This window comes from Lactuca serriola, chromosome 1 (assembly GCF_051521515.1).
Source record: "Lactuca serriola cultivar US96UC23 chromosome 1, Lser_US96UC23_V15, whole genome shotgun sequence".
NCBI classification, from domain to species: Eukaryota; Viridiplantae; Streptophyta; class Magnoliopsida; order Asterales; family Asteraceae; genus Lactuca; species Lactuca serriola.
This window is the reverse complement of record NC_136408.1, coordinates 72,701,649-72,773,737: the sequence shown is the minus strand read 5'-3', so window position 1 is coordinate 72,773,737 and position 72,089 is coordinate 72,701,649. Positions and strand designations below refer to the sequence as shown.

Here is a 72,089-nt window from a genome sequence, read left to right as displayed (position 1 = left end):
GAAATAGTAAGTAGTAATCCTCTAAACTATACCTATTATAGTTTACTAGTATTGTTGTTTGAATGAATGATCATGTTTGTACACCTTTGCTACCCAAAGGTAATGAACTGATTGGAAGAACTTTTATATCTACATACATATACATAATATATAACTAAGATTTAAACGACACTCAGACAAACAACCAATACCCTAAGTCCACAACCAAACAAGGAACACGAAATAAAGCGAGTTATCAGTCCTAAGCCCTTTCAACCTTATTTATATAACTATATCTATATAGACATGATTTTGACAATATATAAGTTTAAAATAGTTTTGTAAAACGATAAAGAGTTTATCATATAAAAAGAGTTTTAACCAATTGAATGGTTATTGATGACTTGATATCAGTTTATAAAATGATTTGAAACAGTTTGTTTGATAACACAGTTTTGAAGTCTAAGAATTCCTTTTGTTTGATAGTTATAAATCACATGTGATTGATACTATAACTATAATGTTTTCTACTTGTATTCTCCTCCCCCCCCCCCCTCCCCCCATAAAAGCATTTAAAATCATTAAAAGATAAGTTTAGGGGTATGAACTCACCTATAGTGAGTGATTCGAATGTAAGATTTTTTAGCATGCTAAGTATGCCAAGTGAAGTCTTGAGCACAAACATATCCTATTAAGCATATATTGACACATATATGTATATAATTAGTGTATATAACAACTAATAATGTAAGGGAACAACCTTAAGTGCTAGGAAACACTTAGAATGAAGTGTTATAATCACATATGATTGAGTGAAAGGGTGTTCACGGCCACACTATAAGTGTTTACGGCCATAGAAGAGTTTACAGCCACACATGAAGTTTTATGGCCCTAGGCTTGATCCTATGAAGGGTTTACGGCCATGGGTTGAAGGGTTCACGGCCACCATATGATCTATGAAGGGTTTACGGCCCAATGAAGGGTTTACGACTTAATGGTTTTATAGGTTTGTTCCTAAACAGAAAAAACGTGTTCATTTTCATCAGCTGATTTCTAGGGTTTGTTCATCAAGAGAACAAAGATGATAAACGATTTTCGAGTTCTCGGCAAATCATTTTCATTTTGAACGATTTTATGAGTTTCTAGGTAAATCATGTTTGTAAGGTCAAACCTTAGAAGTTGATGATGAAAACCATTGTAACGCTGACTCCTATCAATGTTAGTGTCTCACCAAGGCGCAACGCCAACGTAAAGATCTATCTACAAAGTCGCGTCATCGTGATATCTATATTAGTGTAAACTCTTGAAGATCATGCATAAAGTGGTTGTTTCTTAGTTGGAAATCAAGAGCTTCTAATAGATAACAAGTGTATGGAAAGGATACTTACTTAATGGTAGTCTTGAAGGTGTTCACGACCCTATGAACAAGTGTGTGTTCTTGGTGAAAAGATGATGATTTGAAGATCTAAACCCAAAAGAGTTGAATTCATGGATGAAATCAAAGGGTTTCACTTGAATAAGAATGATATCAAGTAAGAAAGAAATAATCACTTACACTTTTAAAGATCAAGGACGATATCCTTGATGATACTTGAGAGAGAAATGAGAGTTCTTGACTTAAAATATGTGAGAAATGTAGAATAATGAAGGATCTTCATACAAATGAAGAGGGGTTCACGGCCAACATGGGTTCACGGTCGTGAGCCTTAGTTTGCGGCCGTGATCTCCTTGTGAAGGTGGTTCCGGCTCAATTGCAACTCAATGAACTCAAGTAAATACTTCCTAACACCCGATCGTTGAGTGTAATAGGCTTAGAACTCTCAAACAGACTCTTAACAAAGCTAAAAGTTAACAGAAACTAGTCTGACTTTTGCTTGATCTGAATGACTTTACAAGATAGAAATTTCAGGTTGTCACACTATTCTATGTTGAGCATTATCAATGATAGTCATCACGTTCCTATGTATCAACCCATGAAGGAAAATGTTAAAAAAGGTGACGAGGTCAAAAAACCTGTTCATAAATTCAATGATGAAGATAAGTGTGTTATTGTTCTTGATGTGAGGGCTCGTACTGCTATAGGGAACTCTCTTCCCCATGATATCTTTTACTTTTCCAAAAATTTCGATCAACCAAGGAGATGATAGATACTTTGATCATTGACTATGAGGGTACTGATGAAGTAAAGTTTGTTAACAAGAACAATCTAAATTGATGATATGAGCATTTTTTTCAGCAAAAAAATGAGACTCTTACTCAGGTCGTCAATCGTTTTGATTGCTTAGTGAATGATATGCGTCGTCTTATATGAACAAGAATAGAACCTCCTTGGTTCTCAAGTTTTTTGATTCACTAGACGATAATTGGGAGCATCATGTAGATGTTTTGAAGAACAGTGAAAAAATTGCAACCATGGATTTGGCTTCTTTATTTGGTAATAATATTCATAATCATGAAGAGACAAAGATTTTGAAAAAAGGAAATCATTCAAGACACTCACAAGGACAGATATGTGGTACATTATTCCAAAACGTTTACTCAAAATAGCGATAGAGACTTATCTGATGAATCTGAGGGTGAAGCCCTGATAGTTAAGTGCTATATTGGCCGAAGTGATGATAAACCTTCTGGACCCAGAAGGTTCCAATCAAAGTTGGACTTATCGGTGTTGAAGGGCTATAGCACTGGAAGAAAATCTGTTGGTGAAAAGGTAAAGGATTCCAAGTGTTTAAAATGTGGAGGAGCTGATCATTTTGCTATGGAGTGTAAATCTAAAAGAGTAGACACTAACAAAGATTATGAGGTAAAGTACAAAGAGTTGTTGGCCTCTCTAAAGTGAAAGAATATCGATTTTAAGATCTTGGTAGTTGAAGTTGAGAATTGGGTTGATGATGAAGAATCATCTATTGATGATGGAGGAAAGGACATGTTTTTTATGGTACACATTGATACAATTGTTATTGGTGAAGGAAGGAGTGGCTCGAGCACTTTTAAAGCTGAACTAGCTAAAGCTGCCAAGGATTCAAAATTACATAACTGGGACTCTTCATCCTTGTATCAGGTATACAAATTTGTTAGATATTCTGATAACAAAAAGCATATGATGTTTGATTACTTATTTCTTCATCGCTCAAAAGTTAACCAATAAAAGCACTCATTAGGGATAGAAATTGAGACACTGATGAATAATGTCACTAAAATTGAGAACTCTTATTTTAACAAATATAAAGGTTACTAATCTATCTCTCACGAGTGTTGATCTTCACACCAAAAAAGATAAGTCTGAGTTGCATGCAAGTTACAAGGTATTGTAAATAATTGGGCTCATTCTCATCATAAGCTAAATAAAATAATAAATGCCCAGATTGTTGGTGGAAATATTGATAAGGCAGTGAATAATTATAAACAAATTGAAACTGAACCTAATTTTCTTTCTCTTAGTGATCTCAGGGAAGATTTTAAATCCAAGTTCGCTAGCAATTCTTTTATAAATCAATATCTCATTGATAAAAACTACACTACTAAGGGACTGTTTGGCTGTTTGGCAGTTTGGCAGGATCTGAATTTTTAAGATCTGAACTTTTAAGAGATCTGAATTTCTAAGAGGGTCTGAAATTTTAAGATCTGAATTTTTAACATGCTGTTTGGTTGAAACCTCTGAATTGTTGTGTTGAATTATAAAATGATCATTTTACCCTTATGCATTATTTTTTTGTTGAATTTAATGTTTTTGTTTATAAATTAACCGAACCAATTTCTTAAATAGCTATAAAATAAATATAAACACCATACAAAAGAATATAAACAATGTACTCTTAAGATTATAATTGTAAAACTAGGAAAGATCTTTATCAATACAAAAATAATAAAATAATGTATACAAATACAATCATATATGTTCTTGAACATGGGAATGGAAAAATGTAGTTATTCTAAAGACCATAACAACCGAAAGTTGATCAATTAAATAAATTCAAGAATAATCATCTAATGACCATAATCTATTACTTGCAAATCCACTGCTACATTCTTTTTGTGCTTCAAACTCTACATTTTTTGTACTTCAGAGTCTTCACAGATTCCTGATCTCATGCTCCCTCAGCCTCATGTATGCAAAAAAAAAACCATAATGAAACTGCATATAATAACATAAAAGATCACCAATTTCATTTTCATCCCTGATCACCAATTTCATTTTCATCTCTGATCTCAATTTCAAAACCAACACTTATCACAAAGACACAAACACAAGAAAACAAACCAGTTACACAAATGATAAGCAAAGTCTCTTCGCTTCCTCTTCCTAAAATGCATCATCAATCATATTGCTTTTTACATTACATTACAGTGAGCCTAAAATAGTAATTATTCCAAGATATTAGGGAGAAACAAATCAAGTAGTATGAATACATTGTTCTTTGTTCATGGCCATAAGGGTAGCTGTTTTATAAGCCAAATGATTTCCAAAACTCCAATTTTCACATATAATAATTAATACAAATTAAAATGATTTCTAATTTTTAACTTTAATCAGCAACATAAAATACCGGATCTATTTGAACATTATCACAAATTCAGCCCAATACATCTCTCCTAGGCATTTCATCGAACAGGTAGTAGACAACGCTGAACGGACACACATTAGGTAGAAAAAGGGAAAACAACATTGACTCCAGCAAATTCAGAGAACAAAAAAATCGATTCTACTAACATAAGAAAACCATTTTAGCGAAAAGGGGCAAATTTTAGGGTAACAACAGAAAACCTTACCTTGATGGCTGCTGAAGACGAATTTGACAGAGTTGGATGGAAGCATTGGCGATGCTGGCGGAGACGGTGACCGATTGGTGGCGGAGTGTTGGCGGAGGGAAGATTTAAGGTTGCAGAACACTTCTGACGTTCTAAATTTTGAATTACCAGGGACGATGATTATTGAGGAACACGAAAGCACATAAAGGAGTGGGCGGTGGTATCGGCGTCGTTACCGGAGTCGGCATCGCTGGCGGAGAGAGGCAGGCGATGGTTGCAGATCGGAGAAGGAATATCGTCGATGGAGTAGAAAGAAGTGAAGAGGGAAGGTTGTTGAAATGCTATTAGGGGCAAAAGGGAATACGCGTCTCTTTTTTTAATTCAGACCTCGTTCTACATCTGAAAAAATAAGAGGCTTTTGTTAATTTAAGTGGCTATTATTAAGATGCTATCAACCACAGTTAATTTGAAAAAATAAGAAGTGGCTTCTTAATTTTCCAATTAAGAGGCTACCAAACAGCCCTAACATTGATGGTGTCACTGTTTATGCTACTTGTTTAACCGCATTGGATCCCACTATTTGAAATCTTGCCTTAGACATTCCTACTCCAACCACTAAAATGTATCTTAAATTTCCCATCTCAAATGGTGAGCTCCACTCCACTCATGAGATTCTTAGTGACTCCCTTACTTGTACTGTTAGTCGTCATGATACTAAAGATTATAATATTTCTGACATTGTTAGCAGTCATGACACTGATGATTTTAATTTTTTGACACTGATAAATTCTTGTGTCTAGCAGCTTGTCAGCCCTGTACCTCCACATCTTGTCACACTGATAAATGTTTTGTTTCCAGAGCTTGTTCAAAATTTCATAAGATTCAAGAAAAAGTCTCAACACAGTGGAAACCCAAATGTTGGAAAAGTGTCAATAAAAACAAAAAATATGGTATAAGGATCTATTATAGATGTGGAGATATTTCTCATAAGATAAGTAACTGCACCTTTGATGAAAATAGTAAGAGAATTGATAATTTTCACTTAAGAAATGAAAAATGGATTCAAAATAACACATCTTTAAATTGTCTTCTTGCTGTTTGCTATAATATTTTTAGCGTTAAGTCCTTAGTGAAAATACCTATTGAAAAATGGGTTAGTGTGTCCTAATTTATTTTTCTTAGCACTACATTGTCAAGAGCATGTGTGGTATCTTGATAGTGGATGCTCCAAGCATATAACAAGATTCAAGTCTCTCCTGGATGATTTTATTAGAAAAGATGGCCCTATAGTAACTTATGGAGACGATAGCAAGGGAAAAACAAAGGGTTTTGGAATGATGAAGTGTAATTATGTTGAATTAAAAAAATGTTTCATATGTCACATGTCTAAAAGATAACCCCATTTTAATTGGTTAGCTTTGTGATACTGACAATGAAGTTCATTTAAATAAGAAGGAAGGAAACATCATTGACTCGAAGAAACCAGTTGTTCTCGCTGTCAACATAAAAGATGATATCTATGATGGGTTTTAGCCATATGAACATCCCTATGTGCACATACAACCCTAATGCTTGGATCTAGGTATCTCTAATTGAACATACATTGAATCCAAGACTTCTAATGGCTAATATACAATAACAACAATATGAAATCAGAGATTAGAAGTTTACCTTGAATCACTTGCTTGATCTTCTTGTCCTTGAGGATTTAGAGTCACAATTGTCATTCCTCTAATGGCTTACAAACACCAACTAGCAAGAAGATGATTTAGGAGAGAGGAGAGGGAATCAAATCGGCCAGGGTTTCTACTCAAAGCATATGTCACGAATTCCCTTAGCCCTAGGGGTCTATTTATACTTGTAAGGCTCCTAGGGTTTCACCCTTAAACCCTTAATTGGATAACTTAGGCCCTAAGCAATCCAATACCCTAATAGATAAGCCCTTTGAACGATTTCTATGGCTATCCTAAGCCCCAAAATCGTCCCCCTTATCCATAAGGGATTTATAGCCTAAAGTGCAACTATCAAACAATTGACAGTTTATACCCCTTTATTTAATTAATCTCTTTAAGTCACCAAATTAATTCCTAATTAATTTATGACTTATATTAATCAAATAACAATATTATTATTCCTTATATTATTTATATAATATATTAATAATATCCCTTCTCTCATTATAAATCATCCTTGTCAAGTTGCTATGGTGAAGGCAACCCAAAAGGACCATGCTCAACCGGGTCAAATACTTGCCTAATATAGTTATAGCCTTAGATACTATTCCAACAATCTATGTGTTGGATATGTTCTCTAATGATTCAACACTCATACACTCCTTTATCTCCTGATCCCAAGATCACTTAAACTAGTTGTGGCACAAGAAGCTGTCTCATCAAAATTTCAAAATTGTTTCAAAGATTTCAAGTGATGAACTTGTCAGAGGGATGCCCAAGATTAAGTTTTACAAAGACAAGCTTCGCTCAGCATGTGTCAAAGGCAAAGAAACCAAGTCTTCGTTTAAGCCTATATCATGTTTCTCTATCACTAATACTTTCAATCTTCTTCACATGGATTTGTTTGGTCCTGTTACAATCAAGTAAACATATGGAAAAAGATTCACTCTGGTAATTCATTGTTGATGAATTTTTAAGATTTACCCGGGTGTTTTCTTCGAAAAAAAAGTCATGCAGCTGAGGAAATCATCTCTTTTGTTAAAAGAATGAAGTATTGTATGATCGAAAGATCAGGCAACTTAGAAGTGATCATGGTACATAACTTTAAAACTCCTTACTTGAGGAATTCTGTAATAATAATGGAATTACTCATAACTTCTCATCTATTCGAATTCCTCAACAATATGGAGTCACTGAAAGACATAGCCAGGCGTTGATAGAAGCTGGACATGCTATAGTGTTTGAAGCTGGTTTACCACTCTCATTTTGGGCAAAAGCTGTCAACACAACATTCTATACACAAAATGGATTGATAATCGTTAAGCATCATGGAAAAATATCGTATGAAATGCTTAAAGGGAGAAAGCCAGGTATCACTTATTTAGTTATTTTCATTCTTTTAAGTGTGTATGTTATATCTTAAATCAAAATGATTAGCGTTCGAAGTTTGAAGCAAAAGACAATAAATGTTTCTTCTTGGGATACTTAAACGAGTCAAACGCCTATAGGGTGTCCAACACAAACTCCTAGATCATTGAAGAATCATTTGATGTGATATTTGATGTTGACTACTATACAAATGATCTGGTTGATTATTCTACATCCATTCTTGATGAGCTCACTTATCATACATACGAGGATTATGAGCTCATTAAACTTGCTATCTCATTTGAAGTTGATTTCCCTCCATCTCCATCCTCCTCTCTCAAATACGTTTAAATAAAAGAACTATTGAAGAAATAAGTGAAAATGATTCTCCTGTTTAAGTCATTGAATTTCTTCATACAAACTTTGATAATCTTCCTAAGGACTCAAGTGGATATGGCACATCTGTAATCAATTTACGTTTTGTTCCTAGTCACCCTGCTGACCAAATCATTGGAAACGTCTTAGATGGCGTTCATACTCGGCGACAAGCAACAAACAACTTTTGCTTATATGTAAACTTTGTCTCGCTGGTTGAGCCTAAGAAGATTAATGATGTACTCAAAGATGTTGAATGGATTAAAGCAATGCAAGATGAATTAAATGAGTTTAAAGGTCACAATTTATGGACTCTTGTTCCTCGTCCTCAGAAAAAAACTATTATCGACACTCGATAGGTATTTCGCAATAAGATGGATGAAGACAAAATTCTTATAAGAAATAAGGCACGATTGGTAGCTTAATGGTTTACTCAACTGGAAGGTATAAACTACGATGAAACATTTACTCATTTTGCAAGACTCGAAGCAATTAGGATCTCTCTTGCCTATACATCATATATAAACTCCAAGGTATATTAAATGGACGTCAAAAATGTATGTTTAAATATAGAGCTTCAAGAAGAAGTGTTTCTCAAACAACCTCCAAGATTTGAAGATGATAAGTTTCCTAACCATGTTTATATACTGGATAAGGCAGTGTATGGATTGAAGTAAGCTCCCAGACCGTGGGATGATACACTGGCAAATTATCTCATTTAGAACGGATATCGACATGGTGACATTGATAATACTTTCTCCATCAAACTGTTAGGATCTCATATTATTCTTACACAAGTATATGTTGATGACATCATCTTTGGATCCATTGATGAAGCCTTGAGCAAAGAATTCGCAGAAGTCATGGATCAAAAGTTTCAAATGAGCATGATGAGAGAATTAACCTTCTTATTGGGTCTGTAAGTTAAACAACTTCTAAATGGTATATTCATTTGTCAAAGCAAATATGTGCAAGACATGTTAAAAGAGATTCTCTTTTTCTGACTGTAAGCCAACCAAAACTCCTATGTCTGCTCCTGTAAAGATTCACACTGACACTGATGGCATTGATGCCAATGCAACGTTGTATCGAGGAATGATCTGATCTCTGCTCTATCTTACAATGAGTCCTCCTAACATAATGTTTGCCACCAGCATGTGTTCTCACTATCAAGCCAATCTAAAATAGTCACATCTTAAAGCTGTCAAGCGCATATTTAGATCATAGTCACATAAATCGCTAATAGGGACACAATTTTCGTACTGAGTTGCCTATACCGAATCGTGGGACACTAACGTTCCCGGTACGCCTTGGTATGCGATTTCATCCCTCTAATTGACATTTCCCCTTTCATGTGTACGTTGTACCAGTGGCGATTTGGATAACGATTTTGTTTAATTGGACCCACGTTCCAGTAGTAAAACGGTACACGATCGGTATTTCAAAAGTCACAATTGAAGTCTGAAGGTCTTTCGATTGGAGGGAAATCACTAATAAATTGAGATGCTCGATCATGCCTCAAGCACAGTCGAGCGTTGTTCCTATTCCACAACATAGAAACGAGTTTACAGAAACAAAATTTTGCATTCAATTTTTTAAATCCAAACATGGTTTTCGGAAAGAAGCACAGAGCATGTACCAGTGAGGAAGATGGAGATGATTTTGTTGATATTGCAGACGAATATGACCAGAATGTTGAAGAGGCTGAAGTTTCAGTTGGGAGTCAGAATTCTAAGCAATCAGGGGGTTCATCACAACAATCGGTACATGATTCTTCAATTCTAAGCCTTTGATGGATGAAGTTAGGTTTTTAAAGCCTGGAAACAATAAAAACGCAGGGGACTCCAAACAATGGGTGTGTAATCATTGTAATGGAAAGTTTACAAGCTCATATACTCGAATACATACTCATTTTTTTGGAGCTGAACTAGGAAAAAAGGCAGAAATTAAAAGGTATACAACTGTTTTGAATGATCGAGAACTTTATCAGCCGTTGTCAAAGAAGGTGAATGATGCAGAAAAATTTGGATTCTCTAAATCCTTAAAATGTTCTGTAGTCACTAAAAAACAGAATTTATACTCTAAGAAACCGCTAGAGCAATCATTTTCCATAATGGAGAGAAGCATGGTTGATGTATAAATTGTGAAGGCTTTATGTGCAAATGGGATTCCGTTTAACGTCTTGCGTAATCCACAATTTCGTGACATGATAAATGCTATAAGAAAAGCACATGAAGGCTACAGAACACCATCTAGTGAGAAAGCAAGGATCTTTCTACTAGATTAATGTGTTAGAGATGTTGACAAGAGCCTAACACCATTTAAGGATACGTGGTATTCACAAGGTCTTTCTATAGTATCCGATGGCTGGTCAAACATCAAACACAACCTGTTGATCAATGTTCTTGCTGTAAATAGCCTTGGTGCTATGTTTATGCACACCGGCGACTTTTCTGGGGTGGAGAAAACATGGGCAAGGATTGCAGAATTTTTGAGGCAAGCAATTGAATTTGTTGGGCCGAGTAATGTTCTCCAAGTCGTGAAAGACAACGCAACCAACTGTAAAGCAGCGGGAAAGGAACTCGAAATGGTATACAAGCATATATTTTGGTCACCATGTTGTGTTCACACGTTAAACTTGATTTTTAAAGACTTTGCATGTGCGTTTATTTGGTTAGAGGACACTTATACAAAGGGGAAAAGGATTGTCAAATATTTTTTAAACCATGGACAAGCTTTAGCTATTTTTAGGGACAATTCTAAGTTGGCACTTTTAAAAGTCGCAAAAACTCGATTTGCCTCTCACTATGTTTTGTTGAAGAGGTTATTCCTTTGTAGGGAGGCCCTATCTACAACTATTTCTCTTAATTCATGGAGAGATTGGGTGAAACAAAGTGATGAACACACTAGACAAGTTGGACAGCTTGTTGTTGACAATATTATGGATGATGACTTTTGGATTAAAGTTGAAAATATTCTACGCATCACAAAGCCTATTTTTTTGACGGTCAAATTTTGTGATGGTGAAGGCCCAAAAATGGGTGAAATATATGAAAAGATGGACAACATGTTGGGAGAAATCAAAAAAGTGACGATGGAAAGTATGTATGCGTCGTATTTCCCTCAAGTGGATGAAATTGTATTGAAAAGGTGGGAGAAAATGAACATCCCATTGCATTATTTGGGATTTGCTTTAAGTCCCCGATTTTACGATACACATTATCTTGATAAGCTAGCACCGGGTGGAATACAAAGAAAAGAACCAAACCTTGATAAAGAAGTTATACAAGGTGTAATGTAAGCTTTTAATCGCATTGCAGAAAATAGAGATGTAGAACGATTATTACGAGAACAATATGCTACTTTTCACATGAAGAGGGGTCTTTATGCATTACCTTCAGCGCAAATAGATGCGGTTACAATGGAAGCAATTGATTGGTGGTCAACTTATGGTGCAGATACACCGGATTTAGTTGTACTAGCAAAAAAAATATTGTCACAACCCATAAGTAGTTCTTCAGCCGAAAGAAATTGGAGCACGTATTCCTATATTCATAGTGTGAAGAGAAATCAGCTTAACTATGCAAGGGCTGACAAACTTGTTTTTGTTCATTCAAATATCCGTTTGACTTCAAGATTATCTGAAGCTTATAAAGAGGGACCACACAAGAAATGCGATATGAATCCCGAATCAACATACTTGGAAGGCTCAACTTCATTGCTAGAAGATATGGATTGGGAAGAACAGGAGGAGGATGAAGACAAAGATGGTGGAAAAGGAGAAAAAACAAAGGGTGAACTAAGTTTTGAACTTTTGATGTTTGCTAATATTTTTTGAAGTAATATGTTTTCGATTTTTAATGTTTGTTTGATTCCATGTTTTGGACTTTTAATGTTTGTTTGATTCCATATTTTGGACTTTTAATGTAATCTGTACTCTAAAATTGAAGTAATATTCTACAATTTTTAAACTTTTAATTTTATTACTAATATGCTTCGTTGTTAACCGATACATCGTATTACAATATATGGTACATCGTACTGGAGCGTTCCCGAGCGTACCGAAATGAGCCTACCCCCCTTCATACCGCATTTCAAGAACCTAGCGAATTGCGTACCCTGTACCTGTACCCGTACCCGTACCCGTACACATACTGGAGCGTACCGCGAACTATGTGACTATGCTTTAGATACCTAAAGCATTCTCCAAATCTTGAATTGGTTGGTTTCATTGAATCTGATTATGTAGGTTGTTCCTTAGATCAAAATAGTGCTTCTGGTGGATGTCAAGTTTTGGGAAACAGGTTGATAAGATGATCTAGCAAGAAAGAATCTTCTATTGGTTGTTCAATTGCTAAAGTTGAATATGTTGTCGTCGGAAGATGTTGTGTTCAAATTCTTTGGATTCAGAATTAGCTTTTTGATTATGGATTTAAGTTTCTCAAGACTCCTATTTGCTTTGACAACACTAGTGTCATTCTCATCACTCGAAATTCAGTCCAACACTCCAAAACAAAGCATATAAAGATTTGACATCATTTCATCAGTGATAATGCTCAAAAAGGGACGATTGTGTTGATGTATATACCTATTGATGATCAACTCGCTGAAATTTTTGCCTAGCCATTGGACGAAAAAAGATTACTTTTCTCATTGGTGAACTGGGCATGCTTTCCATGTCCTGATGTTTTTGAACTTATTAAAATAATGTCATGAACATTAACTTTAATATTTCTTTTGCTTTATTGTATTTCTAGTACTCATCTCTTTGCTTTTAGAAAATTACAAAAACTACAAAAATAAGTCTTTTATTTTCATTTATTTATTTATTTTTTGCTTTTAGAAAATTACAAAACTACAAAAATAAGTCTTTTATTATACCTAGATATGAAATAATACATGTTCTTTACCAAAGGAGTTTACATATATGTTTATCCTAATCTCTCATGTCTCTTAAGCACAAGTCTCAGGATGAATCGTCTACTCAATTCAAAGTTGCTTATCTAACATTTTCATCAGCAGATCTAATCATTTGGCCTGGTTGTATGACCAACCTCAATGACTCTGCATTCTTTCCTCAGTGGTTACATCTTTCAATTTGAAGGTGATCCTCACCACATCTAGCACAGTGTATATCACTATATACACAACATGAGGAATTTATGTGTCTAGAAAAATGATATCTTTTGCTCTTGGTGCCATAACAAGACCCTTCATCTAATGCAACAGAGGGATGTAAAGGCAAAGAGTTTAGCATGTCTTATTCTTTTGTACGATTCTCTCCTCTCCATCATCATCCATCATGGATGCAAGCATTCATTATTAATAAAATGATTCTTGTCTATCATCTCTTGGCTTCAAATCTTTTAACACTTCGAGTCTTTTCCCGTTGACTTTTATAACTCAAAGGTTACAAATATTAGAACCTTATAACTCGTTGGTTATAAAGACTGTGTTTCATCAAATCTTTTCTCATGGTGGTGACTATGAAGCTTGGAATCCATTAGAATAATCTCATCTTCAAAGGATAAGAACATCCATTTCTCTATGTCTTGCTGCTGAAACCTCTATATTTTGATGTGTTTAGAAGTGTAAAATATGTGCAATTTCATCTCTCTTTTATAGACCGAAGTTTGTGTTGCAAAAATCTTGAAGAGAGGAAATACTTTATGAGCATTCAATTCAAAAGATACACCATATCGGGTCTTTATGTTTCTTCCTGACAAAGTTGCGTGTTTCTCTTTTTTTCCATTTCATTTGAATGTTTCTTTTAGTCCTTATTTATTTTGTTTCCAATTTTGTCTTGTACCGTATCAAAGGAATTGATGGTGCATCAATGTTTCTAGACTAAAGTTGTAAAAATAACTCTATGATGGTAGGAGTTAAACCTGATGGGTTTTACCTATAAGAACATCCTATTTGCTCATACAAACCCTAATGCTTGGATCTAGGTTTCTCTATTGTACATGCAATTTATCCAAGACTATAAACCCTAGATCTAGCATATGATAATCAATATAACATATAATTAGGGTTTAGATCATACCTTGATTGTTATATAGCAATAATAATCCCAAATCCTTCTTGTATTGACTTTAGAAAGCCTAGAGTCACAAATGTCACTCCTCTAATGATTCACAAACACCAAGAGCAAGAGGATGAAGAGGAGAAAAGAAGGAGGCTCTCAAAAACATGTGGAAACCCTAGAAGGAAGTTTGTCCACGTTTTTGGGGCATAAGGGCTCTATATATAGTGAGGCTATTAGGGTTATCTAACAAGGAAACCCTAATTTGGATGCTTAAGCCCTAAGCAACCCATGGACTCCTTCCTTAGCAAGCCTTGGACGATTTCCAATGGGTTTCCCCATAGAATTCGTCCAACCTTATAATATAAGGCAATCCATAGCCCAATTGCAATTATCTTATAATTACAATTTCAGTCCCTTAAGTTTAATTAATCTCTTTTAGTCACAACCTTAATTCTTATTAATTCTTGACTAATATTAATTAAACAACATGATTTATCCTTTAATATATTATTCTCATAATATATTAATAAATCATATTTAATCCTTTCTCTCCATAATTCATCCTATCAAGTTGCTTTGGTGAAGGCAACCCAAAAGGTCCATGCACCATTGGGTCAAGTACATACCAAAATAGTTATGGACTTAGACACTAATCCAACAGTCTCCCACTTGGATAAGTCTAATAACTATTATGTGTATGACTTCAGATCCTGATCTGCAATCGTAGCTTTCCAAAGCCGTTGTCAACTCTGATCCTATCAGATACGCGTGTCCTTTAGATAAGGGATCATATATTCCTTTATTCTATATATCGTGTGACATGATTTCTAATCATTCTCTCTGTACTATTTCTCGACTTCCGATTTATGACGACTGACTAATTGAACAAATCAAATTAGCCCTAGCCCGGCCGAGCATTTACGTTTGTCATCACTAAATCATCGAGGGGCCCAAAGATATCGCTTTTATCCTACTTTGGATAAAAGGAATGGATAAACTTTGACTCAATGCTTGCTTGCACTCACTCACCGAATCACACACAACAATATGTTTTATAACACCAAGTTACTGGTGCGTTTACATATTATCAATATGCAACCGATTTGCAAGATACAACTCACACATCTTGGTTTCAAGAATATAAGATGTTATCGTCTCACCAATCACTCGTGATAACAATCCATGAAGTGATCCAAGTGAGCGTGGGTTTAATCCAATGCTCAAATAATATTCATAAGCACTCATGAACGTTGCAGCAAACATTTGCTTATGTCTAATGCTCTTTAGACAATCCACACACCAATTCACGACAGTCTTCATTCATACCTACTTCCAACATATGAACGACTATGGCCCGTTTGAATAATTTGACTGTTCTCAACCAATTAAATTATTCAGAAATTCAAAACATGCAAAGTGAAACACAAGGATAATACTAATCCCATATGGCCTCAAACCATTGAGTATAAATAAAACACCGTTTATTTATCACCATATCGATTACTCATTATTTGTTGTTTCGTGTAATCAACTTCTTACTTGAATTACTATTACACTTGTCCCATGCTCCTAGCATGCACACAATGTTTACCTATGGTTCTTACTTTGTGAAATAGATCAAATGAACACATTTTCAATCATACTCATTTCACAACTCCCAATCCTTTTCACAAGTGAAAGAATATCAAATTCTTGCCACTTATGGAATATGCTAGATTCTAACATTTTATGCAATGATCCTTTCGTAATAGCACAAAGTTACAATAACTATTGCTAGTGATATTACAAAGTCCTTTATCGGAGATTGTTACAAGACAATTCCTTAGATGTGATGTCTCTCTCTCAAAGTACATTCCTTTGAACATCCTTTTGCATAAAAGTTTCTAATCTAGACATTGATTCTCAATATCCAATTCCCAATATGGAAACCTTTCCATATTTACCATATGACAACTCATTCTCAATAGAATCTTATCTATTCATAATAATGTCGATATGGTCCATCCAATATCATGCTTCCAACTACTCACAAGCGACCAATCCTCAGCGAACTTTGGATTGTCCTTTGACAGTTGTTTAATTTATCTTAGTCAAAATCGATTCTTGTCCTTTTTCCCTCTAAATGCGCTAGACATTTAAAAAATTTTAGAATGGTCAAATATTATAGCATTTGCAATCAATCCTATACCCGAAGCGTATGGGACACGATGCATAATATCTTACATAAAGATTTGATACTTTATCAATCTTTTGCCATAATATTTTATGTGCTACGTTCTCAAAATTCGAACTATGAAGAGGAATGCTGTAATCATAATCGAAATTTGAGAACACACTATGTATCCTTGACTAAATTTATTAACATTCCACAACCTAAGCCTTTAGATTTGAAATGAAGCATAATATCCTCTCCCTTAATTATACCAAAACAACTTTTCAACTCTTGCAACTTTGCAAAGTATAACTATTGTTTTCTATAATTAATATTGCTAACTTGCAATACTTTCCATAATAATCATATAATCATAACATTTGTGCTCCCACTATCATGATTATTATTATAAAACGTAACACTTGTGCTCCCACTAGCTTTGACATGTATTCAGAAACAGCTTAACTTTCAGAAAAACAATGCATATTGAATTTCTTTAAGTTCATATTTCTAATACCCAATGCTTTGATAATCTTTTATCAAGGCTTCTTGAACTTATACACATTTGCCTTAGATAGCTCATATGTATGTCTAAACAATTCAGACTAATTGAAAAACCTCACAATTCGAATCATGGAAAGGGATACCCTAACCATAATCGAATTCGAGAATACAATTTTCACAATCACTACCTTTTTAAAATATTTCTTAATGAAAGCATTTCCTCACAGTCATTTTCATGAAGGAGGGAATCTTATAACACTTAGATTTTAATGGTGTATGTGTTCCTATCCATGTGAATTTGTGAAAACCAAGGTTTACGACAAATTCAAACTCATATGAACCGAACTTTCTTAATCTTGATTTCTTGCCTTATGGTAACACAGCTGCCCACCATGTCTTCCAAGTAGTTAAGCAACTCACCCTTTCCTATCAATGTACTTTCCATTGATCAAGGTGCCTGCCTTTTATGCGTTCAAATGAGAACTCATTAACTCAATTGGAATGGCACAAAAACAAAATAGTGTCAACACGATAGGTTGTAAACCTTAGCTTGTGTGCTAGTGATGATCGATAAGGTTTATTTTGATTTGTTCTTGAAACCTTTCAAGACCGTTAAGACTCCCACTGACTCCTTGACATATAAGATTCTTTTGCCAATAAACATTTCTTGATAAACAAATATTCAAGAGTTAGTGTAGTTTTTATCAAAACACTTCATAAATTGGTCCTAGTTGGTCTTTGTCTTATCCAAGACATCACAACTTTCTACATTTGATGAATGCTATAAACCTTCTTAATACTTTTCACTCAATGTCACAATCTTAACTCTAAGACTTGTTTTGGAACGAAGTATGATTGACTTCTCGATTTAACCATTTCTTCAATTCTTGATTCCTCTTCTTAGACATACAATTGTACTAAGACTCAGTTAGAGGATCAATTGAGATATGGTTCTTAATCATTAAGACCTATCATAAAGCATAAAAGGTACTCTCCCTTCTTAGAATTGAGAACCTTTTATCTTTCTGCCTACTTGATTCTTCTTATTCGTTCTGCTATTGATTTAAACTTTTTCAATCAATTTAGAATTACACTTAATCTTGTAAGTATAATCATATTTACTAAACCTTTAGCAAATCATGACAAATATCTTTGTTACTCTTATGGTGGACTTGATCAACACGCAACTTTGTGTACTCAATCTCCTAGTCCTTCACTTGACACTTTGCCAATGAATTAGTCTAATTTCCAATTATGAAATTTCTCATTCATCATGCAACCAAGTTGCATGATTCCAAGTTTCTGTCTAATTGAAACTTGGGCGATGAGAAACTTTCCCTATTTGGTAAATTCTCGACATTTCCACAAACAACATAATTAATAATCAAATCCATTATTGCTCATATTAGAAACATTCAAACATCAATTTTTCATACACGCCATTGCAAGGATAAATAAATAAAATCAAAATTTATTTTATTACGGAAAAATTTGTCCTTACAATGCAATTCATTGAAAAACTATGCTAATACATATTTCTTAGCAATCTTATTCTAACTCTAAGTAGTAGCTCAAGAATCTAATCTTCAAGTAATGCGATCGAAATCCATTTCTTCACGGTTAGATTCTGCTCACTTCTTCCCTTAAGCTTCCTCTCTTTTCTTCGATCCTACAAAACATCAATTGTAATCTTATCACATTATGTATTAAGAATCTAGAATAGGAGCTTAAAAGAGTTAGTTAATGGATTTTACCTAAAGCAAATCCATACGTTTTGACTCTCCCATCTCTTAAATCTCTTAGGTAAATAGGGCAGTTTCGTCTCTAATGCCCCTTCTCTTGGAAATAAAAGCAAATTGACTCTTTTGGAACGGAACATGGAACTACTTCAAACATTGCCTTTCTCTTATGATCAAACTTTTCGATCATAGCATGTCTTTCGTTGCCATTGTCTATATCCACAGAGGTCTTGAAGGCAAATTCACCAATCAACTTTGCTTTTCTATTGCGCCAAACCATTGCTGATTCAGCAGCAATAAACATATAGGTGAGATCTATAAGGGTCACGTCGTAGTTCATCATATAGCACTCTCTTACGAACTCACTATATGAGTTAGGAAGTGGCTAAAGAACCCAGTGAACAACCATCTCCTCACAGACAACGGATCCCAACATTCTTAACCTATCAATGTGTGACTTCATCCCTAGGATGTGTGCACACACTGACTTTCCTTCTTTATGTTTACTTGCCAAAAGGGCTTGAGTGAGTTTGAACTTTTCAAGCCTTCGAACTTATGGGTTAGGGAGAATAATTGGAGGAGGTGGAGGAAGTGAAGCATGATCTCTTGTTCCTCGATCGAATCGTGGAATATCATCTTCATGCGGAAAGCTTGTTCCACGGGATTTAGGAAGACCATAGTTGTCGAACTTTGACATCTACAAAACGGGAGAAAACGAATTCAAGTTAATTGATTGATTGAGTCCTTAGTAAATCACCCAAATGAGATACTAAGTCTAGGACCCAACACAGTATGCTACAACCTAGAAAAGGGATGCCGTAATCTAGTTGCAGAATATTTGAAGGTAAGTGAATGACGATTCACTAATTTCCACCACGAAAAACGAAAAAGAAATTTAAGTTTTAAATCTATGAAAACTCCTAGATCCTTTGAGATTCATTGAACATTTCAATGGCATGTTTAAATCTCAATATGCCCCTCTAGTTTGTGACTGGGATGCCGAGGATCACAAAGCGGGTGTGAATAACCATGCAAACTTACATGGTGCCCTCACATGTTACATTCATCTATTCGATGTGCCGGTAAACCACACACACTCCATCGAACTATGACAAACATTGAGTCATCCTTTGCTACCTTTGCTTAGAACCATTTAGTGTACCGGTTAACCACACACGCTCCACTAACATCTTCGCAAGGGCACAAAGTGTAATTTCATGGAATTGAATCAATTCAATTTTACCTAAGTAACTAAGATTGGGAATTTGTAAAACTTTTAGTTACTTTTGTACTTCATTATACTTATAATGGAAGGTTTTTGTCCTATCCTACCTGTTCGGCTAACGACCCTCCACTAGTCAAGAGTGCGGTGGGTAAGAGTGGATACCCATTCAATCGTCATTTTATAGGCAATTTCCTTAAACACCCCTTATAGACCAGCTTCGTGAATGAGGTCTACTAATGGTAAGACTGACTTTTACTCATATATATATATATATATATATAATGTTAGACTTTTAATGTTATATATAGTATAGGGTGTATTTTAAACTTTTAAAATACTAGGAGGTCAAATTTAACAATTATACTTTTAATTCAATTAAATTGTAAACCTAAACTTTTATGGATTTATTAAACCTCTTTTAATTATACACCTTAATTAATTAATAAAACCATAAGGGTGTGATTTGAACTTTTCAAAACAATACTAGGGTTTTAGAATTTAACATTCCTAAATTAAACCTTTTAATCAACTTTTAAATTCCAAAACTTGAGGGCAAGTTTTGAAACATTTCAAAACATTAGGTTTAGAATTTAAATATACATCAAAATTAAACTTTTAATCAAAATTTAAATTCCAAAACTTGAGGGCAAGTTTTGAAACCTTTTCAAAACATTGGGGATCAAATAACAAATAATCTAAATTAACATTTAATCACATAATTATCCATATTTGATTTATTTAATAATTTCTTGCAAAACAATTTGCCAATTTAATCAAAATAATTAATCAATTATCACATAAGGAAATAAATATTTTATTAATTGATAAATATCTTCAATTAGATCAAGAATATACTCATATATATCATAAAATCAGATTTATATTGATCTAATATGATAAAGGCAAGTATCTCAAAGATAAACAGCAAGAAATCCCGATATTTGCTCTTTCTGACGCTTGGACTCGCCGAGTACCCCAATGGACTCGCCGAGTCGAGCCTACTCGCCGAGTCCACTATGGGACTCGCCGAGTCCATCAGACAGATTCACAAAAATCAAAATTTTCAACTTGAACAAACACACAAGGCATCAATACAATAGAAACCACTCAAGGATTTGATACCACTGATGGGTTTTACCTATAAGAACATCATATGTGCTTATACAAACCCTAATGCTTGGATCTAGGTTTCACTATTGTACATGAAATTTATCCAAGACTATAAACCCTAGATCTAGCATATGATAATCAATATAACATATAATTAGGCTTTAGATCATACCTTGATTGTTATATAGCAATAACAATCCCAAATCCTTCTTGTATTGACTTTAGAAAGCTTAGAGTCACAAATGTCACTCCTCTAATGGTTCACAAACACCAAGAGCAAGAGGATGAAGAGGAGAAAAGAAGGACTCTCTCAAAAACGTGTGGAAACCCTAGAAGGAAGCTTGTCCACGTTTTGGGGGCATAAGGGCTCTATATATAGTGAGGCTATTAGGGTTATCTAACAAGGAAACCCTAATTTGGATGCTTAAGCCCTAAGCAACCCATGGACTCCTTCCTTAGCAAGCCTTGGATGATTTCCAATGGGTTTCCCCATAGAATTCGTCTAACCTTATAATATAAGGCAATCCATAGCCCAATTGCAATTATCTTATAATTACAATTTCAGTCTCTTAAGTTTAATTAATCTCTTTTAGTCACAACCTTAATTCTTATTAATTCTTGACTAATATTAATTAAACAATATGATTTCTACTTTAATATATTATTCTCATAATATATTAATAAATCATATTTAATCTTTTCTCTCCATAATTCATCCTAGCAAGTTGCTTTGGTGAAGGCAACCCAAAAGGACCATACACCATCTGGTCAAGTACATACCAAAATAGTTATGGACTTAGATACTAATCCAACAAAACCACTCCATGTTGATGAATTAGAAACTGTCTGTGATTCACACTGATTGAACCTCAGTGTGACTGAGTCATTCTTTTCTCTTAGTGACAAGTCTTCTATCATAAAAAATTAATGAGTCAATGTACAATATCATACTGATAAAAGTTTGAATTTTTTCGATGATGGTTAAGCTATGTACCATAGTTTATCACACATACCAACCCTTTCTTGCCCGATTTGCTTCTTAAATGTTTTATGATTTAGCGTAAAATACTAGATGATGATGAGAACTTGAAAAATCTATGTCGATGGTTATATCACGTACCGTGGTATATTACACGCACCTACCTACTATTGCCCTACAAAGCTTTTAACAAAGAATTTTATCATTCATTGTATAAGCGATACACTGATAAAAATATGAAACTCTATGCCGATGGGTACATTCTGTAGCATAATGTATTACACACATCATACCATTGTCGCCCAAGTTTTTCTTCAAATAAAAGTGGTTAATGATTCAACGTATAAAACTATACGTTGATGAGACTTCGCAACACTGTGTAAGTGATCTACTATTACAACATAATAGTGTGATACACCAAACCTCTTCCCACCATTCAGTTGTACTTATGATTGACTATACTCATTCATCTCATCTAACTCAGTACATATAGAGTTCTCAAACTGACAAGATAAATCCGCAAGCTCTATTATATTCGACTACTGCTAAGGGGGAGATTTTTGCAGTAAAATGATGATGATGTCAAAAAGGGGGAGAAAAGAAAGAAAAACATAGATTTTTGTTTCTCTCTAATTGATCTCTGTGTCTACAAAGACTGAAGTAAATATTGATTGATGAACGCACGTCTAAAGGGGGAGAATAGAATGAATAACCAAAAGTTGAAGAAGATGTTGATGATTTCTATCATCCTTTAGAGATTTCAGGTTTTGACATCATCAGATTTAGGGAGATTGTAAGGTCAACCATAGAATTTGACGATGTAAAACATTGTCACGCTAAATCGTATCAGTGTCAGTGTCTCACCGAGACAAAGTGCCAGTGTAAAGATTTATCTACAAAGCCGTGTCAGCATGATATCTATACTAGTATAGTGTGTGTGTGTGTGTGTGTGTGTGTGTGTATATATATATATATATATCAAGGTTGTAAAAACCGCCCGGTGGTCGACTGAGGTCAAGCGATTAGTCGGTTTGGCGGGGATTAATTGGAGGATTAATCAGGGACCATAAATTACTAATAAAACTATTTTAAAACTTAATATATCCTAAGAAAAAATAGTATTTGAAAATTTTAAATTTTTAAATTTTGAAATATTTGGTATAATATTTGAAAATTTGAATATTTAAAAGTTTAAAATTTTGAAGTTTTGAAAAATTTGGTGTAATATTTGAAATTTTGAAATTTTGAATTTTTTAAAATCTTCCCGCCAAGGACCGTCGAGGGCCGCCAAGGACCGCTGAGGACCGCCTAGCCTGAGTTTGACCAATATTGACCAATTTCCGCCAAGCACCCCTAATCGTAATCAGTTGTAGACCGCCAAGCGCCTAGGAGGCCGCTTAGGCCGATATTTACAACACTAATATATATATATATATATATATATATATATATATATATATATATATATATATATATATATAACTAGCCGTAGACCCGCGCAAAGCGGCGGCGAAAAATAGTTTTCATTCGGCAATAAGTTCTATACGGAAACATGTTAGATTTCAAGTAACACAAAACATATGCATATTGTTATCGATCGGTTTTACGACAACAAATAAATGTAACCCTTGCAATACAAAAGAAACTAAATATTTTGGTGTGTAGTGTACGTTTATAGTCCTTCATTTTAGAAATCATGACACATCCATACGAAGTGACTTGCTTATACCTTTATTAGTATTGATAAAGTTAATAAATGGAGAATCAAAGTTAATCTTAACAACCCGGTTTGCTTGATACAGATAAGTCTAAACGGATATATCCTATTATCCACTTTAATATCTAAAGTTTTAAACCGAAAAATAATAAAATTAATACAACCATATTTCATGGAACATGAATAACAAATGGAATACTAATTTTCTATTAGTCATAAATTATACATAGATATTTTTTCTTAATATTAAACAAAGTATTTGATTTTACAACTGATTGCTCAATTTCGATTAGAGGGCATAAACAATAAATAAAGCTTAAAAAAATTACAAATAAAATGGCCTATATAATTGATTATTTGTTTTATTTTAATTGGATCAAAGATCGGGTCAAATTTTTGGAAGAGATAAGATTTCAAAGGTAATCAGATTAAAATTTAATATTATTTTATTCATGATTAGTTGTACTTTACGCTTAGAGAGTTGAACGTCTTAAAAAAATAATATTATTTTATTGGATCTATTTATAGAAATAGTAGGATTTATTTTATAAGTTAGTATATATATATATATATATATATATATATATATATATATATATATATATATATATATATATATATATATATATATATGAGATAGTTCAAATAAAAACTGTAAATAGTGTGAGAAACGTAAAAACACTATTTTTATATTATTATTCTGCAATGAATTTTGTATCAACAACTTTATGTCATTATTCAACAATGAATAAATGAATAGTCACAAGTTAAAACTAAAATTAGAATTTACTATAAAAATACACATACATAAATTTATAATAAAATAATAACATTGTAATGAATATATGAATAATCAAACGTTAATATTCATATTAGAATAATTTCAACGATTCATATATACAACATTTATTACAGAATAATAACATAATGTTTTTACGTTCTGACACTATTTACTGTTTTTATTTGAAATTACTTAATATATATATATATATATATATATATATATATATATATATATATATATAGGGTCAGGATCAAATGTGAATCATAAGTATTGTGTGAACGTATGACCAAATTCTAGCCATTAGATTTGAGAAAAATGAAAGAATATGATCGTAAGTTACATGTTATAACATGGACTTGCATTTACTGTATAACTGCACTTTATTAATTATAATGGTAAATATATCATATTATTAAGAGAGGGAAATTAAATTAACTAAATTTTACGTAAATAAGTCAAATCATTTAATAAAAAATCAAACATTTAAATACCCAAAAAACATTTCTGAAAATTAAACGATTTCAGTTCCTAATAAGTTGAAATTCACCGGTTATTAGAAATATTCTGAAAGAATATTAGATATCGGTTTTGAAAATGATTAAGAATTGACTTTCTAGTTAATAAGCATTTGTAATTTTGAGAATGGTTAAGAATCGACTTTTTTAGTTAAAGCTTCATGCCTGTTGACGAGAATGTTAAGAATGACATTATCGTAAACCATTCTTGAAGAATTACAATTCATTCTTAAAGAATCAAGGTCAATTCTTTAAAAATGCATTGATTAATAAATGTTTCTGAACTACTATTTTTATGAGAAAAACAATACATAGTTAGTCCTAGACATGCATGTTTTTATTTTGAAAGTCTAACACATTCTATGCATTCTAGAAGAATAATGCATTGATTGGTAAAAACAACAAATTTAAACTAAGAAATCAATACATTATGATCCATGCTAAAAGAATAATATTATAGATATTCTTGAGGAATACTTTAACTTCTTTTACAGCAAAAAACATTCTTAAAGATTTTGGAAAATATAAAATGTGTCTTTTCTTCCCCAATTGATTACAGTTATGTTCTCCTCTCTGAATAGTCTTTTCCTTCTTTATGGTAAAAGCCTTTTTTGAATAACAAGAAATTAAAAATTAAATAAATCCCAAATACAATGTGCACAACAAAGGAAAGAAATTTATGATAACTAGGTTTGATTTCTAAACAAAACAATACCAAAATGACAGGGACAAAAAGAATAACAACAACACCACCTATAAACACAGTTGATCAACAACAAGACTTTAGGCGAAAATTAGGTTTGATTATTCTTCCAAGCAGCAACATCACAACTTGAACTGGAACTAAACATGTGATATACTTATAGAGCATTGTGGCAGCCAAAATCTTGGCAGCAAAGACTATATCATGAACCTTAACTTTTAGTACTTGCTTATATCATGGTCTTCAAAATTCGAATGCATTAAGAGAGAGTTCAGTAGCAACTGAATAGATTAAGTTAGATGCTCGAACTTCAATTGGACTTTGTGACAACATTATATGCTAGATCTTCCATTGGAGTCGGGAAATAATACTTAGGTCCACCGAAACCTTAGATTATACCAAAACAAACCAAAATATTCTAAATTGAACCTACAAAGGGATGATCCCACTCCTGTTTACCCTAAGCACACTTCTTTATAACTAAGAATAACTACTTGTAGATGAATTGAAAGCAAATATATCTCAAAGAATCTGGTTACAATAAAGATACACACCAAAGAAAACCCACCTGTTAAGACCACACAAGAAAGAATACACCCAAACTGAAAAGTATGAAATTGCATCCTATGTAACCAAGCCAATGACTACCCTTTATGAGAACAATAAACACACCCCGACACTTACAGTCATCCTGATCTGAATCGACCACCAAAAATCATAATTCCGAGAAGCGACCTGTAATTTCAATTCAATAGAGAGAATGAGTTATCATTGATTTTAAGAGAAGGGTGGTTGTGATTTAGACATAAGAGGATGAGTGGTTATCGTTAATTTTTTCTTGATTTCAAACCTGCGTAGAGAAAAAGAAGAAGAAAGAGTTGAACCTGTGCTTGCATCTGTTACCAACCATCGTGACAGAGAAGAATGAAGCGGCAAAGGGTTTCTTAGCTACGATTATCAAGTGCCCGATTCACAAAGGGATGTGAGGAAAAACCCTTGATCAACGATTTAATAAAAGGAAAAATGGAGCTTTAATTTCATACATAAGGTTATGTTTCGATTATTTTGAAATTTAGATTAATCGAATAAAAAACAGGAAAAGAAAGGACGCTAATAAGGATATAGCATAAGCACGTAGGAAATACACACCTGGTGTGATTTGGTCGAATTCTAGGGTTCTTAGTGTAGTTACCAGGACTCTATAATTATAGTCTTCAAATTGTAACTAGTTACCAAAATTATAGGGATTTAATATTATAGAATAATTAATTTAATTAGCCAAATTCCAAAATTATCTATATCAAATGATTGGTCCAGAATTAGTCATGCATTCATACAATAATTAAGGTTTATATATGAACCTAACTCTCTCTCTTTCTCTCTCTCTCTCTCTCTATATATATATATATATATATATATATATATATATATATATATATATATATATATATATATATATATAGGTAGAGGTTCATTTGAGACCAATAGTTTTTTGTGAGACATGGGGACAACATCTTAGCCTTTGATCAAAATTGATCCTATGGCTCATCAAAAAACGTGATTAAGACTTATTAATGTACCTGATTTGTTGATTAAGGGCAGATTAGTCTATGTTAGGTTAAACAGATCATTAACATACATGTTACAAAAATTAGCTTCATATTCACGTAATCAGGATCTTTATCTCCTTCGATCTTCAAGTCTCATGCCATATCATCATTTCTATAGGATAGATATTCATTGATCAATCAATTATCCTTGATATCAAAATCATCATATTCAGGAAATCAAGATCTTCATCACCTTGAATAAGTATGTATTTCTACCAGATCAACGTGATTTTGAGATTAACATTCATTGATTTACCAATTATCCTCTCTTATCAAAATCTCAACTATTACATTCACGATTTTAGTGATTTGCTAGTTCATCTTTTTTCTTCTTCATCTGATGATTGTTTGAGTTGGATTCGTTCAATTATAATTGCAAAAATGGGTCAATATCTTCATGATTTTCTTAATCAATTTTGTTCAATCGCAAATTGCAAAGCATAGAAGGATAAGTAAGGATCGATTTTCTTTAATTCATCATCAAGAAGAAACAATTTATCCATTATAGAACAATTTCAACAATTCATCATTAGTAGCAATTGATGTACCATCTATTTGAGGACAGAAGAATTGGACTAATTATTTGATACGCCAACTGTTTGATGAAATTCCTAAGAGAATAATCATAACTTAAGTTCTAATGCATTTAAACTCTAGACATGCTCCTAATTAACTGCTATCTAATAGCAATATTATGGCACTGAAGTGTGAACTTTACATATATAGTTTGAAGATAAGCACAATAGAACAACATCGTTACATCAATTTAAGTGATAATGCACCTTCACTAACCTTGAAATGGAAATGGATACTTATCAAAAGTTTTTTTTCCTTTAGTTTTCCTCTAAATGATTAAATCATATTCTTGTTGATATAAATGTTATTCTTTTTCCATCATATTTAGACACATACACTAAATGGTGCATATATGAAAGATTGGTGTAATAATTGTAGGAAAATCTCATACCATGTTGATGCTTGAAGCTTGAAACATGTTTCCTCATTGTTGTTATTATTTTGATTATTTGAGTGAATGGTTTAGATTATTTACTATCCTCCTTTTCAGTAGCATGTGAAGTAAATGATGAATTCGGACCAGTTTAGCATGAAGCAGAAGTGGTACTTGGTCCCATTTCGTCATAATTTTTTTATTACATTACATAGTACATAGTATATTATTCTGATTAGAATAATTGAAAAACATTACTCATACGTCCTTACTTATTTAGAAAATTATGTTTAGAATACAATTTTGTAAATATTTATACAATAACAAATATTAATGGAATACTTTTTTGTAGGTCAAATTAATGATGGTGCTGAAGAATCACACTCAAGCAATAAACTCATTTCAACTAGTGATTATTTAGTTTGGATTATGGATATTCTACATGTACAAATATATAATGTAATAGTCTACTTTGATTTTTGTTTGTTGAACTACTTAATTAGTTCCATATTTCGTTTCGAATATGATACATGATATAGTGCACATATTTAATGATATAGTCTATTATTATATGTTCTATATTGATAGTACTCTTACCTTATTGAAGTGTATAATTCTTTTTTTAATAATTTATAAGTGTAATATTCTAATATACATTTATAAATGATAATGTAATTGAATGTGTTTTCTTACTATGACTAATATTCTAGATTTGATTATTGTTATGTGTTATATTCTACATTGATATTTGTTGTTGATATAATCAAGTAGTGTTATATTTTAAAAAGCTCATTACGTATAAACTTCTGAAAACTAACAACATATAACATTATTCTAATAGAATGTTCTAAATATACTACATATTATTTTCATGTAATAAATTAACTTGTTTAATTAAAAACCTATAGCATAATTCTATTAGAATACAGAAAACATATAACATTATTCTATTTGAATATTTTACATATACATATTATTTTTATTTAATAAATGAAATTATTTAACAAGAAACCTATAAAACTATTCAATTAGATTATCAACATGATACATCATGCGTTAGATTCAAATAAGATGACCCTAATATTCTATGTATAACTTAAAATATCAGAGAACAGTATTCTATCGTAATATTCTACATATAACTTTTGAAAAGAGGTCATATATAATATTATTATATTAGAATATTTTATATAAACACATTATTTACATGTAGTAAATAAACTTATTCAATTGAAAACTTAAAACATTATTCTATTAGAACTTTCTACATATAACTTGGAATATCCTAGAACATTATTCTATAAGAGTATAAAACCTGCCAAATTTTAATTAAGAAATATTCTATTAGAATATTCTTCATATAACATAAAATATCCGATAACCTTATTCTATCATAATATTCTACTTATAACTTTTGAAAAGATGTCATATACAATATTATTATATTAGAATATTATATATATATATATATATATATATATATATATATATATATATATATATATTATTTACATGTTGTAAATCAACTTATTTAATTGAAAACTTAGAAGATTATTCTATTAGAATATTCTACATATAATTTAGAATATCCTAGAATATTATTCTATAAGAGTATAAAAAGTCTAATTTAATTAAGAAATATTTTATTAGAATATTCTACATATAACTTAAAATATCCAATAAGATTATTCTATCATAATATTCTATATAAAACTTTTGAAAATAGGTCATTTACAATATTATTATATTAGAATATTCTATATATACACATTATTTACATGTAGTAAATCAACTTATTCAATTGAAAACATAGAACATTATTCTATTAGAATATTTGTACATATAACTTAGAATATCCTAGAACAGTATTCTATAAGAGTATAAAAAACCTAATTTCAATAGAATGTTATACATATAAACTTTAAATATAAACTCATGTAATATGAGAAAGATGTTACTGACATTATATGACAAAAACAAAACATTTCAAGTATTATTCTTGTAAATACATAACGGAATATCGACATTATACATCATATATTCTAAAATTACAACTATAATGTCATATGTACTTGTTCATATTCTGTTGACGCGTCTTGATCATGTGACGAGCTATGAGACGAGGTATCATGAAGTATGACTTTTTTTTGCCTTTATATATTTCGGATGATAGAAATTGTTCAACATTCTTTCTTTTAGGATAAAAAACTCTTTTTTCCCTTGATTTAATAGTTTCTTCATTTCAACTGTATCAAAACATAAATCATACTTTTATTGATACAATAAAACTAGGATATAAACAAACAATTTATTATACCAGAATATTCTAACATTCTGATAATAATTAACAATATGAAAATTGTTTAATAAATAATTTACAATTAGAGAATTTTATTTTATTTTCACATTTAATTTTACACAAATCTAATATGATCCAGGCATTATTAACAATACAAAAAGTAGAATCTATGAGATAAAATAAATAAAAAACATAAGTGTCCACATGGTACTTTCCCCAAATAAAGTTTATATTCCTTTAATTTTGATTGTAATATCTAGTATAATTCAAAGAAGAGATTTAATATTATATAATATACAAAAGATCAAATAACCTAATCACCTAATGAAACATTTATGTTAATAGACACCACTAACCTAAACCAATAATTTCATTAGCTTTCGATGTGTATCAAACACTAATCCTAGCTACAGTAAATAATTTTAAAAATATTTAACCAAAACTACAATAAAGAAGTTCATTTCTAGCCCCAACTATAGTGAATTTGGATCAAACACTAACCATAACTATAATATAAATTTCAGAAAAATAATTCATAAATTTTAATAAATAGAATAACAACTTCCTGAAGCCTATTACAAAAGATGATTTAGAATCTACATTATCAAGAATCCAAATCTGAATCAGATATTATTAAACAAAAACATAAAGAGATGAATTCGATTATGTCAAGATAGAATAACAAATTCTCAAAAAATATTATAGTTTCGACTTATCAAAGTAAGCAGTAACATCTGGTTAATCAATAAAATAACATCTGAAATCAAATTTATAAAGTAACACCTAACTTAACAAATCAGAATACCAAGAATATTAAGTTATTAAATACAATTTTACTTGTATTTTTACTGGATCATCTAACTAATCAAACAAAGTAACATCTTAATCAAATTAAGAAGTACCATATGACTTATCAAATTAGAATACTCACAATATCAAGTTATCAAACAATATTTCACTAAATTTTTACTAGATAATCCAATTACTAAAGCAAAATAACATCTAAAATCAATTTAGGAAGTAAGTTATGACTTATCAAATTAGAATAAGTATAATATAGCTGCATCATTTTATAAATTCAATCAACAGTCCTCATTCCATTGCATCTCATTTTATAAATTCAATTAACGGTCCTCATTCCATATCATAAATTAATTTTAGTATATGAATTAGCTTTGACTTATCAAATTAGGAAGTAAAATTCTGATTAATTAATAAAATAACATCTTAAATCAAATTAGGAAGTAACATCTGATTTATCAAATTAGAATACCTAGAATATCAAGACATTAAACACTATTTTACTAAATTCTTTTTTACAATATCATATAATTATTCCAACAAAGTAACATCTGAAACTAAATTAGAAATTAACATTTGACTTATAAAATCAGAATACCTAGAATATCAAGTTATCAAAAACTATTTTACTAAATGTTTTGCCAAATCATGTAATTAATCAAACAAAATAACAGATTTGGTTTTAGAAAAGCAAGAAAGTTCAAGTCCCCAAAACACAAGACAATTAGGTTTTAACAAAAACATAAATTTGATATGAAGTTATAGCTGGAATACTTGTAATATCTTGACATGGTTTGGTAATAATGTCCTCAAGATGATCTTATGGTGTAGATTTTGAATCACGTGTTGATGTAGCCATTTTCGATGATAGAAGCCTATGTATTCTATTTTAACATGAAATAATCAAACGAAAGATAGATTCCCACATAAAAAAACATAACTCATTTGATCGATGAATAAAAATAACATATATATGATTTAATCCTCAAAATAGATTAAAACAGTGAAGGAGAAGACACAAACTTAGCAAAATTAACTCTTTTTGAGAAACATTGAGTTGATTTGGAGAATGGCTAAAAATGTAGATACGATCTAGGGTTTTGATTTGACCGAATAGGGTTTTCCAAATTAGAATATGTAGAACAAGAATTATTCAACATGTTAATTACACAATCTGAACTCTAAAGGTTTGAATTAATATCTGTTTTGCGAAGTTAAGTAGTGTATAATCATAATATGCTTCTGTAGAATGAGGCATTTCCCTGATTGTTTCAATGTGTTTATCATGGTGAAGTGCAAACCATATTAAAATCAAAAACAAATTGTTGAATTTAGAAAGAGATGAAAGATTTATGAATCAGTTTCTAGGGTTTTGAATGCACAAATCTTAATCGAGATTAAATTTGAGTTCTTCTGTGAAGAGTGTTTTTTGGAGGAAGCAAGATGTAACATGAAGATATATTGAATGACGGTAAATTATTTTGACGGATAGAAGGTATATTGTCAAAACTACCCCTCGGTGTCCTTCCTCTAATCCTGAAGTTTGATCAAATTGCAAAATTGCCACCGCCTCTATTGTTTTAATTTGAGTTAATTCTATCAATAGATTATTATAGAATAGTGGTTCAGATTTTGTCCCCACGTCTCACAAAATATCATTGTCTCACATGACAACCCTATATATATATATATATATATATATAATTTTCCCGGGATATCAAAAAATTAAATCTTATATATGTTATTTAATTCTTTTTGTTATACTTTTCTTGGTTTCCCAGGCTACCAAACCCATGCTACAGTTTGCATCTTTCAGTGGGATCTATGCATTTTATAATCCTTTAAAAGTTTGTCACAGTTTTCTCATTCCTTTTCTGCATCTTTAGACCGCAGCCTGTTATTGACAAAAGAAAAAAAAAATTATTTAATTGGAGTATATGCTTTCTCTAAATAGTTTTAGAAATCTATTTTCCAAAACATTATTTAGTAACCAGACGTTTTTTTTAATGATTGTTCTTGAGTTTGGAAAATCTTTGGGAATATTCTCAGGAAAACAAAGTTGGTTTTGTTATTATATACGTATTTTTATATTTTTGTATTTTTTTTAATTGTAATAAGCGGTTCTTATGATTTTTAACCATTTTTTTAAAATCTTAAAAAATGAAATAAAACAATCACACCTGGAGCCTGGTGCCTGGTGCCAACAATAAGGTCAAAACAGGCATGCCAATCAATCTCCACTATATAATAACACTTGAGCTTGAGCCACTGAAGGCCAAATAAAGCAAGCAGATCACTCAGTCTCCTCTTCGCAATAGAATAAATCTTGATATTCATCATCTTCCTCTGAAGCTATATCTTTCTCGTCTGTAACAAATGTCGATTCCTGCAAAAAGGTTAGTTTATTAGTGACTGTTTATTCAAATACTTGATTTTATTCATAGATGTTATTTTTTAGGTAAACTACAAAAAATACCCTGTTACCATATATTTTTATGGGTTAATTTACAAAATTTACATTGGGTACTCTGACTTTATCGTTTATATCACAAATTTTTAATTCTACTGAATAAGCCTGAAAAGTTTTTTTTCCCTATGTTTTATTACATCATTAGAATATGATATATGGTATTCAATATCTTATGTAGCATCGGTCCTATATTAAATATGATAAGATTTGTTCATTTATGTTGGTATAGTTGTTTCATGACAAAACTACAAATTTGATCCTTATGGTTTGCAAAAATCTTTGGATGGGGTCCAAAAAATTTCTGGCTTGCACAGAAGGTCCGAAATCAAAGTTTTTCTAGGTTTTTGGTCCAAAAAAGTTGAAATTACCTATTTACCCTTTTAATTTCAGTTTTGTATTTTTTTCTTATTTATATTAATACTTTATGAAATAAAAATAAAAAACAAAGAAGATGACCCCCTCTCTCTCTCTCTCTCTCTCTCTCTCTCTCTCTCTCTCATGACCAGATGAACTCATTCATCCTTTATCCCACTCTTTTAGACTTCCTAAATCTCCAAATTCACTCCCAATGTCCTCTTCGTCTTCCTCAATCCAACCATTCGCTTGAATCACAATGTTTTGGGATTTCTCTGCAACCATTGTTGTTTGAAATCGCAATCTTACATCCAACAACAGTGTCTGGATTTCAGAAATCCATGATGAGGTTTCCGCCTCTGTTCCTTTTGTAACCTACCTGATTCAAATACTATTCGGGCCTGGTTTAATTTCCTATTTGTTGTTGATCAAGGAAAAGAAAATTTCAAAAGAATCAGGCAATTCTTAGCCAAGAAAACCTCAAGAAATTCACTCCTAATCGGGGTTTCCGTTGACCATGTCCTCGCTGGATTCACAGATTCTTTAAAGATGGGTAAAACAGATTTCTTGCCAACCAAATTACAAGGATTAAACGTAATCAACATCGAGAAGGAGATCCGTGAGTTTCTTGTTGGGAATTTGAGTGAAGATATGATGAATTTGAAGTTAAAGGAGGTAAGAGACAACATCGACACTTGCACACGCTCCGATGTGATTCTCAATCTCGGAGAATTGAAGTTGTTTCTTGATGGGACTTGAATTTGCTTCCAATCTCCTCTCTATTTTTTGTGGCGGTGTCGTGGTAGGCAGCAGCAACTCCAGTTGTTGTTGTGTTGTTTTTCTCTTGTTTTCTTGACTTGTTTGAAAGGGAAGATGCAAGTGTTTGAGTTGAGGCTTGGTCAGCAAAACAGGATGGGATAGAGGTGGAATGGTGGTAGGGTGGTGACGGTGTAAGGTGGTGTTGCAGGAGGCAGCAACTCCGGTTGTTGTCGTGTTTTCCAGTGAGCAGGGCAGAAACGAGAGAGAGAAAGGAGGACTTAGAGGGGGGAGAGGAGGAAGAGAGAGAAGGCGGAGGGCTCTGGTGGGGTGGGTAGAGAGAGAGAGAGAGAGAGAATTCCTTTTTTTGCATTAATGTTTATAAAATAAAATTATAAAAAATACAAAAATAAATAAATTTAAAGGGCAAAAAAGTCAATTCAAGTGCTCAATGGACCAAAACTATAAAAATTTCTTAATTCTAGGACTAAAAACCTAGAAAAACCATGATTTCCGATATTCTGTGTAAGCTGAAAACTTTTTGGACCTCATCCAAAGATTTTTGGAAACCACATAAGGACAAAATTTGTTGTTTTGTCTTGTTTCATCATAGCTAACACCTATAAACTCGATAATAACAAGTTGTCACATAAGGGTGATGAAACATAAATAAATCTACTCTAATAAATGAAGGTTTTTTGCCACATGTCTTCTTCTCATTCATTTGGACACATGTCATTTTGTAGAATTTTTAAATTTTCTATTTTCCACTTGTCATTTTATTGTATTTTTCATTTTATTAAATTAAAATTTCACATTTAATATGTAAGGTAATATATATGTAAAGTATTTATTAAAAATGATGTATATATGTAATGTATTCAATACATTAAAGCCTCATTAATTTTAATAATTCAAAAAATTTCTCACTTTTCTTACAAATTCAAACTTTTCAAATTGTTAAAATTTCATATTTTTTTTAAATAAACTCATGTAATACATGGGTCTCACACCTAGTAAATAAATAAACAAACAAAAAATAAAAAGGTATATTGGCTTTTAAGTACACTTATAAATCAAGTAACATAAAGAGGAAATGAGAATTATTAATGGAAATTTTTTGACATTTACACTTATGTTATCAGTAAAAAAGTATGTATTTGTTAGATTACCTTTTTATTAGCGGACAAAAAAACTTTATTAAGTGATTATTGTCAATAAAAAAAGTGAGGATGTCGCATTCATATGAAAATATATATTATCATATGAAAATATATATAAGAACATTGTTGTTAATACTAAATAAAGCACACCTTACAAGTTTATGGTTACATATTATTATTACGAGTAAAAAAAATATAAATATTTTGCCATATAAGTAATTTTCCTATTATCACTAAAAAATAACATGCATTGCACAAATTGATAAGCGAGTGAATTACATTAGGGTTAGACTAACTGAAAAGCTAGCTGAAAACTAAAAAGCTAGTTGATAACTGAAAAACTAGTTGCTAGCTTATAAGCTAGCTGACAAAAAATAACGTTTGGTAAAATTTAGCTCATAAGCTAGTTGAAATATATAAAATGACGTAAAGGGACATTTAGAAAATATGTTTCTTGTAATTAATTAAGTGTATATTTAGGAAATTTTTAAAAAGCTTCTAAAAAGCTACTGAAAGTAGCTTTTTAAAAAGTTAGCTTATCAACTACTTTTTTACTTGTCAAACATGACAATTTGAAAAAACTCGAAAAATAAGCAAGCCTATCAGCTAGCTGTGGCGCGCCAAACACAGCCTAGGACTTGTCACAATTTATCTAATATCCGATAAAAAAGTAAGTCGTATACTCGAATTACTTGAATTTAATCATCCATAGATTTGTTTTATTTTTATGTAAATTAGCAATCAAGAATATTGTGAATATGAAATTATTATACAATTGATGTAGACTAGCAGGAAAGGTAGCATTGATAACAGGAGCAGCGAGTGGCATTGGTGAGTGTTGTGCAAAGCTTTTTGCTGCACATGGAGCAAAAGTTATCATCGCAGATGTCCAAGACCAACTCGGTCAAGCGGTCTCTGAGGCAATAGGCTCATCAAACTCAATGTACATCCACTGCGACATCACCAACGAAGAAGAAGTCAAAAACACCATCGACACTGCAGTCGCCACTTATGGAAAACTTGACATCATGTTCAACAACGCAGGAGTAGCAGATGCTTTAAAGCCACGCATTATAGACAATGAGAAAAGGGACATCGAGCGTGTACTCAATGTCAATGTCATAGGAACCTTTTTGTGCATGAAACATGCGGCTAGGGTTATGGTTCCACAGAAATCAGGATCGATTATAACAACATCTAGCATTACTTCACATCTTGGTGGTATGGCTACTCATGCTTACACGTGTTCAAAACATGCGTTAGTTGGTCTAACTAGGAATCTAGCTGTTGAGCTTGCACCATTTGGCATCCGTGTTAATTGTGTTTCGCCTTTTGGAATTGCTACACCATTGACCGCAGATTTCATTGGGCTTGAAAGGGAGGTTTTTGAGAATATGATGAATGGAGTCGCGAACCTTAAGGGTGTGACACATAAACCAGATGATGTTGCATATGCTGCCCTTTATTTGGCTAGTGATGAGGCTAAGTATGTAACTGCACAAAATATGCTTGTCGATGGTGGATTGAGCTACTGTAATAACTCCTTCAACATGTTTAAGTATCCTGAGGAGGCTGCTTAAGTTAAGAAGTTTGGTGTTTTTTTTTAATATTTTTAATAAGACAAACGTATATGGTTGTATGGTTCATTATTTATAATTAACAAAGTTTGTAGCCTATGACCATTTTGTTCTAAGTTTATTATTTGCCTAATTAAATTCTAAAAGTTATTTTATTTTGAGTACATTTATTTTTACACTTATCCCTCTAATCAACACAAAATGATTTGGCTTCATGAAATTTCGAATGGCATAATTGTAACGCCCGTGTTTCTAGGCTAGACACTAATGATGATGTAATAGTCTAGGCCAACCTTTGTAATTTGTTTTAAAATAATAAAGATGTATTATTTGATTATTATGTGTTTTATGCTTAATTATTATAATTAATGAGTTAAGGATAAAAATAAGCGTCGAAAATCAATGTTAGATAAAGCCGATATCTATGAAAAAAGTTGTAGTGGTCGAAATAAGGATTCCGGAGATATATAGAATACCGAAATCCGATTTATAATGAAGAAGTTATGACCTTTTGAAGTTTCGCGGCAGAACCGGCATGACGTTGTGTGACGTAAAAAGTAAATTTACGATAAAGTGTTTTTTATCATTAATGATCTAAATGAAAGTCGTCGTATTCATTAAACCGAGAATTTTCATAAAAAGAATTCTCAAATTTGACTTCGTATGAGGAAGTTATGATTTTTCTAAGTTTCAGATTAGCAGTAGACAGCTAAAAACTCGAATTTTAGATCGAGTGATTTTTACCCGACACGACCTAAATGATATTCGAAGGTCTCTTCAATAGTAGTACAACGGTAAAAAGACAGACGAAAACGGACGTTGGATGAAGAAGTTATGAATTTTTAACGGATTTTCCTGTCCCGGTCTGTTAAGAATAATAATATTAAAAATAAAATCAAAATTCGCCAATGGAGTCTAAACAAAAGTTGTAGAGTATAATCTCACCTACGTGTATATATAACGAACGTCGAAAACGGAACTCGTATGCGAAAGTTATTAATTTTTGAAGTTCGGGGCACAAAATCCGAGAAATTTTGCATGCATGGCTCGGAATCAGCCACGTCGCCTCGCATGCGAGCCCGCCCCATGTCTGCCTGCTAATTCGACCGAAGCGAGGTCCAGTCCGAAGTTTCTGCATGTCGCACCGGTGGCGCATCCGAGCTCGGACTTATGACCACCTGCGAACCGAGTCGCGTGCCCTCGCCTCGCTATTGGCACCTCGCCCTCGCTTCTGCCACCTCCTCCCCCTCGCTGCCGAAACGTGTCTTCTCCCTTCCCCCTTCGGCCGAAGCCTCGCCCTATATAAAGGGAGGCGCGAACCCTCCAAATTTGCTTTGAAATTTCACACTTTTACACCTTACACCTTCTTTCAAGTTATTTTACATCCCCAGAAGCCCCGAGATCTTACCTAACACCCAAAGACTGTCCCAAAGTGCCTGAAAGCCCCGAGAAATTTATCTTTTCGGTTTGAAGCTTAACACTCGCAAGGCCCAGTTCTCATTAAAGCTCCCGGTTTTATTGGAAACGATCGTTTTAAGAACGAAGTGTTGCCCGGTTATCGTTAAGTCATGTGAGTGTGTAGTTACTTTCATCTTATACATAGACATGAAGTATTTTCTACAAAATATGTGCTATGTGTATATTTATTGTTTATTTATTTGAGACAGGTGTTGAATGAATGTTTTATATAGGTTTTAAAATGATTTAAACTGTATATGTATTTTTATCTACAAATATGTTGGGTATAACATGGGTAGATAAAATAGTTGGTGTGTATGTTAAAATGATGAAAGGCCTCAATGTTGTTGTTGTTGTTGTTGTTGTTGTTGTAGTCATCTAGCGGAGTATAGATGACGACCACGGACCTTTCTAGATAGTCTAGTGGAACGCTAGCAGGTTCGCAACCTGTAGGTGTTGATGAACTATATGTTCATTAGTGTACTTCATCCCCCTTAAGGTTGCCTTAAGGACATGTATGGCTGAGGAATCCCCTTAGTAGTAGTGTCCATCCCGATGATGATCCTTATGCTAGGTCCCTTGTGATAGGTGTTTAGGGACGTAGAGTGAGGATAACGGGAACGGGTAATCAAGATTATTGTTGGTGGATGAAATTAATAAATTTATTGTTGGTCGATGAAATTAATAAATTTATTATTTTTTTGTGGGTTGAAAACCCTATATGCTCACCAGGCTCCTAAGCCAGACCCACCCAACTTTTTATATTAAAGGTAGTGGACCCAGAGCATAGTTTGGATGATGAAGAGGGATTTTTGGATTATAGGCCAGTAGTTGTAAATAACTGTTGTAAGGCTTATGATGTACTGTTTATGCTTTTGGTTTGTATTGGAACATGGCATCCCGAGGTTTTGATATATAATGAAAATAAATATTTCTTTAAGAAATGTTTTGATAAATTTTATCATGTTTTGTTTTGGGGACAAATTCAGCAACATCTTTTAAAAGATTACTCTGATTTTATTTTAAAAGCATAAATTAAATCGGTCTTTTCTGGCCGAGAAATTTAGGGATGTCACAGTTGGTATCAGAGCGTTAGTTTAAGCGAACTAGGAATTTGTAGGATTTGTAGACTTAAACTTAGAATGCTAAGTGATGATTGTGAGATGCGTGTCTACCATATTTAGACACGAGCACTAGTATATTTTAGGAAATATGCCTAAAATACTTTTATGTGCTAAATGCTATATGTTTGCCATATATGCCATTATTTGTTCGGATCTATGGTCTGTTGCCGACCGGATCTGGAAACCTTATGTGTTCAGGATTCTAAGCGTACGACTACAATATTAGATCTAGCATGTAATGTTTCGAAGTGATGAAGATCTGAATTCACCTTATTTGGTGTATAGATTATAATGGCAAGAACACGAAGTGGAACTGGAAATGCAAACAGAAATCAGCAACCTCAACCCCAAGTGATGGAGCAGGTGTCAATAACAGAAGCTGCACCAGAACCAATCACAATGAATGGAGTGCGAGCCATGATAGCTGAACAAATGGAGGAAATGAGATAAATTTTTTTTTGAAAAAAAGGAGTGAAACCTTCAATACCTGTTGAACAACCGGAAGTAAATGACGGTCAATCAGAGGAGGAAAATTACAGTAGATTTGTTGGTCAGACTGAACCACTTGTGGATAGGAGGAATAATCAAGAGGAAGGAGTAGAGAGAAATGAATGTAAGTACAAATATTTTATGACATGCAAGCCATCAACTTTCACTGGAAAAGAAGATCCCGTCGGAGTAATGGATTGGATCTCAGAAATGGAATTGGCCTTCATGACATGTGGTTGTCAAGGCAAGTTACAAACTATATTTGCAGTGCTTCAGTTTAGAGGTTGCGTTGTTCGCTGCTGGAACACTCTGGGGAAGACCCTAAGCCCTAATGGGCCACTGCAACTGACTTAGGCAGAGTTCTTGGTGCATTTCAAGCGCAAGTACTGCTCAGCCCAAAATCTACTTGAGTTGGAAAACCAATTTCTGACATTAAAGAAGGGAAGTATGACCATCGAGGAATACACTAATAACTTCACAGACAAAATGGAGTTTGCTTTGCATATTGTACCAGACAAGCAGATGAAAATCGACATGTACGCAAAGGGACTTCCATGGGAGTATGTGGTGCCAATACGTCAGGCACTTACTTTGGAGGCAGCTATTTGGGCTGCTAAGTCTGTTGAAGATATGATTAAGTGGAGAGCTGCTAACAAGGTTGAAGTTGGCGAAAAGAGAAAGTTTGAAGGAACTTCAGGTTCCAACAAGCACAACAAGTTCTCGAAGTACGGTTCGAGGAAATTAGGAGGAGGAGCCAAAGCGAAATGGTGTGACAAGTGTAAGAAGAAACATGCTTGGAAATGCAGCGAGGAAGTCACTTGTTACAAATATGGAAAGCATGGGCATTATGTCAATGAATGCACCTTCAATAAGAAAGTATGTTATTGGTGCAATGAAGAAGGAAACATTTTGAGGGACTGCCGAAGAAGAAAGAGGCAGCGAAGCCCAATCTGCCACCAAAGCCAAAAGCCAGAGCTTTCCAAATGACATTGGAAGTCGCAAAGGATGCAACAGATGTCGCTTCAGGTGCCTTTCTAGTAAATGGATTGCCTGCCAATTTACTGTTTGATTCCGGAGCAAATTACTCCTTTATATCACATAAATTTGGTGAAAGGCTAGCATTGCCTATAGAAAAGCTAGATGATGCCCTAATTGTAGAATTTGCTAGTGGCAATTTCATACCTGTTAGCAATTATATTAAGAACATTGTCATCGACCTGAATGGAAACAAATTCCAAGGGAAGCTGTTACCCATCGAGTTAAATGGTTTCGACATTGTTCTGGGGATGGATTGGCTTAGCGCCAATGATGCCGAAATATTGTGCAAAAAAAATATAGTAAGGGTAAATCCACCGGGAAAGGAGTCATTTATGGTATACAGAGATAAACACAAATTAAAATATGGAATCATTTCCCTAATGAAAGCTAGAAAATATTTATCTAAAGGATACACCTCATACTTGGCATTAATGATCGATGCTAAGACGGAGAAAAAGGATATGCAAAGCATACCAGTGGTGTGTCAATATCCAGAAGCTTTTCCCAAAAATCTTCCTGGATTGCTCCCTAATAAACAAGTGGAGTTTATAATATACTTGTTACCAGGAACAACACCAATAACAAAAGCCCCATATCGATTAGCACCGACAGAGATGAAGGAGCTTATGAGACAACTTGAAGAATTATTGGACAACGATTTCATTAGACCTAGTTCATCACCCTGGGGAGCTCCAGTGTTATTCGTGAAGAAGAAAGATGGGAGCATAAGAGTGTGCATAGATTACAGAGAGCTGGACAAGGAAACAATAAATAACAAATACCCATTGCCAAGGATTGATGACCTCTTCGATCAGTTGCAAGCTTCGAGTTATTTCTCGAAGATTGATCATAGGTCAGGATATCATCAGCTAAAGGTAAGAGAGCAGGATATTGAGAAGACAACGTTCAGAACAAGATATGGACACTACGAGTTTTTGGTTATGTCATTTGGACTAACCAATGCTCCAGCAACCTTCATGGATTTGATGAATAGGGTTTGCAAACCATTCCTTGATAAATTTGTGATAGTGTTCATAGATGACATTCTGATTTACTAAAAAAGCCAGGAGGAGCATGGAAAATACTTGCGAGAAGTGTTAGAAGTATTAAAGAAGGAGAATTTGTATGCGAAGTACTCCAAATGTGATTTTTGGATTCAAGAAGTCCAATTTTCTGGTCATGTGGTTAACCAAGAAGGGACTATGGTTGGTCCAGCTAAGATTGAAGCCATAACAAAGTGGTAACAACCAAAGAGTCCTATGGAGATCCGAAGCTTTCTAGGATTAGCTTGATATTATCGAAGATTTATCCAAGGCTTTTCTTTGATAGTTGCTCCATTGATAGCTTTGACCCACAAATGAGCTACTTATACTTGGAGTGAAAAGCATAAGGAAGCCTTTGAGAAGTTACAGAAGAAATTATGTGAAGCACCGATTCTTTCTTTGTCCGAAGGAATTGAAGACTTTGCAGTTTATAGTGATGCATATGGAGTTGGGTTAGGTTGTGTTCTGACCCAAAAGGATAAGGTGATAGCATATGCATCGAGACAATTGAAATAGCATGAAAAGAACTACCCCACTCATGATCTGGAGTTGGCAGTGGTAGTATTTGCCCTAAAGATATGGAGGCATTACCTCTATGGCACAAAATGCAAACTTTTCACTGATCATAAGAGTCTTCAATATCTCTTTAATCAGAAAGAATTGTACATGAGGCAACGAATCTGGCTAGAGTTACTCAAGGACTATGACTGTGAGATACTTTACCACCCTGGTAAAGCAAATGTTGTCACTAATGCTCTCAGTCGGAAGGTAAACCTTGACAAGAAAAGGGCAAGAGAATTTAGAATTGAAGTTGTCTTGACAATTATGGAAAGTATAAAGAAAGCTCAGGAGGAAGCTTCAGAGAAAAATGACCGAAAGGAAGAACGTTTGGGCAAAACGTTAGTGGTTGGTACAAACAACCAAGGGTTGAAGGTATTCCAAGATAGGATTTGGGTACCTAAGACAGGAGGATTAAGAGACATTCTGGTGGAAGAAGCTCAAAAGACCATGTACTCGATTCATCCCGGCAGCACAAAAAAGTATAGGGATCTGAAACCCTACTACCGATGGCCGACGATGAAGCTCGATGTTGCAAAGTATGTAACCGAATGTGTAACATGTGTGAGGTTTAAGGCACAAAATTAGAAACCGTATGGGAGTTTAGAACCTTTACCTATACCCATGGGTAAATGGGAAGACATCACCATGGATTTTGTGACTAAACTGCCTAGAACAAAAAGCGGCCACGACATCATTTGGGTGTTCGTCGATCAATTTACAAAAAGTGCACATTTCATAGCAGACAATGAGAAATGGTCTATAGAAAAGCTTGCAAACGTTTATGTGAAAGAGATACTAAAAGTTCACGGTGTTCCTTTAACGATTGTATCAGATCGTGATAGTCGTTTCACGTCGCGGTTTTGGAGAAGTCTACAAGAGGAATTGGGTACGAAATTGTGCCTAAGTACAGCCTACCATCCGCAAACTGATGGTCAGAGTGAACGAACGATTCAAACATTGGAGGATATGCTACGATCATGTATCCTGGAATCCCAAGGTAACTGGGATGAACAATTACCTTTAGTAGAATTTTCCTACAATAATAGTTTTCATTCGAGCATCAAGATGGCACCGTATCAGGATTTGTATAGACAAAAGTGTCGAACGTCTTCATGTTGGCTTGAAGCTAGGGAAAAGCGGTTTATGGGACCCGAGATAGTTCATCAGACTGCTGAAAAGTTGAAAGTGATTAGGGAAAGAATGTTAGCAGCTCAGGATCGTCAAAAGAGCTATGCTGACAAGAAAAGACAACCGCTAACATTCGAAGTTGGAGATTCGGGTTTACTTAAAGTCTCGTTGTGGAAAGGACTTATAAGATTTGGTAAAAAAGGAAAATTAAGCCTAAGGTTTATTGGACCGTTTAAAGTTCTTTCAGAGGATTGGGAACCAAGCTTGCAAACTAGAATTACCAGAAGAACTAGATGGTATTCATAACACTTTCCATGTGTGTTATTTGAGAAAGTTCACGGGAGATGTTCCTGACATAATTCCAACTTCATAATTAAGGTTGGATGAAAGCAAGAGGTTAATCGAAGAACTAGAAGCAATCGTTGACCGTAAGACTAGGAAGTTGTGACGCAAGATGTTCGATTTAGTGCTTGTGCGATGGAAACATATGAATGGTCCAAATCTCACCTGGGAAACGGAGAGTGACATGATGAGTTACTATCCGCATTTGTTTGCTGATGTCTGATTCCGGGGACGGAATCATCCTAAGGGGGAGAGAATTGTAACGCCCGTGTTTCTAGGCTAGACACTAATGATGATGTAATAGTGTAGGCCAACCTTTGTAACTTATTTTGAAATAATAAAGATGTATTATTTAATTATTATGTTTTTTATGCTTAATTATTATAATTTAATGAGTTAAGGATAAAAATAAACGTCGAAAATAAATGTTAGATAAAGCCGATATCTATGAAGAAAGTTGCAGCGGTTGAAATAAGGATTCCGGAGATATAAAGAATACCGAGATCCGAGTTATAATGAAGAAGTTATGACCTGTCGAAGTTTCGCGATAGAACCGGCATGACGTTGTGTGACGTAAAAAGTGAATTTATGATAAAGTGATTTTTAGCATTAATGATCTAAATGAAAGTCTTAGTATTCTTTAAACCGAGAATTTTCATAAAAAGAATGCACAAATCTGGCTTCATATGAGGAAGATATGATTTTTCTAAGTTTCAGCTTAGTAGTAGACAGCTAGAAACTCGAATTTTAGATCGAGTGAGTTTTAGCCGACACGGCCTAAATGAGAGTCGAAGGTCTCTTCAATAGTAGTACAACGATAAAAACACAGACGAAAACGGACGTCGGATGAAGAAGTTATGAATTTTTAACGGATTTTTCTATCCCAGTCTGTTAAAAATAATAATATTAAAAGTAAAGTAAAAATTAGTTGACGAAGTCTAAACAAAAGTTGTAGAGTATAATCTCACCTACGTGTGCATATAAAGAATGTTGAAAACGGAGCTCGGATGCAAAAGTTAGGTATTTTTGAAGTTCGGGGCACAAAATCCGACAAATTTCGCATGCATCGCTCGGAATCAGTCGCGTCGCCTCGCATGCGAGCCCGCCCCGTGTCCGCCTGCTGATTCGAACGAAGCAAGGTGTAGTCCTAAGTTGTCGCGTGTCTAACTGTGGCGCATCCGAGCTCGGACCCGTGTCGATCGGTGTCTTCTCCTTTCCCCCTTTGGCCGAAGCCTCGCCCTATATAAAGGGATGTGCGAACCCTCCCGGTTTGTTTGTAAATTTCACACTTTTTACACCATACACCTTCTTTCAAGCTATTTTGCATCTCCCGAAGCCCCCGGGTCATACCTAACACCCGAAGATCGTCCCCAAGTGCCCGAAGACCCCGAGAAATTTATCTTTTTGATTTGAAGCTCAACACTCGCAAGGCCCAGTTCTCATTAAAGGTCCCGGTTTCATCGGAAACGATCGTTTTAAGAAACAAAGTGCTTCCCGATTATCGTTAAATCATGTGAGTGTGTAGTTACTTTCATCTTACACATAGATACGAAGTATTTTCTACAAAATACGTGTTATGTGTATATTTATTGTTTATTTATTTGAGACGGGTGTTGAATGAATGTTTTATATAAGTTTTAAAATGATTTAAACTGTATATGTATTTTTATCTACAAATATGTTGGGTATAACATGTGTAGATGAAATAGTTGTTGTTGTAGTCATCTAGCGGAGTATAGATGACGACCACGGACCTTTCTAGACAATCCAATGGAATGCTAGCAGGTTCGCAACCTGTAGGTGTTAGTGAACTATAAGTTCATTGGTGTACCCCATCCCTCTCAAGGTTGCCTTAGGACATGTATGGCTGAGAAATCCCCTTAGCAGTAGTGTCCATCCCGATGATGATCCTTAGGCTAGGTCCCTTGTGATAGGTGTTTAGGGACGTAAAGTGAAGATAACGGAAACAGGTAATCAGGGTTATTGTTGGTTGATGAAATTAATAAATTTATTGTTGGTCGATGAAATTAATAAATTTATTATTTTTTGTGGGTTGAAAAACCCTATATGTTCACCAAGCTCCCAAGCCAAACCCACTCAGGTTTTTATATTAGAGGTAGTGGACCCAGAGCATAGTTTGGATGATGAAGATGGATTTTTGGATTATAGGTCAATGGTTGTAAATAACTGTTGTAAGGCTTATGATATACTGTTTATGCTTTTGGTCTATATCGGAACATGTCAACCCGAGGTTTTGATATATAATGAAAATACATATTTCTTTTAGAAATATTTTGATCACTTTTTATCATGTTTTGTTTTGGGGACAAATTCCGCAACATCTTTTAAAAAATTACTCTGATTTTATTTTAAAAGCATAAATTAAATCGGTCTTTTCTGGCCGAAAATTTTGGGGATGTCACGTAATATTATGTTACACATTAAACAATAAAATAGTCACTCGTGGATGATAATTTTGGAGTGTAATTTTAACGATAAAATGCATCACATACACGATTGGGATAAAATTCCAAAACTATTAGAAACCCTAGAAATTTAAGAAGAGGAAGGGGTTGTAATCAAGGACAATACGTTGAATTGCATGTAAACCCTTTTTGAAACTTCGATTTTGTTATAATATAAGTAATTGATTATGTCTTTGCTCAGATTTTGATAAACCCGACGTACTCAATCGAATTGAAATTTATTTGTGATTTTCAGGTTTTAAACAGAGATGTAACCATGTTTTTGCATTGGATCATTATATTGAATTGAAAGAAGTGTTTTTTTGGTAGAGAGATAGAGTATAATATTTAAAAAATTATTTAGCAAGAATTAGGAATCAGAAAGTCTAAGAAGTTAGGAAACAAGAAACTACAGAAGTCAGGTCAGGGAGATGACCCATTAGGTTTTTCGGTTCTTGGGCTAAAAGCCGATGATTTTAGTCGGCTAAAAAAATAGAACTTCATATACACTAGAGAAGTGTCCCCCGCTTTGCGGGGGTCGGAAGCCTTCAATTTTTTTTTTTTTTTTGTTATGGTTATTGCAATCTCAATTAGAGTCATTAATGAGTATGACAATACATTGTTTTTATCAGTTAAAAAAAGTGCAAGTACAATGCAATTGTGGGTTACGATTTGCGATTATAGATAAAATAATAAGTATTAGTAGAAGATTTTCAAATTTGGATCAATGAATCACCCAACGGATTTTTGGCAGGTGCATTTTAGTCACAACATCATCTATTAGGGGAAACGTGAAGGTCCACCTTTCCCTGTTCCAAAGTGGTTGTTATTGCTGCTAATTTTGAGACACCAATAAACGAAAAGTGCTGCATTAGTAGGAAATAACTATATAATGTGCTTTGATATGGCTTCAATAAAATATAAAATTGTAAAATTATTGGAGATGAGTAATGGATTCCAGTAATAGTTAAATACATAAATGGAATTTCACTTAAAATGTTACTAAATATATCCGTTGACTCAATGAACGGATAAACCAAATATTAACTTATTTACCCAACACATTTTGTTAAATTGGAACTCTTAAATCCATTTAAATATATATATCCAGATCAACTGATTGCTGTCTGTACTATAAATGTACCTTACCATTCTTACATTTCAGTTCAGTTGTTTGATTCCGGATTTGATATAGATAAAAAATCTGCCAATTGCACATCATATTATGACCACCACAGTTTCACGATTTGTCAAATTTGGTCCCTCGGCTTAGAGTTGGCCCAACTCCTGCAATCTCGAAGTAATGACCTACATACAAAGCAATAAAATCACATATCTAACATTCAGAAAAAAGAATGCAACTTACCATTAGAAGATTCTGCATCTAAGATTAGATCAAGTGCAAAATCAAAATAAGGAACTTGAATGCTTAACCCAAAGAGGTTGAAATCATCTTGAATGTAGTCATCATCAACTTCCACAAACCTTGAACAGGTTGTCAAGAATACCACAAAAACTTTCAATCTACAATGAAAAGCATATCAATTTGGACAAACATAAACAATATTTATATCCTTTACCTGTAGTAAGCATGGAAAAATATAGTAAAGAAGAATCTGGTTCAAGCATTTCATCAAGCAGTTGGGATACATTGTGAAACTCAACTTCAAAACTCAATATCAACTGGGTACGGCATAATTAAATTTCATGTGTAATTGGAGACCTGTTCTATTAAACTGTAATGAATTGAAAGAGAACAATTAACTTACAATCGGTTTCTTCAGATATCTCTTAAATGATCTGAATTCCCAAATGCCAAAATTTCTGGAAAAGCTCAGTGATATTGATCAATTTTTCTTGCTAGATTCAAATTATATCAGAGATCGCTTTCTCTGTCCCTGTATATATGCATGTGTATAATAAAATTTCTGATTTCAATGACATAGAAAATTTTCAATGCTATAAATTCTAGAGACTTTATTTCTGTAATATACGTTTCTCTTTCTGTAACTATATTAGAGGTGTATGTATTTGATATATGGATTTTCCTCTACAAATTATTGGTTGATACGTACAAAATGTCGAACACACTTACACACAACGCAAATCATATTTAGTAACCAAAAAGTTTCGAAGAAAATGGAGGATTTCCTGAAAGAACGGCGAAGAAAGAGATGGTTACCGGCGGCGATTGGCAGATCGAAACGGCGTCGGAATCCCACCAAAAGCGGTGGTTAAGAAAGAGGCGAGAAGTGGGAGTCGGGAATGGAAAGAGGGAATCTGCCAGAGAAAGCATCGCAATCGATCCTTCCGTCAACGATAGAAATTCTTCACACAACCCAAAGATGTATCACTAAAAAGCATGTCGATTAGTATCTGGATGACTGGAAGAGATCAATCGAATGAAGTCGATCGCTTCTTCTCCTTTCAATATCTCCTTCTTGAAATGATATAGCTTCTAATATTTGTATATGCATAATCAGGTCGTTCCAGGTTAAGCTCCATCAAATTCCCCTCATGACCTCACTCCTCCCCATCATTCTTATATTCTGGCATCTGTACCATAAATCAACAATAAAAAAAAAAAAATTAGGGTTTCAGTAGAGGAGAAGTTAATCAGAAAACCAAAAGGTTCGATGAAGAAGGGAAAAGAAGAGGGAAACAGCGACGAAAGAAAAATTGGCGAACAACGCTTACTCTCCGACATCATCGTCTTCTTCGACTGTTAGCCAATTTCTAGATATGTGTTTGTTGCAATACGTGTAGACATGATCACGGAAGCAGACAGAAAACGTGACATTGAGTTCGCTGGTTATGGAGAGGTAGACGGTCGCTTTTTTTTATACTGGAAGAATGGATTGAAGCGGCGGTGTGGAGAAAACTAAGATAACCGGTGGGAACTAATATCTAAAAGACGGTGAGGAAGCAGAGGTAGAAGAAGCTTCGAGGAGGGGGAAACGAAGACGGTTCTGTAACAATGAGTAGAAATTAAACGGGAACTGTATTAGGCGGTGGAGGGGTGGGGGTTACAAACTTACAACCAACAAGGATTTCACTAACACCGTTCTCAAAGGCCTCACATGCTCTATTGTTAAAAAAATAAACATACTTGTTTTTAGTAAATACCATTTTATCCTTCTGTATAAAAATGATTGTCGATAACAAACGATTGTTTATTTAAGAACTGCACAATTTATTTTCTATAAATTATAATAGTTAAGAATCTTTTCGATTGTGAACATTATCAAACATGTTGAGCTAGTTTTGATCTTTAAAAGTTATTAGACTCTTAATTACGAACAATTTTTTATTTGTTGAAAGCTATGAAACTCAAACTCGAATATGTTATAATGATATTCACATGCTCTATCTGTTAAAAAAATAAGCATACTTGTTTTTCAGATTTATGTTCTTCAGATTTCAAAATTCTGTTTTCAGATTTCAAACTTCAAATTGTTGTTTTCAGATTTTCAAATTGCTGTTTTCAGATTTATATTTTCAGATTTCAGATTTTAAATTTTCAGATTGCTGATTTCAGATTTATATTTTCAGATTTCAGATTTTTAGATTGCTGTTTTCAAATTTCAGATTTTCAAATTGTTGTTTTCAGATTTCAGATTTTCAGATTGTTGTTTTCAGATTTATATTTTCAAATTTCTGTTTTTCAGATTTCAGATTTTCAGATTTTTGTTTTCAGCTTTACATAAATCACAACAACCTTATCCACTTTGATTTACAAATTCATCCACTTTGGTTGCATTGGAATTGCTCATTCCTTTGTTCAATCTAGCACAATCTAGCACATCAACAAGGGCAAAAACGTCCAACCACAAATGTTAAGTGCAAACACCAAATGTTAAGTGCTATTTTAAAGTATAAAGAAAAAATTTAAGTAAAAAGGAAAATGAAATACTTACCTTGACAAAAGTAAGCACGACTCCATGAGCTCGGGTTATGGGACATTAAGTATTCATATGCACCCACATCTATAGCCTTCAATCTCTCCATCACAGATATGAATTCAGGTTCGACAGTGCAACCAGCAGCAGCCCAAAACAAATCTTTGTACTCTTCTCCTTTATATGACTTCTTAAAGTTTGCGTATATATGGCGAACACATTGTCTATGCTCCGCATTTGGCAAGACCTCCTTTACTGCTTCAAGTAGCCCCTAAAAGAATAACAATGTTATTTGACACTTTTTTTATGAAAAAATGGACAAGAAAATTTTGAAATTTATGACATAGGGAACAAGAATAACAATATACCTTATGCTGGTCTGATATAACTGTAAGACCTCCACCTTCTTGTACTCCAACATCCTCACTAAGAAGCTCCAAGAACCATTTCCAGTTTTGCTTGTTCTCAATGTCTACCACAGCCCAACATATAGGATATACTTGGTTATTGGCATCCCTTCCTATAGCTGTTAGGAGTTGACCCTTTACTTGCCCTTTCAAAAAGCACCCATCTAATCCTATGACTCTCCTACATCCAGCAATCCATCATGTTTTCAATGCATGAAAGCATACATAGAATCTATAGAAGTAATGTTTTCCATCAGGATTAAGGTTTACACCCACTTGCACAGTACTACCAGGGTTGGATCTTTGTATTTCTGCAGCATAGTCCCAAATTCTAGCATAATAATCACTAGCCTTCCCTTCAATCATCACCATTGCCTTATGTTTAGCCCTGTTACATTTACTGAGAGATAGGGTGATCTTGAATTTTGTCCTAATGAGTTCCCTCAGTTCTTTAAGTTTAATAGATGGGTTGAAAATAATCTCCTTCACAAGATGAGAAGCAATCCATTGAGGGGATACAAGGTGTCCAAAAGTAAACTTTCTTGAACACGAGTGCTTCTTTTTCATTGACTTTACTTGGATTGTTCTTTCTGTGTTCATCCATGATGCATACAAACGAAAATCACATTTTTTTTGTCTGTATCTCTACCACATCTAGCTACTAACCTAGTACTTACAAGTTTCTCAAACCTTAGGGGATACCCATGGGCCACATCGTAGTTAATAAGACAATTTTTCAATTGAGAAAAATTTTGATATTTCTCTCCAACCTTTGGTTCCATGAGATTCCACTCTATGGTGGGATCATGGACTGAATTGGAACCAAAAATGTCATTCTCGTCATCTTCTAGATGAACTAAATCATCTACATATTCATCTTTTTCACCAAAAAACTCAGATTCATCTTCAAAAAGTTTGGTAAGAAAAGGATCTTTAACAGATTGGAATGAAACAGTTATTACCTTTTCCCTCTCATAGTTCATGGGCATGTCTGATACGAGTATTTAATCTTCGGGATCTTCATAATCAGCGTATTTTTTTTTTGTTTTTCTTAGTTTTCTTCTTGGCATCGTTGTTGGATGCCATGGCTTTCTTCTTGAGCAATTTCAGAAAAAGCCCTAGTTTTGCATATGGACTTGTGTATCTAGAATCGCAACAATGAAACCTAGCGACAAGTGTAGAAGAAGAGAAGCGACGTATAATGGAGGGGATGATATACATACGTACTTGATACCGGCTATTGACTTAGTCAACCGGTTATCTCTTCTAAATAACAAAGATCCTCCAAAAATGTGGTCTTTTTAGGAAAAAAGTAAAACATTTGGTTTAAATAGAAAAAAAGTGTAAATATAAGGTCTATTTTGGAAAAAATCCCAACTTTAATATATATATATATATATATATATATATATATATATATATATATATATATATATATATATATATATATAATGGAATGGGGAGAAGCCCACGTCGCGTGCACAGTTTAAGCCCAAAAGCAGGGGATATACGAAAAAAACTACTACTAATTATTATTATTATTTTAATATCTTCTCTAATAAAAAAATTATTTTAATGCTACAGGTCTTTCAGTCTTATAGCCTGCAACTTTTGGTTTCAACTTAAATTACATATACACAAATCTATCTCTGTAAATTAGGAAATCTAAATTTAAAATCATTTATCAATTAAATTGTAGATTTAATCAAATCTTTAATCAATCCCACAAAATCAGAAAATTCCTCAACTTAGTCCAAGTAAATCACGAATCAAATCTTATCCAATTTTTAATCCCACACATTCAATCCTTTCCTTCATCTTCATCTTTTTTTCTCGCCAAGCGATAAACCACCATGCTAATTGCAATTGGTTTTCCATAACGGTTGCAATGATGTCTATCTTTATGCTACTGTTGCAATGATGTCTACCTTTCTGCTACTGTCGTTTTTATCCGTTCTTACCTCATTGACTTCTAACGAAGCTTTCCTTCAATGTCCATCGTTCTTGGAATACAACCAAGGTTATGTTTTTGGAAAATTGTTTCATTTTCATTTGATTTTGATTACAACTTCTTTAATTTTGAAGAATATAATGATTTATTGTTTTGATGACGACTATGTTTAAAATGCTTTTGTCAACATCTTTTTGGTAAGTTTTAATAGGTTTGGTTACTCTTCAAGGATCAACAGTTTCACTCATCAAAATTGTCTTAATTTTCCATGTTGTTAACGTTTTCGTTGCCGCTATTGCTCTTTTTCCTTAATTCCTATTCATCTAGGCATGTTCTTCAATCTTTCCCTACAATATTTTATTTCTTGTTTCTGTTGAAGTTGAAAGATTCAATTATGTGCTGTGTATAGGATTTACATGCGTTTGATTTTATATTCTATTATGTTTTTTAATGCTAAAAGGGTACAATTGAGATTTTGTTGAGATTCTGAAATAGTATCCATTCATACATTACCATTTAAGGTCTGTTAAAATTCTTGATCATTCTTCTATTTGTTTATGTTTTATAAAAGACTCCCCGGTTCATATGTTCTCCAATTTCTGGATGGAATTCATGGATGTAGTGCTCAATGAAAGTCCTCATAGGTTCTTTTATGTAAAAAAGAAAACATCTAATTGTAATATAATATTGTCATTGGCGTTAAAATACTATGATATTCAAAATCAAGGAAGTTACTTAAATGGAGTAAAGGGGAATCTTTATCATCTGATTTGCAACACACTCGTGGAAAAACATCGCCCTCTCCATAAACTTGTTAGTGATCTTGGTCACCGACTCAGTAGTCTACTTGAGAGCCAAATACTTCTGTTCACTCGCACAATCTCTTCCGGGGGGAACATATTACTCCTAAAACGCGTCCTAAAATCCTCCTAAGTCATGAGCTGTAGTTCGGTTATAGAAATGGACCGAATAATACAGCCCCACCAATCCTTCACCACATGGCGTAACAGGTTCACAACGTACCTCACCTATGCCTCCTCAGGGAAAATCGGTGCGAAAGGCACCCTCCACCTCACCTATTTATCGCATACTGGCAATTAGATCCTTCTTCCCATCAACCATGGGAGGTTGACAAACAAAAAACTCACAATAAGTGATAGTCCTAGGCCTCGGTTGACTAACTCCTCTAGCTAGCCCTAAACATCTCCACTGTAACATCAAGTACAGCTTGTAACATCAATCATATCATATAATTCGACTTACTCAGACCTGTTCCGGAACCTCCCCTCCCTATCTAGTGGTTACCATATTATGGACACAAATAGAAAGAGGTTGCAACATATACATAGTGTTATCACCCCATTAATTCACTATTTACCAGCTCCTCAGAACCCTTGTGACCATTCATGCTCCGAGTATGTATCATGTTATCCAGATAGTACGGTCATCTACTATCTTCCACATATATCCATACATGTTTTTAGAATTTCGCTCAAGTCCTAAGTTTCACCTTACAGCCACTACTAGACGTCCTATCTCACACACACACACACACACACACATATATATATATATATATATATATATATATATATATATATACTAATGCACATAGTACTAATCTTCCTAGACTCTATAGGATACTGCACCGCTATCATGTCAGACAAAATCTCTACCAATATCAACGAGTCGCCTTATGAATGCACAGTTGTACAAAGTCAAGAGTAAAATAGACAGACGAATAACTGATCGAACCCTAAGGCACCAACCAAAAAAGGAACATGCAATAAGGAAAATCAAGAATTCCAAGTTTATGAGATTCTAACTGCATACAACCGTAAACCATTCACTTAACAACTTATTGATATTAACATAAACTACAATTAGCACATAGTAACCAACACATAAGGCAACAAGGCATCTCAACTAAGCAGGCAATCTAGCATGTAAATTCTAACAAAATCCTTAAGCTACATTCATGCATTACTATCAATCACATAAATAACATATCAAACAAATATGTGTATAACGGGAATCACTTTTCTTTTAAAACTCTGACTAACTATACGCATCACATCTTTCCTTTTTTTTCGTAAAAAAATATTTTTCAATTTTTTTTTTGTAAAAATCTCTCAAGCCTTAGTTTCACTATCCCAATATTTCAACCAAAATTTTCTTTTAAAATGTAAATAGTAACAACCATAAAAACATTTTCATAGACATAACATAAATATTCATTTGTTTCTGTAACATCCTATTTCAGATCGTTCTGTGATTTAAGTCTCGTGGGTCGTAATCCGGGTATGAGAAGGTTTTAAGGCTTTTAAGAAGAAAAGTTTGGACCCTTTTGGATGTGGGTAAGGTCGGTTGTGTGATAAAAGAGTTTGGTTTGTGCTTTAGAGCCCAAGGGTATTAGTAAAGGCGTTGGTTAGGGAATTTCATGAATTTTTAATATGAATTCGAGTAGGTTTTAGAAAAAAATAAAGTTGATAGAAGTGTAGGGCTTCTCGTTACCTTTCCGTGGATATAAAGAACATCAAAATCAAAGTTACAATGAAGAAGTTCTGACCATTTGATGTTTGGGTGGTTCCGGGCCAAGCTGAGTACGTTGGGCATACAAAAAGGTGCACGATGGGCATACTAAGAGAATCCTGGGTACGCTGAGCATACCAGGAGTATGCTAGGTGTATGTAATTAGTGCCCAAACCCTATTTTCGTGGTTTGAGCCCTATTTAAGTTCCTTAACTCCCCCAAACCCATTCCATTTTCAACCTCCACCCCTCCAACACCCTCTCCATGAAACCCTAACCCTAGTTGAGCCTTATGAGCTAAAAGAAGGTGTTTTTGAGTGCTTTGGAGTATGCATGGTGCACCTTGGAGAAAAAGGAACTTCTTGCAGAAGTCTTGGTTGCTTTGGAGCTTGTAGATCTGGACTTTGTTCACCCTGATCTATCTTTTAGAGGTATAAAGTTTGAATCTTGATCATGCATTTGTTAGATCTAGCTACTTTTGGGTGTTATGAGTTTTTGGTCATTTTAGTGCATAAAGTTTAGATCTTGAAAGTTTGTGACATTGTTATGGATAAAGTTGGAAACTTTATCCATCTAAACATCATTGTAATTCAGATATGAAGGTTAGAGACTTGGACTTAATGGATTAATTTGAAAAAGAGGCACCTCTAGTCCCATTTGATGCTTAAAGGCTAGATCTTGGTGGTTTGGACCATTATAATGGATAAAGTTGGAAGCTTTATCCATTATGGAGATTTTAGGATCCATAAAAATGTGATCTTGATCCTTCTATACCTTCCATGAAAGTGTCATGATGTCTTAATGGAGTAATAAGTTAAGGTTTTGCCTTTTAGACATTTTCTAGACCTAGAAAGTCATAAATGTGGAAACTTTATGACTTAGAATGATGTTGTGGGACTAGATATGAGTGTTGGATAAAAGGAATTAAGAGATTAAGCACTTAATGGAAAAGTGCCTTTTAACCGTGTACGTCGGGCGTACCTTTGAGTACGCTGCGTGTACTCACATGGGGTCCCAATTCTGGATGGTGAGTACGCCATGTGTAGAGCTGAGTATGATGGGCGTACTCAGCCTGAACTTGACTTGTTGACTTTGATTTATGTTGACCGTTGACTTTTGACTAAGTTTGACCTTGACTCAAACTTGAGGGTTATGGGTTATTAATTAAGATTTTGTATGTGGTGTTTTATGGAACTCACTAAAATTTGTGCTTACAGTGTTGATTTAAATGTGTTTCAGGTACTTTTGTAGATTTCAGAAAAGTAAAGGCATGATTGTAAACATTCGCCAGCTTATTAAGATTTGAGGATTTTGGGATACTCTGATATTGTTTTGATAAAAACTTACAATTTATGTGATGACTTGAATTTATGAGTAATATTTGGAGAATTAAAAATGAAAATTTTGTCTTGAAATTTGAGGTGTTACAATTTGGTATCAGAGCCTTGGTTTGAGGGATTCGGGGACACCCTCGGTTATGTCTGGACTCAAACTGAGGAGTTGATAAGTTTTCAAAAGAAGTGATTTTTCATCACATGATTTTCCAAGGAAATTAAAGAGTTTTGAAAGCAGATCCAAAGCGGTGTGTACAATCAGCCAGAGCCAGAGCGGTGATTTCCCAAGATACCCTTACTTGATTATGTGTTATGATGAGTTATTATTATGAGCTGATGGAATTGCATGCTAATTTAGGGCTAGGAATCTGCTCAGTATTGCATGCTAGTGTGCCTGCTTAGGAGAGATGCCTTTATGCCTGTTTTGCGAGCTAGTAGTGTTGCGTGGCTATGATTAGAGATCTCTAGGAGTTGTGAGGTAGGATTGCCTGAGTTCAATGATTCCTTTTGTGTTGTGGATAGAGCACTTAGGGTTGAATGCTAGAGTGACATTATGTGCTGGTGGAGGTGGTTCGATGCATGAATGTTGCTTGCTTTGTGCTTTGTGGAACTCATGAGTGATATGAGTTAGTTATTAATTGAATATGTCAAGTTACATGTGAAAAAGGTTGGATAATCTCAGAGTGACAGGTTTGACCCTGCTGCGCAGCTCTTGTCTGAGTCCAACCATTGTGGGGATGAGTTTGTTACTTGAAGGATTATCTGAGCTTTGTTGCATGTGATTGTATTCATGAAATAGCTAATTAACATTCTGAGGAGTTCTCCAGCGGCTGATTACATAGAAGTGTGGGATCCTAGGAGAGCCTAGGGAGTAATTTCAGTCCAATGAGTGCACTGTTTAGCAGTGAGTATTCGTTGGGGAGCGAGCATGTGGAATGGGATTGGTCAATAGTGGAGTTGAGTGGCTACTTTGAAAATCAGGAATGCTTCTCGAGGAAAGTATGGATAGATGTGGAAGATAGTATTGGGCCCGTATTACTGAAAGTAGAGGATCCGTACTCGAATCAAGGAGAATTCTAGGGGTTCTAAGTAGCAGGTTAAGGGTATATATTATGGTTTGGGTGCCATGATTCATTACAGAGTGCGTTTCCATCTTTATTGATTATCCGGTAGCAGTTGTTCAGACTGAGAATGAGCTTGGTGATTGTTGGGCCCGAGGGCCATGTCGATCGGGTTTGAATGGAGTAGGCCTTGCGAGAAAATTGAGTTTAGGTCCCGAAGGATTTGACCGGTGAGGTGCCAGTTGGAGTCGCAGACTCAAAACGGAGGTGAAGGTGATGCGCTGTTGAGGATTGCATTCTGAGTTGAGTGATTGGCCGATGGTTTGTGATGTCATTTTTTATGATGAGAATTATATTATTCCCGTTTTTCGTGTGGGATGGAAGGGATAGCAAGCTTCTGGTTTTAGAGTTTGGAGGTAAACCCCGTGGGGTAGCATATAGTTCGGTATTTGCACCAAAGGATTTTTGTAGTATGTCTACCGTGAGGTATTTCTTATGTTGTAAGAGAGTCATCAGTGGGGACTGGGACAGATGAGGACAAGGTTATTCCTTATCTGATTTTAGTAAGACGTGTTCTAGAAAATTGTTTTAGGTGATCAGAAGGAGTGTATTGGAACTGATAACCCTCATTGTCTTTGTTGTGTATCAAATGTGAGAATGGGGTCTCCTATTTCTATGTCGATTCTTACGATGGGGTACTGGTTGAGAATTCAGAGATGAAGTGTGCAATAGTCCATTTATTCCCAAATAAAGAGTCGGTGCTATTTTAGAACTGTCGAAATATCTGGTTGTACAGCTGTATGAGATCCTTGGTGATTGGAGGCAGTCACGTTGGAAGTTTCCGAAGTCTCCATCTGAGTTTCAGAATGCCTGGAGTTGACTGGTCTTTATGTTGAAGATCATAATGTGTTATGTTGTACCCTCCAAGGGTTAGGTATGATGTATCTAGTTGAGCCAGTTTGGAGTTTGGCATGTTTGCAATACCAATTGGCGGTAGTTTGAACCCTAAGTTGGGGAGAAGTGGATATTTTGTTGGAAGGATCATCGATCTGATCGAGCTGCGGCTTTAGAAGATTGGGTTATAGGGATCTATGGTCTGGGTACATGAGACTTGGGTCTAGATGTGGTCAAGGCGAGGTGCAGAACGAGATTATGCATGATGTATGTGCTTAGGAATGAATGAGTGTCTTCACGGCAGGCAGTCGTTGGTCAGAAATCTTATTTTGGTCAGTGTTCCTTTAGGGTTCGCCAATGTTCGAGTTTCAAGGCGGTTGAGTAATTGAGGTCAAGTTGCAATTATTGAGAGATTTGCCAATTTTATGTATAGATTGCTATTTATACTCCAGGAAGGGCAGCAGTTGATTTGTCAATCAACTTCAGAGTCGATATGTGTAGTTTCGCATGGATTTTTATCAGTAAACATTGGGGTTTTGGATTGTCGTCAACGCATTCTCAGTTATTGATAATTTTTTCGTACTTCATTAATAAGTTAGAGTGCTCTAAAGGTTTCGATTTGTGTAAGTTAAAGATCAGTGGTCATGACAAGCTATCATGAGATTCAGCGATAGTGTATCGTGGTTCCCGAGTATGATGCCCTGAATTGTTGGATTGTAGGATTATTATAAGACTCAGGTTTGTTCTGCTGGTAACTGGAGCATCGAAATGACTATATATCTCTTCCATATGTGGACCAATCAGCTATTTGTCGCCAGACAGGGTTGCCCAAGGGTGTAGATTTGTATTGAGGGAAGATGCTTTGTATGAGATAATCTTCATCAGGAGTAATAATGCTTAATCTAGGTGGGTGTGAGCACCTATTTATGTTGGGTCACGGAGTATGAGTTCTATGAGCTCGGTATGGTGATGGCTTGATAATGAGATTGTGGGATTGTTCAGTAATCTAGCGGTTGCGGGGTTTCAAGAGAGAGTGGATGAATCCAAGTGGGGGTAATCAGTGAGCCCATGGCGAGTGAGGGAGTGTCGTAAGACTGCGGGTAGCCGTAGCATTCACTAGTCAGTGAGAGAGTATTGTAAGACTGCGGGGAACCATAGCATTCACTAGTCAGTATGTGATGCATAGGGGTTCTTAGGCTTGGGTAGCCTTTCCATTTGAGTCTTTAAGAACCTGGTGGTCGGACCAGGTGCGAGACTGGTGGTCTCAGCGATGGTTGGGAACCGTTATATCTTGATTTAGGGAGGGGTTGTCGCAAATCGAAAGGATTGGGATGTAATGCACGTGTAGATTTGCGGATCTCGGGTCATGAGCTGAGTATCAGATTGGATATGAGTCGGTTCAATTTTGTTGTTGGACCAAGCTTTTGTGTTTGAGCTTGGCTATCAGTTTAAAGGATAGGCAGGTTGGGGATTTCAGATTTTTAGATGGATTTCGTTTTGAGTGGTTATGGTTTCCATTTGACATATTAGCCCTAGGTGGGTCGGTTCGTTTGGCTTGGGGAGGACCACAGTATGCATGGAATTAGTAAGTGGTAGGTGAAAGAGGTCGGAAGGAATGTATGACTACAGATCGATTGTAATATTCGCTTTGAGTAAAGCGAACTTCGTGATTACGTGTACAATACGATTGGTTGAGACAACTCTATTGGAGTGAACGGTTGTGGATTCGTTTTGCCAGATGTGCGAAGGTAGCCTTTGACGGTTCAACTTTTGTTTCGGAAGTCGATCTTGTATTCGGATTTGGTGTTAAGCATTGGGAGATAGTTGGGGCTTATGTTGCAAATTACAGCTGATAGTTCCGTCCGGGCATGGCCATTCAGTTCAGGGTCGAAGCTGAATTATCTTGGGTTTGGTATTGGAATGGTTCTGTCTGACAGGAGGTCAGACATAATGTAGAGTTTCAGCTCCATGTGTATCGTCGGGTTATTTTTTTAATGTCGGAGGGCAATGTATTGAGGTTCATTCTTCAGATGGGTTTTGATAGCAGTATCGGTGGTTGGTCTTCGGTACGAGGTGACCCTTCCGTTTCTTTGGGTTTCGGTCAAGATCGACTGGTATATCGAGCATAAGGGTTCTGCAGTTGATTATGGTCAACGACTTGTTCCATCAGTCGTATCAAGATAATCAGGGATATAAGCGTTTTTATTGGTATGTTATTCGAGGAGGGACTGACATGGTGATGTTTCAGCATAGACAGTCTATCGGGGAGTCAGACCAATATAGAATTCAGGTTTCGGAGAGGTAAATGTGGTTTTGCAGGGGAGAAAGGTTTATTCTTCTTCGAGTTATAGGTTTCTATTTGGGCTCGGTTGTCTTGGGGAGATCATTTTATGTTCTGAATTCTCGGTTGCGCTACTCGGGTTGTTTGGTATGATCTTGGTGTTAGTGAGGAGCGATTTCGAGGGAGAAATCTAATTTAAGTGGGGGGGGGGGGGGGAGAATTGTAACATCATGTTTCAGATCGTTTTGTAATTTAAGGCTTGTGGGTCGTAATTCGGGTATGAGAAGGTTTCGAGGCTTTTATCCTTTTGGATGTGGGTAAGGTCAATTGTGTGATAAAAGCGTTTGGTTTGTGCTTTAGATCCCAAGGGTATAGGTAAAGGTGTTGATTTGGGCCTTTCATGAATTTTTTATATGAATTCGAGTGGGTTTTAGGAAAAATAAAGTTGATAAGAAGCGTAGGGCTTCTCGTTACCTTTTAGTGGATATAAAGAACATCAAAATCGGAGTTAGAACGAAGAAGTTATGACAGTTTGAAGTTTCGATGGTTCTGGGCCAAACAGAGTACGATGGGCATACAAAAAGGTGTACGTTGGGCATACTAAGAGAATCCTGAGTATGTTGGGCGTACCACGAGTACGTTGGGCATACGCAATCAGTGCCCAAACCCTATTTTCGTGGTTTGAGCCCTATTTAAGCTCCTTTACTCCACCAAACCCACTCCATTCTCAGCCTCCACCCCTCCAACACCCCTTCCATGAAACGGTAATCCTAGTTGAGCTTTGTGAGCTAAAATAAGGTGTGTTTGAGTGCTTTGGAGTAGGCATGGTACACCTTGGAGAAAAAGGAACTTCTTGCAGAAGTCTTGGTTGTTTTGGAGCTTGTAGATCTGGACTTTGTTCACCCTGATCTATCTTTTAGAGGTATAAAGTTTGAATATTGATGATGCATTTGTTAGATCTAGCTACTTTTGGGTGTTATGAGTTTTCGGTCATTTCAGTGCATAAAGTTTAGATCTTGAGAGTTTGCGACCTTGTTATGGATAAAGTTGGAAACTTTATCCATATAAACATCATTTTAATTCAGATTTGAAGGTTGGAGACTTGGACTTAATGGATTAAGTTGAAAAAAGAGGCACTTTTGGTTCCATTTGATGCTTAAAGCCTAGATCTTGGTGGTTTGGACCATTATAATGGATAAAGTTCGAAACTTTATCCATTATGGAGATTTTAGGATCCATAAAAATGTGCTCTTGATCCTTTTATACCTTCCATGAAAGTGTCATGATGTCTTAATGGAGGAATAAGTTAAGGTTTTGCCTTTTGGACCTTTTCTAGACCTGGAAAGTCATAAAGGTGGAAATTTTATGACTTAGAATGATGTTGTGGGACTAGATCTGAGTGTTAGATGAAAGAAATTAAGAGATTAAGCACTTAATGGAAAAGTGCCTTTTGACCGAGTATGTCGGGCGTACCTTTAAGTACGTTGCAGATACTCGTATGGGGTCCCATTTTTGGATGGTGAGTACGCCATGCATAGAGCTAAGTACGCTGGGCATACTCAACCTGAAGTTGACTTGTAGACTTTGATTCTGTTGACTGTTGACTTTTGACTAAGTTTTACCTTGGGTCAAACTTGAGGGTTTTGGGTAGGTGTGAGCAGTGCAGACAAGGGATCGTGTCGTAGTGTTTCAGGGTTCGTTCATTCAGGTGAGTCTTCTTACTATACTTACCTGTGTGGTAATTTATGTGTGACTGGAGGGTCTTATTCGTGTTATTAACCGAAGGGTCATATTCTTGTTGTTGACCGGAGGGTGTTATTCGTGTTATTGATTGGAGGATCTTATTTGCTTATACTAAGACACATGATCGGAGGGTCCATACCGAGACGTGAGATCGGAGGGTCTTCACTGAGACACATGACCAAAGGGTCCTTATCGAGATATAGCCATGAGAGGCTAATTATTTGTGTATGTGGTATTTTGGGGAACTCACTAAGCTTCATGCTTACAGTGTTGATTAAATGTGTTTCATGTACTTTTGTAGATTTCGGGAAAGCGGGGGCATGATTGTACACATTCGTCGGCTTATGAAAATTTGAGGATTTGGGATACTCTGATATTGTTTTGATAATAACTTACAATTTATGTGATGACTTAAATTTATGAGTAAGATTTGGAGAATTAAAAATGAAAAATTTTGTCTTGAAATTTGAGGTGTTATAGTTTCAAACGTCATGAAAACATAATAAAGAGTTTAGTGGAAGTCTCAAAACAAATGATAGATGTGAGTATAGTCGCATTGTGCCCTTCTCTTTCTCACCAGAATAACCTGAAATACATTTAAATATATCAACTAAACACAATACTTGTGAATTCCCTAGTATACCATACATTCCACCACATATAATGTGACATCCCAAAATTTAGGTCAAAGACTGTGAACGGTCAAGTTCACAGTAAATCTTTTTTTAATTTGACTCATCGAGTTTTAATGCATTTTTCGTAAAATAAATGAGTTATTTCAACTATTATAAGATACCAGATGGTATCTTACTTCCGAATATGTAATCCGACAAACAAGTCAAACAACTCAAACTGGAACCATAGTTAATGCGTCTGAAAAATTGAAATTTCATATTAAACAGTTTTGAGCAATACAAACACTCTAGTCTCGTAGTACGTGTTTCCCTAATTTTGAAAATAGAAAGAACGTCAAAAACGAAATTTGTATGCAAAAGATATGACCGTTTCAAAAATCTAAAACCATTATAATACTGATTTTTTTTAAAATCGCTAAAAATATTTATATCCGTTGAGGGACTTGCACACCTCAAATGGAAATTCTGAAAGCATTTTTGGACTCAAATTATAGCCTAATATTTAATTTCAAATTTGATATATTTTTAGTAAAATTATTTATAAAAGTTGAAAAATCAAAAGTCTTGAGATTTATTAATCGCGAAATCTTAAACTATTGATTTCGACATAATTTCTTTTATTGATAATGTATTCCGTAATAATATAGGAATCAAAACCAATTGTGATTGATTTTACCAATAGAAATAGCCCAACACCCAATAATTTTGTGAACAACTATATAAATGAATGTATATACGGATATAGACATGTATCAAGATAAATTACATGTGGTTGGTTAAATTGTCATAAATATGTATTATATATGTGTGTATTATAAATTTAACAAACCAAGGTTTAACAAATTAATAAACTTTACATTCCTAACATACGAGTTTATATATATATATATATATATATATATATATATATATATATATATATATATATATATATATATATATATAGGGAGATAATAAAATGAGAACAATTAAAAGGTTGAGAATGCAAGAACAATTTTGGACCAATCATTTTATAAGGGTATATTAGTAACTTTATATAAATATTAATTAATGATTTCCTAAAATCTAGGGATAATGATTTTAATTACCTAAAAAAATTAGTATTTCCTTTTAGTTAATGAAATATATATAAATATATTTGTTTTTATGATTTTTCCCAAAAATAATTTATGACCGTTTCAAAAAAATTACCTAAAAAAATTAATATTTCTTTTTATTTTAAATCTGAAAAGAAAATCTTAAAAAAATTATTATTTTCTACTATTTCACGTTTTTGTTTTTCAAAAAAAAAAATGAATAGAAATCCAATCCCAAAAAATTCAATGCATTTTTTATCAATTGAAAATAAAAATAGTGTAAAAATTATCATTTCTTCATAAAATGAATACCTCTAATCATAAATAAATACACCATTCACATGAATACACTACTATTCATAAATAAGTACAATCATTCACACATGAATACATTGCAATTCACAAATGAATACACTGTTATTTATAAATTAATACACATTCTACCATATAATGAATACATCTAATCATAAATAAATACACTCATTCACATTAATACACTACTATTAATAAATGAATACAATCATTCACACATAACTACAATGTTATTCATAAATGAATACACGTGCTATTTATAAATAAATACAACCATTCACGCACCCCTCTTCATGATCCATTTTTTTTATTGTCGATCGACTACAACAACATCAAGAGTGAATCGATACTGTTGAGTTCATCGTAGCCCAAGGTGGATTGAAGGCTTCCTTCCCGTCGCTCCCTTTTGTTGTCGCTGCCAAATCAAACAAGAAGAAAAAAAAGAAGGAACCCTTACCTGTTGAATAAAATACATTTATATTCCTTCCAAGTTGTTGAAGATGTTCATTCATCCTTTGTCATTACAATCATTTAGGTCATCCATATTTACTCGACCCATCTACAAGAAATCAAATTTTTTTTTTGTATTATTGTCAACAAAGTGCTTAACTCATTAACCACATACACTTTTAATAAAAAATAATAAAGAACGATTATAATCATCGACAAGAAATAAATATATACTAAAAAACAAACAAAAAAAACAAATATGCACAGATAAATAAATCACATTCCAAACGCCTCTTATAGACTAAAAAAGTAAACCTCCTTAACGATTAAACTCAAAAAATATTGCATTCTTCATCTTCTTCCTATTCATTTCAAGCAACAAAACAACACCAAAATCTATTGATTACGCTCATCCATTTCTGTTAAAAAGCAAACCCAAAAACCCACATCAAACTCCACAAATTTCAGTCAAAACAGAAGATAAAAAAGGGAATCAAACAAACACCCACAAGAACAAAAAAAAAAAAAAAAAAAGAGGAACCCTTACCTGTTGTTGAATCAGTACATTCCTTCTCGATCACCAAACAACCAAATGTCGAAGCTTTGTCATCAGAAACCAATTGCAACACGAACAGGGAGAACTCCCATCGATTTCCCGTAGATTCCTTCACTTCTTGAATGCATTTCACCTGTATGTAAAGAAACAGTAGGAACACAAACTGTTTTCGACAACCAGGTCCGCCGTCGGCTCCTTGCCCTGCCCTAATACCACCGTATCGCCACCCCTGCTACATCCTCCTCCTTCTCGATCACTCTTCCAGTCACACCAATTCTTTCCCGCATCTTGTAATTTTGTCTAATAACCCACTACATCTAATTTCTCTCAGGGTCTGTCGTGCTCACCCCTACAATCGTCACACAATGAATATGCGTGTGTGTGTGTCTCGTTGATTCCCGATCGACCAAATCCACTATAGCTTGATCATGTTTAATTTGACTAATTTATGCTCCTTCTGTTGCTTCCATCCTTCTCCTTTCTTTAATCAAACCAAGAACCGGTGGTCTTTTTTCCCCTCCTCTTCGCGATCAATCTGCCACCATCGAACCCTCCTTCTTTCCCTCTGTTGTTCTTCATTTGCTGCCAAGAATAACCACCAAGAAGGTCTGATTTAGACGTATCTATTGAGACTGATGTACAAATGAGGGAGGCTTGCCCTAGGTATAGAGAGAAAGATGAAGTTGAAAATGGGGGAGTGAATGATGAAGTCGTAGGTTTATACAGAGAGAGATTGAGAGATTTTAGGAGTTGTTTAAAATAAGGGAATGATTAATTACCATGATACCCTTTTCTTATTTTTAATTCAAATTAATTGAATTTAAACATTTTAATAATAACAAATTTTCTATTTAATTATAGCCTTAGATCTAAGATAATAGATGGATGAGATCTGTTCTCGCGTTCTCAACCTTTTAGGTGTTCTCATTTGATCCTACTTCTATATATATATATATATATATATATATATATATATATATATATATATATATATATATATATATATTATACAAGTTATATAAAAAATTCATGATCAATGAAAGTAGATTATAATTATTAAGAAACGGTTTGTAAAAGTTTTTTAGTATACATACATGTGAATACAAGAGGAAAAACATCAATAATACATATCAAATCAAACAAATACACACAAATACATACCCATTTAAAACATACCTCAATACACACACATTACATAGACATTGAATCAAATACATTATGCAAAATACTAAAATAAAACTTATATTCTTTATTGTTAAATTGACAGCCAAACAAGGATGAAACTTATACAGTACTCAATTATTGTACAACTTGCTTTCTAACTTTGAGCTTATAATAGACCACACATAAAGAAATACTAAAATCACAACCAAAGGAAACACTCAATTACACACACAGGAAATGTGTGTTTCCTTCTGAAACTGTCAAAGAATCATCAAAGACGCAACATCCGGTTCTCACTCTTCTCCTCCGTCCCAGTCAAGAACACCTCCAATGGAGGTGTTGTTCTTGACAAATCAGTCAAACCAACGGGACATCAAACCTCCATTGCTTCTCCTTCACTTCCCTATTAAAAATCAAACACCAAACGAAACAATCCTCTTACCCTTCATCAATTTCTTGTCAAAAAAAAAAAAACAACGACAACAACAACAACAACGACCGGAGTTGCTGTTGCCTCCCTCGACTCCACCTCCTGCTTTCTTCTGTTTTGAAGGCAAGCTGAACCAACCCAAACCCCATCGATATCTATAAAAAATGAATTAAAAAAAGAGAGGAACCCTTACCTGAGTTGATAACTGCGACTTTTCCCGAATCAACAAATGGCCAAGATCGAACCTCCCTCCACCACCCATACGACTGAAAACTCGAAACCACCGGTCTCAACTAGCCCCATCGCAACACCATCTAGACCGAAGACCGAACCTTCGCACCCTGCAACCGGACGAGAAGAAGAAGCGTTGCTGCCTCCCCTCTTCCCTTCGTCGCTTCGGTCTAGTCGAACCCCGGAGACCATCTTGGCTTACGAATCGACCGACGAGCCTTCATACTTCCCTCGTCATCCTCAATCGTCTATCATCGAGTTCCTTTCAATCATCTTCGTCCCCAGCCTTCCGTTTCTTTTCGCGTCTGCTTCCATTCGATCCTTATCGACCGATTGATAAAAACAAACACGTGACAGAAAGCTCTAAGTCCTTCCGACTCTGATAGAAATAGAATAACCAAATAACCCTCAACATTCCTTTTAAAATAAGTCCTTCCCCCAAAACCTTGAAATACTCTCAATCAAAAAACAAGCCATTGTGTGTGTATTAACTAGTCACAATCCATAAAAAATATTCAATTTATTCGAAATCAACCCCTCATTTGGTATTTTTTTTTTTTATTAAAATAGTCCTAACCAATCTAATTAAATTACCAAAAGGCCCATATACTTTAGCAAAGTTACAAACCAGCCACCAAAAATTTAACTTTATCACGAAACGGTCCCGAGAGTATTGGTATCAGAGCTTGATTGTCTATAGAGAACTCATATGCTCGATAGAGGAATACAACAATAACAACTTTCTTCTAAGGTACGAGGAATCTGGTTTGAAATGTCGCTTAGGTTGTTGGATTTCAGAACGGTTTAATTGCTAAAATGGTCATGTCCTCCGGTGTTTCATGCCTGGCCCTCGTCTGTGCTTGGTAGTCTTGGAGTACAAAACATAATTTAATAATCATGCAAACCCCACCAACAATAGTATATAAGAGTTATATATAATCTGAACCGTAATGAGAACACTTAATAAAACTCTAACATGTCTCCAACTAAAACTACCAACTCAACCCTTTAAGTCAAACGTCTCAACTAAGATTAGTACAACAAATAAGCCATACCATAAATAAATCTGGAGCATACGTCTATGTTATTTATGGTCAGGTCGGTGCACTACCAACCTTGAGCAAGGAGTTTGACAGACTACAATGGTTGAAAGTTTTAGAGATTGAAGGATGTTCTCAAGATTCGATGTAGAAACCTAGTACTTTAGAAACCTTATATCAAACACAGAACAACATATACATTTTAAAAATACTTAAAAATCTAGGATAGCGTTCAGATTTTCTTAGTTCGCCTAAACCCAAAGAAGAACAAAGAATGAATAGTTACACTATCGTCATAGCAGAGAAACCCATAATTCCCAGTTGATCATTCAGTAGTCTCCAAACATCTCTCTCTATCATTTGAAATTGGTAGGATTTCAATTTTCTCTATAAAATTTGGAAATCTATATGATTTTTGGAACTGATCACTCTTTATAATTTAGAACCTTACCATGAGAGGATTGGAGATGACTGCTTACACCTCCCGGTTTAACGACCTCGCAAACCTTTACCCAGGAATGGTGAACCCGAAATACAAAAATACTGAAAGGTACATATGGGGATTAGCTTCACAGGTTCAAGGTCTAGTTACTACATCCAGACCAACTACCTTTGGTAGTACTAAGCAATTAGCATATCAATTGACCGAGTAGTGTATCTGTTGGGGTACCATAACCCCACAAACTGAAAAGAAGTAGGTTAGGAGTACAAAAAGGAAGTTCCATGACATGTCAAAAGGGGATTTCAAGCATCGCAAACCCAATCCAAAACCTTTGGCTGTGTAAGTCGCAATCACAAACACTCTCCCCCCATCAAAGCCATACTATAGGACTTTACCTATCTTTACCAAGTACAATTTCCATTATGTCGGAGATTGCATGGCTTGCAACATCTGCAACTTGAGAGGTTACACCTCTAAGTTTTGTAGAAGAACCGGAACAACGCAACCTCAACCCTTGCTACAGATAGAAGCCGAAGTTGCTTCGAGTGTAATCAACCAAGGAATTTCAAGAAGCACTCCTTGAAACTAAAAGAACCAGGGTGGCCAAGGAAGAGCATTGGTGATAGGTGCTTGAGAATGCTCGCCAGGAACCAACTGTGGTTACTAGTATGTTTCCCATCAACAACATTTATGCTTCTGTGTTATCTGATACTTGTGCTGATATAAGCTTTATTTCCTATAAGTTAGCATGATTAACCATAAATCATGCAAAATTAACAAAGCTTACACGATAGAAGTAGCAAAAATCCAGTTAGAAAGCACCTTAGAAATACTCATTAATTGCCTTCTCACCCTAAATAACCACGTCTTTCATGTCAACCTAATACCTATGACCATTAGAAGTTTTGATGTGATCATCATAATAGATTGGTTATCACTTCATCAAGCTAAAATCTTATGTTATGAAAAGGCCGCTCGAATACCTTTTATCAAATAACAAAACTCATGTGATTTACAAACATAAGTCGGGGAAGAACCCAAGAATGATCTCTTGCATGAAGGCGATTAAGTGTTTATAAAAGAAATGATTTGCTTTCTTAGCCCACATGATGGATATGCAAGACAGGGGTAAGGAAATCAAATACATACCGCAAGTATGCGATTGCCCAGATGTATCTCCAGAGGATATAATTGGAGTACCTCTAATCAGACATGTCGAATTCTGAATAAACCTAATCTTGGGTGCAGCACCAGTGGCACAATCTCCTTATCGTCTGGCTCCATCGAAAATGCAAGAACTATCCATTCAAATTCAGGAACTTCTTGACGAAGACTTTATTCGGCCAAGCTTCTATCCATGAGGCGATCAAGTATTGTAGTCAAATAGAAGGACGGTTTGTTCAGGATATCCATCGACTGTCGAGAGTCGAACAAACTAGCCATCAAGAACTGATATCCACTCCTGAGGATCGATGACCTGTTAGACTAGGTACAAGGATCCCGTCACTACTCGAAGATCGACCAAAGATCCGGCTATCATCAACTCAGAGTTCAAGAAGCAGATATTCCAAAGACGACATTCAGGACTCGGTACGATCACTACGAGTTTTTGGTTATGCTATCGGGACTGAATGACAATGCCAGCCGAAGTACGTCATATCTAGAACCTACAGACTATGTACGGAGATTTATCGAGAACTTCTCCAAAATAGCCAAGCCTCTCACCGCACTAACACAAAAAGACAAAAAAAGTTCGATTAGGGAGACAGACAAGAGTCTACCTTCCAGAAATTGAAACAATGTTTATGCAGTGCACAAATTTTCCTTTTCCAGAGGGAATAAAAGACTTTGTAGTATTCCGCAACACCTCTCACCAAGGATTAAGATACGTATCAATGCAAATGAATAAAGTCATTACATACGCATCCATACAACTTAAGTCAAACAAGATCAACTCCACTACCCATGACTTAGAATTAAGAGTTGTAGTGTTTGTCTTTAAGATTTGGAGACACTACCTATACGTAATGATGTAACGCCCATGTTTCTGGGCTAAGCACTAAAATGATGCAATAGTCCAGGTTAACCTTTGTAACTTGTTTTGACGTAATAAGAATGAATTTTGTGATTATTATGTGAATTTATGTGTTTATTATTTAATTATGATGACATAATAAATTAAGAAATAAAAATAAGTGTCAAAATAAAATGTTAGATAAATCCAATATCTGTATATAAAGAGGTAATGGTCATGAAAAGGATTCTGGATATATAAATAACGCCGAAATCCGAGTTATAACGAAGAAGTTATGACATGTCGAAGTTTCGCGACAGAACCAGCAAGACACTGCGTTACGTAAAAAGTAAATTTACGATAAAGTGTTTTTTAACATTAATGATCTAAACAAAAGTCGTAGGGTTCTTT

The 72,089-nt window shown here is 34.3% G+C and overlaps 2 protein-coding genes and 2 long non-coding RNA genes across 8 annotated transcripts; 2 read left to right on the top strand and 2 right to left on the bottom strand.

Moving 5' to 3' along the window:
* The first annotated feature begins 9,751 nt into the window (after positions 1 to 9,751).
* Positions 9,752 to 11,982, top strand: LOC145057130 (uncharacterized). The gene is made up of 4 exons (XM_079004909.1): positions 9,752 to 9,907; positions 10,294 to 10,399; positions 10,502 to 11,386; positions 11,465 to 11,982. Exons 1-4 carry the CDS (start codon positions 9,752 to 9,754, stop codon positions 11,980 to 11,982), a joined length of 1,665 nt encoding a protein of 554 aa, XP_078861035.1.
* Positions 11,983 to 33,518: 21,536 nt separating this feature from the next.
* On the top strand, positions 33,519 to 37,676 carry LOC145092181 (secoisolariciresinol dehydrogenase-like). Its single transcript, XM_079030097.1, has 2 exons — positions 33,519 to 33,655; positions 36,787 to 37,676. Exons 1-2 carry the CDS (start codon positions 33,636 to 33,638, stop codon positions 37,580 to 37,582), a joined length of 816 nt encoding a protein of 271 aa, XP_078886223.1. The 5' UTR covers positions 33,519 to 33,635; the 3' UTR covers positions 37,583 to 37,676.
* Positions 37,677 to 47,885: 10,209 nt separating this feature from the next.
* On the bottom strand, positions 47,886 to 50,287 carry LOC145092164 (uncharacterized). Of its 5 annotated transcripts, none has more exons than XR_013702442.1 (4): positions 49,925 to 50,287; positions 49,410 to 49,783; positions 48,377 to 49,125; positions 47,886 to 48,062 (listed from the first exon to the last, which is right to left on the bottom strand). It is a non-coding gene; the product is annotated as an uncharacterized LOC145092164 (long non-coding RNA). The 5 variants fall into 5 exon arrangements; XR_013702441.1 differs by having other exon boundaries at positions 47,886 to 48,059; positions 49,925 to 50,286; XR_013702443.1 differs by having other exon boundaries at positions 47,886 to 48,059; positions 48,386 to 49,125; positions 49,925 to 50,286.
* Positions 50,288 to 67,586: 17,299 nt separating this feature from the next.
* Positions 67,587 to 68,651, bottom strand: LOC145069388 (uncharacterized). Its single transcript, XR_013689475.1, has 2 exons — positions 68,145 to 68,651; positions 67,587 to 67,924 (listed from the first exon to the last, which is right to left on the bottom strand). It is a non-coding gene; the product is annotated as an uncharacterized LOC145069388 (long non-coding RNA).
* Between the last annotated feature and the right edge of the window lie 3,438 nt (positions 68,652 to 72,089).

Excerpts from the sequence above, each read along its gene's own strand:
- LOC145057130 (XM_079004909.1), top strand. The coding sequence starts at position 9,752 with ATGGTTTTCGGAAAGAAGCACAGAGCATGTACCAGTGAGGAAGATGGA. Across the intron at positions 10,400-10,501 it reads AGGCTACAGAACACCATCTA|TATCCGATGGCTGGTCAAAC; the intron begins GTGAGAAAGCAA and ends GTCTTTCTATAG. Across the intron at positions 11,387-11,464 it reads TCTTGATAAGCTAGCACCGG|AAAATAGAGATGTAGAACGA; the intron begins GTGGAATACAAA and ends ATCGCATTGCAG.
- LOC145092181 (XM_079030097.1), top strand. The coding sequence starts at position 33,636 with ATGTCGATTCCTGCAAAAAG. Across the intron at positions 33,656-36,786 it reads ATGTCGATTCCTGCAAAAAG|ACTAGCAGGAAAGGTAGCAT; the intron begins GTTAGTTTATTA and ends CAATTGATGTAG.